Raw genomic sequence first — 72,089 nt, 5'->3', positions numbered from 1 at the left:
TTTCCTCTATTTCTTTGCACTGATCGCTGAGGAAGGCTTTTTAATCTCTCCTTGCTATTCTTTGGAACTCTGCATTCAGATGCTTATATCTGATCAGGAGCTGACTGTGGCTCAGATCATGAGCTCCTTAATGCCAAATTCAGACTTAAATTGAAGAAAGTAGGGAAAACCAATATACCATTCAGATATGCATCCCCTTAAATGACCAGAATAAAAAAAGAAAAGCGTTTACAGTTATCTTAGTGCACGCCTCCTCAATGAATCCACCCTTGGGTGATGGGGTTCCCCAGTGCCTCAGGAACAACTTACAGGTCTTTATTTTCTTGTGCTAAAACCAGGGCCTTTCTGGTTTTTTTCTGTCCTCAGTTCATTTCAGTTCAAGCTCTCAGTAGTGTCTGACTCTTTGTGACCCCATGGACTGCAGCATGCTAAGCTTCTCTGTCCCTCACCAACTCCCGGAGCTTGATCAAGCTCACTTCCATTGAGTTGGTGATGCCATCCAGGATTATGTAAATTAGGCCTTCCCTTGTCACATTTTAACACAGGAATAAAAATAAAATCAATTACACTAAATTATTTCAGTTCTACGAGGTACACGTCTCTGATCAAATTGTTTTACCCCCTGAAAATAGTAATGTAACTAACAATTTATAGCCTTTATGCATTCATTTCATTCTTTGGGCTCTCCTGTATGACTATGGTACCCGAGGGCCTGCGTGCATGCATACTAAGTCCCTTCAGTGATGTCGGGCTTTTTGTGCTCCTATGGACTGTAGACCACCAGGCTCCCTGTCCATGGGATTTTCCAGGCAAGAACCCTGGGGTGTGTTGTCATACTCTCCTCCAGGGAATCTTCCCAACCCAGGGATTGAACCCACATCTCTTATGTCTCCTCCACTGGTAGGCAGGTTCTTTACCACCAGGGTCACCTGGAAAGCCCACTCTAGAGGCTAAGCAGCCACTATTATGTTTTTGATCCTTTTTGTGCTCAGTGTGAGGGTAAAGCACTGATATCAATGACCCGTATCAATAACTCTTTTTACTCACCACAAAATTCCATGTTGTGTGCATGAAAGACTCTGGAGGAAAAATAAAAATCCAAAACAGGGAGCATAGAAGATATGTGCATGCCTGTGTCTTCTATCGCTCCTGGCAGGTAATCCAAGTGAGTGATTGCTTCTTTCTGTCTTTTTTAATGTCAAAATGAAAGTGATAACATTTTTCTTGATATGGCTACTTTTTGATTACAGATAAAAACATCTTTAATTTTTAAAACTAAAGTAACCATATATGTCTAATAAAATGTGCTAAATATATTTAATAAAAGCAACTAGGATATAGTGCATGTGTGTGTGTGTATATATATGGTTTGGGTGGTTTAGTCACTAAGTCATGTTCGACTCTTGTGACCCCATGGACTGTAGCCTGCCAGGCTCCTCTGTCCATGGAATTTTCCAGGCAAGAATACTGGAGTGAATTGCCATTTCTTTCTCCAGAGGATATTCCTGATCCAGGAATCAAAACCGGGTCTCTTTCATTGCAAACAACTTCTTTACCAACTGAGCTATGAAGGAAGCCTATCCTATATACATATATATATATATGCTATTTTTAAATCAGAAATGTTCTGGAAAATCATGATAGGCATAAATTCTAATTTATGGCAAAGAAGTGTCATTTATTTTCCTTTTTATATGAAAGCATATTCATTATACACAAGTCTGATCATTTTTTGAAGTTGGTATTCACAACACAGTCATTATTGAATTTTTAAGTATGCATGAATTTAACAGATAACTGGTACTGCTTTTTAGCTTTTGAATAAGGTTATAATTCTAGGGTTGTGATTTTGGGGTTATTTTCCTTTTATTTCTTCCAATAAAGGAGTCTTTCTTGTCTCCAAGGAGCTATCATCTTGAGTAATCTACAATGTCGATTCTCTGAGTTTTATTCCATCAAGACTCAAGTGAAACGAGGTTCAGCCCCACTGAAGCAGAATGGAAAATGGTAAATTGTGATCTTTTTTAAAAAAGTGCTCTTTGTTTTTCTCAGGTTTCTTACCCACATTTAGATTTGTTGTTTCCCATTAATCTTCCTCTATTTTGTTATCTTGCCATTTTAGACAGAGTTGAGAATTTGTAAATGGAAGCCAAGGGAAGCTGATGTGTGACCACTGGTGAGCCATTTAAACGCTCTGAGCTTCAAATTACAATGTCTAAAATAGGTACAATGTCATCTACCACAAGTAGATTATTTTCTGAGTTAACTGAATTTAAGTACAGTACCTCCTAGTGCCTGGTATATTGTCAGTGTTCAAACTGATATCTTTTCTTCTTATGACTATTATCTACACTATTAGGAAACTTGACAGTAATCTAAGCAAAATGAAAATAGAAAAGAAGAGGCAACAATAGTCTGGAGAATGAAGGTAACTGACTTGTGGAGTCAGGTGTAACTTATCCTCTGTGGTCAGCCATCTCAGTGTACCTGCCTCGGACTACAGCATCTGAGAAGTTGTGATTGAGAATTCAGGCTGGACCAGAGCACATGTTGATGTTTCTGCTCCAAACATGAATCCACTGGCTGTTCTCCATTCTAAGAGGCTCTGTTTCTCTGGAGGATGTTTATTCTTTTTACTGCTAGCAGTCCCTTCATTCCAATCTTCATGAATGCAGGGCAGTAGAGAGTAGCCAAGTTTTCTAGTTCCAGAAGCCATCCCTAATCCCACGCAGCCCATACTTAATCTATTTCTCTTTGCCCCAAGTGTGTAAACAAGATGCCTTAGCCAAAGCACTTGGCATGGTTCCCTTTAAAGAAATTGCATCAGACTATGAGGAGTGAGTCTTACAACCTATGTGGGAGTTCTAACAGCAGGAGACGAGCGCCATTCTCTCTGGTGTTTATTTGGGCTTTTAGGGTAAGATTTAGCTGAATGTATGAAATAGTAGTCAGACACATAAGAAAGGGGGTTTATGCAATATGCCAGTTCTCAAACTTCCTGTGCTGTTTGACACCAGAAGAGGCAGAAAAGAGCTCTTGGGACCTTGTTCAAGTTGTGCAATGTTCCCGAATCAAAACTAATAGAATTCTGGTGGGAAGAGAGAAGGGATATTAACATTCCCAGATCAGTGGATAACTTCATGTTCCCACAAACCAGATAAAGGAAAGAATTAAGAGCATTGATGTACATTTATAATATTTACTAGTATTTACTACTATGCCAGATGTGGCAATAAATTTTCTTAACTGAAAACTTTTTTTTTTAGGAATGTTCTTATAAAAAGAGTTTCCTAGAACTCCAATTTCTAGATCAAACAAAATTTACATTTTTGATGGTACTGATAATCAGCACGTAATAAATATTTTATGAACTTACATTCCCATTAAAGGGCTTCCCTGGTGACTCAGACGGTAAAGAATCTGCCTGCAATGCAGGAGACAAGGGTTCAATCCCTGGGTTGGGAACATCCCTGGAGGAGGGCATGGCAACTCACTACAGTATTCTTGCCTGGAGAATCCCCATGGACAGAGGAACCTGGCAGGCTATAGTTCTTGGGGTTGCAAAGAGTTGGACATGACTGAGAGACTAAGCACAGCACTCCCATTAAAACTGTATGATACTGCCAGTTTCTCACATTTTTCAACCACTTAAATTTGTTTTTCAAATCTATTGTGTGAAAAATAATATTTAGTTATTGTTATAATTAGTATTTGCTTGACCACTAATGATACTAAGTTTATTTTTCTGTATTAACTGGCAGTAAAAATTCTTCATGTATTGCCTGTTCATTTACGTTGCTCAGTTTCTAATAGTGTGTGAATATTTTCTTTTACTGATTTGTAGATACTCTTATAATGACAACCCACTCCAGTACTTTTGCCTGGAAAATCCCATGGACGGAGGAGCCTGGTAAGCTGCAGTCCATGGGGTCGCTAGGAGTCGGACACGACTGAGCGACTTCACTTTCACTTTCATGCATTGGAGAAGGAAGTGGCGACCCACTCCAGTGTTCTTGCCTGGAGAATCCCAGGGACAGGGAAGCCTGGTGGGCTGCCGTCTATGGGATCGCACAGAGTCGGACACGACTGAAGTGACTTAGCAGCAGCATCAGCAGATACTCTTATATTCCTGAGTAATTTTTCTCCTTTCCTTTACTTACGTATGCTGCACCCAATTTTTAAAAATAATCCAAACAACCTGCAATAATGATATAGCCAATAACAGATCACTGAGTTTTCCAGGCAAAATTTGCTGTATGTCAACAAGAATATCCTGAATTAATTCTCGCTAGTGTTAAGGTCCTATGCTCCCTGTGGTTCGTTCTCACTTGAGGACCATGTGATTGGTGGCAATGACACAAATGTCACTCACCTGTCTGCTTGTCCAGGGCCCTACTTGTGGAAGCACAGTATCTGAACATGATGGTAACAGGATTGAGCCAGTTACACTGAACCACAAGGGGGAGGTGTCTGACCTCAACTATGAGAGATGAAATTGAATCTCCTGACCCTTAAGTGAAAGGCACAGCAAAGACAAAGCATGTCCACCTGGCTGCTAGCTTTAGCTAACATCTTACATTTTTTCTTTCCCTTGCCTAAGTCACAGGCACTAATTCAGTGAAGAATGTTAACAGACCCAGGTGACTGCAGGACGCTTTTTAAAAGGTGAGCAGTATCATCAGTTGCCTGTACTGATGTGACATCTGCTGGTCTGAAGGACCTCTAAGGTAGATGTGATCGCTCATGTTTGTGCATACATTTACTTAATACCTTTTAAACTGTCATTTAGCTCTTATCTTCTTCAAATACCTGGACAAATGCAAAGAAAACATTCAGCGGAGTCAAAAGAGCAGAATTATTCATCAGTTCTTGCAAACAAATGGGCTGTTTGGCCCCTTTGGTGGGCTGAATTCTCAGAACTGCAGAAATGAAGAATCGTGGTGTTACGGAGAGGATTTGATTCTTGTCTGCCTGAGTTTATCTCCACTCCTTGTTTACTCTTCATTACCTCTGAGCAAAAGAGAAAACTGCCTTGGAAGGTATAGCGATTCCATCATGCGAGGGTCTCCTAATTGCTAATACCATCCATTAATCAAAGCCTGGAAGCCAAGCTGGGGGCTCAGAGGGGACTCAGTGGGTCTGGGCCACCCAGGTTACTGTGCTAATGACGCTGACTCTCCTAACATGACCCTCAAGAGTGACTTTCTCTGATCTGTCTTAAGCCGCTGCGTTCCTCCGAGCATGCAGGCCAGTTGTGGAGTCTGGTGCTGCAGCCCATTCTGAGGGGCTCGGAGACTCTGTTTCGTGAGTCAGGAGGGCAGGAGGCTGAGAAAGTAGGAGGAGGCTGGCTCTCACGCTCAGGTCAGAAATGACAAGGTATGCCGGTGTGTTCCCTTCAGAGACCTTCATGAATCGGAAACCACAGCCTCCAACCCCCCTTTTGCTTCTGCATCAAATCCTGCTGGGAGTCCCAGCCCAGAGTTTACAGCAAGATCCACATTAAATCACTGAAAACTTGAACTAGCTTTGTATTTCAGGGAACACGTTAAAAAAATTATGTGATTCTTTTACAAGGGAGTGACATTTGGTCCAGTGATGAGTTCCAGAATGTTTCCTAACATGGACTGCGGTGGGGTTTACTTACTCTGAATGTCTAAGGCTCGAGGGCATGGCACCTTCGTAGACAATTTAGCTGGGAGTGTAAACGGTTTGGAGGAGAGCTTTTATCTGATTAAGGAATGAGAGCCGATGGTGACCTGGCTGTGGGCCTTTCAGACGCACACCGGTTCTGTTTGTTCCCACAACCCAACTTTGAGGAAAATCTTTCCTCCCACCTTTTAATAAACAATTGTTTGGGGAGTGGGACGAGGAATTGGAGATGATGTCTCCCTTTGCATGAGGCCTGTTTAATAGAATGGACACTGTGCAGGTCCTGACAGCCTGGTGATGATTTGTTTGTGTTGGAGTAACCAGTAAGTCTGCCCTGAGTCCTTGAGTAATCGCTCCTGTCAGCTTGTTAAACAATAAAAACAAATGCACTGGAGAAAAGCCATGCCTCTTTCTGAGATGGGGCATCATTTTTAGGCCAGTTTTCAGTACACGTGGTAACTGGTGGTCCTGGGGGCTGTGGGTATCTTCACATTCACTGCATCTGAGGCTGAGCGGGATGGAGACCTTGAACTTCTGACCTGGCAGCCAAGTCCAGCCTGAAGCTTGGTCTCTAGGTGACCATAGATCTGGTCACCAACGCTTCAGCACAGAAAGCAGTTTCCTTCCCAAGGGCTACTCTGGTAATTCATCAAAGGCTTTAAAGGTTGGAGGAAGAGAGGGCCGTTGGAGAGCTATGAACAGGGTTTAGTCAGACAAGTAAACTCTCAAAGGGCTGGAAAGGAGAGGGGCTTTTCGGACACACAGTCTAATCAGAACTTGCTTTATTCTTCATTTTTTATTCTCCTGATCTTCCCTTCTTTCCTTCTCCATCAGCCCTTCTCCTTCAGTTCTCCCTCTGTCAATTCTATCTCACCTTTCCTTGTTCCTGTATCTGTGTCAGGGATCATGTGTACATTTTGATTTTAATGTGTGTCTGGGCATATTTCCCAGGTTTTATTTACATCTTAGCAATAGTCTATGTCAAAGAGGCATTTTATAAAAAATGTTCATTCTTCAGTAAGCGGTTATTAATTACAAGTGAGATAATCAGAGCATGTTTTGAAACTAAAGGTCTATATTTTAGAAGGCACTCTGGGGAATCTTTCAAAGTCCGTTCTGCAGAAGCAAAGCTGTGTTAAGGCATTTGTTCTGCAGATATAAGGTGAGAAGTGCTTTTCTTCTGTGTGCAACTGCTTCTTTCCAGGCTTAGATTTACTGACATCACTCAGTTGGTGATCCATCACTGGTGTGTTTATTTTCCTGGCACTCGGTGGAAAGCATCTTTTCCCATCTCAATAGAAAGATTATGGGTCAGGAGGGAATTTTCCTAGGAATAGACGATATTCCAAATTGAAGCCAGGTATTCGATCATGTGATCTGCTTTCCTTTGATCCTTGGGAAAGAAGTTCATGAGGATAGTAGCCTCTCTACTTCTGTAAGAAGAAATTTAGGTCTCAGCCAGGCTGGAGAATTTCAAAACCAGCACTGGTATGAGATTCACTGACTGCCATCTAGGGCCTGCCTATCTCTAGAATATTACTGACGATGTATACACTTTCTACAAGCTGTTTTTCTTTGTTGAAATGACTTTTAACCAAAATGTCTTTTAAAAAGCCACTTTCAACGGTCAATCCTTCATCAAGTTCAGACTGCAGATCCCGGAGTGCCTTTTCAGACAAACTAAGATAAATATATTCACCCAGAGCTCAGGAGACAGCTGGCAGAAAAGTCAAACCAAAGGGATAAAAAGTCTCAACACTGCATCTGTGACATAAATTTCCAGGGAAAATTCATGAATTCCACCAGCAACTATCGTAGGTTCTCATATTTCAGGGGATATTTAGGGATTTTAAATAATCTAGGGGTATCGGATCCATGTAGCACTGGAAGACCTATAAAAATTGATGAGAGAAGATAAGAAAGCGCTATCCACGGCATATTGTAAATGCAATACATCTAATTTTTTAAAATGAAAGTAGAGTGTCTAAGATGTCAGTAAATCATCAGAGAAAGGGGCTAATACGTACAGGATTTTTAAATTCAGACCTGTGAATTATTTACTGTCATCTCCTTAAGACAATCCAAATAGGAGATAGAAAACATAAGGTTGATTTTAGACCAAATGTATACATAGAGATTCTAGCACCTGAAAATAAACAATATATGGAGATATTTATCTTGACAAGTTGAAGACAGGTCTTTAAAAGATTAATAGCACAAACCCCTGTAAGTTTCTAGAGTTTAGACACTCAATTTTGAATCCCTGTACCTGCTAAGTACAGACATTTGTGGTAGAAAATAACCATTTCTCATATTTTAATCACCGACCCACTTAACCCATTACAAAAGGAAACCTTTGTGCTGATGAATGGCAGGAGTATGCAGCTGTCTTCATTAAGAGTCTGCAGTCTTCTGCCATAACATCAAACCACTCCTTCAAAAGAAATCGCTGTACTATTTGCTATCTTGTGTTCAACTAGTGTTTCCAAAATATATTTCCAAGAGCATGGCTTTTACTAGGAATTTGGTGATAAGAGCGTTCACCTACTTTTTCTGTTTCTTGTATCCCACACAATTTGATAACCAGAAATGAGCTATTGTAGGGAATAAGCCTAAAACAGGGACAGATACCATGTGAAGGAGGCAGGGGTAAGGTGGCTAGAAATCTCTTTTTTTTTTTTTTCTGGACTGAGTTGTTGGCAGTTCTTCGCATGCCAAAGCAATACAGTGAGCCAAACTCTAATCTATGATAACCACTGATGGTTGAGTTTTAAGGAACTGCGATGGAAAAAAAAAAAAATCTGGGTTTGGGGCTACATCTGATAACTGCCTCTTGCAGTTATCAGTAAGAACTTAATGTAAAGAAATCTTCTGTTGTTGTTTAGTCATTAAATATTGTCTGATTCTTTGTGACCACATGGACTACAGTCCACTAGGCTCCTCTGTCCTTGATATTTTCCAGGCAAGAATACTGGGGTGGGTAGCCATTTCCTTCCCCAGGGGATCTTCCCAACCCAGAAATGGAACCCATGTCTCCTACAGTAGTTGAGTCATGTCTGACTCTTTGCAGCCCCATGGACTATAGGACACCAGCCTTCCCTGTCCTTCACTATCTCCCAGAGTTGGCTCAAATTCATGTCCATTGAGTCAGTGATGCTATCTAACCATCTCATACTCTGCCACCGCCTTCTCTTGTCTTCAACCTTTCCCAGCATCAGGGTCTTTTCCAATGACTTTTCACATCAAGTGGCCAGAGTATTCATGTTTTAGCCAGCATCATTCCTTCCAGTAAATATTCAGGGTTGATTTCCTTTAGGGTTGACTGTTTTGATCTCCCTGCAGTCCGAGGGAATCTCAAGAGTCTTCTCTAGCACTACAATTTGAGAGCATCAACAAGACTTCGTATTGTCTAATTTTTGAGAGATTAATGCACTTTTTATGGCTATAAGCAGTTTTGAGAGTGAATGCATGTAGCACATGTGTGAGCATTGGATAAATAATGGGAGAGACTTCTGTAGATATTGTTACTGTGGATTGGGCAACCACGTCCCCTTTCTTCCAAATGGAATCATAACTTGTTTTCGCAATTCACTCATTTTCAAAGACCCCATATGTCCCAATCCAAGGAATGACCTAGAATGATTTAAGGGTAATTCTGCTTTGCCATTTGGTAAGAGGAAGAGATGTGAGACCCAACTGGGCCAGTGATGACAAGGGGACTTTTATGGGTGCTTCTGGAGCGTCTCCCTTTATCTTGTTAACAACTCTGGCAGTGACCTTTTCTCAATTTCTCATGGTGTTGCACTATGTTAAAGTTGCAAGGTTAAAGATGACTTTAGCTCTCTTGCTACCAGCTAGCTTGCTGGCCTACAGAGCAGGACAGAGAAGGAGGAATCTTGAGCCAGAGTTACTGTATTGAAACCCGCCTTACCTTTAGATTTCATGTTATGCTGTTTCTTATGGGAGAAACTCATTTGAATTGGTTCTACTATTCTTTGGAGACAGAAGCATTGCAAGTGATATGGCTTAAATGAAACAATTGTCCTCATAGGAGCCACAAATGACTAAGAGAAAGAGGGAGGGGAAGAAAATAAGAGCATTACAAAGGGTGGAAAGAGTACAGGGAGGACAGAAGGATGGACTGTGGGAGGGAGAATGTGCATGTAGCCTTCTTAGTATTAGTCCACGGGCAAAGTGTTAGAATATTAGAATCAAGAATCTCAGCATGGAGAGCATTGTTTAGTCTATAAACCAGCATTAGCTTAAATATGGTCTTCCCAGGTGGCTCAGTGGTAAAGAATTCACCTGCCAATGAAGGAGACTTGGGTTTGATCCCTGAGTCAGGAAAATCCTCTGGAGGTGGAAATGACAACCCACTCTGGTATTCTTCCCATGAACACAAGAGCCAGCTGGGCTACAGTCTGTGTGGTCTCAAAAGAGTTGGGTTCAACTTAGTGACTGAATAACAAGAGCTTAAATATACTGGTTAAACATCCTGGTACTATGTTTTTAAATCCATATTTTTCAAATATATTTTATACTATTAAGTCTGTTCCCTTTCTTATTTTATTAAATTCTTTGAATGATATTAATGTTTGATGCTAAATTTCTTAATTCGGCAAAAAAAAAAAAAAAACAAACCCAGAGTTCAGAAATCATATTCAGTTCAGTTCAGTAGCTCAGTCATGTCCTACTCTTTGTGACCCCATGGACTGCAGCATGCTAGGCCTCCCTGTCCATCACAATTCCCAGAGTTTACTCAAACTCATCTCCATTGAGTTGGTGGTGCCATCCGAACATTTCATCCTGTGTCCTTCCCTTCTCCTCCTGCCTTCAATTTTTCCCAGCATCAGGGTCTTTTCAAATGAGTCAGCTCTTCATATTAGGTGGCCAAAATATTGGAATTTCAGCATTAATATCAGTCCTTCCAATGAATATTCAGGACTGATTTCCTTTAGGATGGACTGGTTGGATCTCATTGCAGTTCAAGGGACTTTCAAGAGTCTTCTCCAACATCACAGTTCAAAAGCATCAATTCTTTGGTGCTCAGCTTTCTTTATAGTCCAACTCTCACATCCATACATGACTACTGGAAAAAAACATAGCCATGACTAGACGGACCTTTGTTGGCAAAGTAATGTCTCTGCTTTTTAATATGCTGTCTAGGTTGATCATAACTTTCCTTCCAAGGAGCAAGCGTTTTTTAATTTAATGGCTGCACTCACCATCTGCAGTGATTTTGGAGCTCCCCAAAATAAAGTCTGCCACTGTTTCCACTGTTTCCCTATCTATCTGCCATGATGAGATGGGACTGGATGCCATGATCTTAGTATTTCTGAATTTTGAGCTTTAAGTCAATCATATTGGTTAGTCTTAATTTTATGACAATATGTGGTCCACTGGTGAAGGGAATGGCAAATCATGTCAGTATTCTTGCCTTGAGATCCCCATGAACAGTATGAAAAGGCAAAAAGATAGGACATGGAAAGATGAACTCCCCACATCAGTAGGTGCCAAATATGCTACTGGAGATCAGTGGAGCAATAACTCCAGAAAGAATGAAGAGATGGATCCAAAGCAAAATCAACACCCAGTTGTTGATGTGACTGGTGATGGAAGTAAAGTCCAATGCTGTAAAGAGCAATATTGCATATGAACCTGGAATGTTAGGTCCATGAATCAAGGCAAATTGGAAGTGGTCAAACAGGAGATGACAAGAGTGAACATCAACATTTTAGGAATCACCAAACTAAAATGGACTGGAATGGGTGAATTTAACTCAGATGACCATTATATCTACTACTGTGGGCAAGAAATCCTTAGAAGGAATGGAGTAGCCTTCATAGCCAACAAAAGAGTCCAAAATGCAGTACTTGGATGCAATGTCAAAAACAAAAGAATGATCTCTGTTCCTTTCCAAGGCACGCCATTCAATATCATGGTAATCCAAGTCTATGCCCTGACCAGTAATGCTTAGGAAGCTGAAGCTGAACAGTTCTTGAAGACCAACAAGACCTTTTAGAACTAACACCCAAAAAAGATGTCTTTTTCATTATAGGGAGCTTGAATGCAAATGGAGTAACTGGCAAATTTGGCCTTGGAGTACAGAATGAAGCAAGGCAAAGGCTAATAGAGTTTTGCCAAGAGAACACAATAGTTGTAGCAAACACCCTCTTCCACAAACACAAGAGAAGACTCTACACATGGGCATCACCAGATGGTCAACACCAAAATCAGATTGATTATATTTTTTGCAGCCAAAGATGGAGAAACTCTACACAGTCAGCAAAAACAAGACTGAGGGCTGACTGTGGCTCAGATCATGAACTCCTTATTGCCAAATTCAGACTTAAATTGAAGAAAGTAGGAAAAATCACTAGACCATTCAGGTATGACCTAAATCAAGTCCCTTACAATTATACAGTGGAAGTGAGAAATAGATTTAAGGGACTAGATCTGATAGACGGAGTGCCTGATGAACTATGGATGGAGGTTCATGACATTGTACATGAGACAGGATCAAGAATACTCCCTAGAAAAAGAAATGCAAAAAAGCAAATGGCTGTCTGAGGAGACCTTGCAAATAGCTCTGAAAAGAAGACAAGTGAAAAGCAAGGGAGAAAAGGAAAGATGAACCCATCTGAATGTTGAGTTCCAAAGAATAGCAAGGAGAGATAAGAAAACCTTCCTCCGTGACCAATGCAAAGAAATAGAGGAAAACAATAGAATGGGAAAGACTAGAGATCTCTTCAAGAAAATTAGAGGTACCAAGGGAACATTTCATGCAAAGATGGGCTCAGTAAAGGACAGAAATTAAATGGACCTAGCAAAAGCAGAAGATATTAAGAAGAGGTGGCAAGAATACACAGAAGAACTGTATAAAAGATCTTAATGACCCAGATAATCACAATGATGTGATCACTCACCTGGAGCCAGCCACTTCACCTGGAATGTGAAGTCAAGTGGGCCTTAGGAAGCATCACTACGAACAAAGCTAGTGGAGGTGATGGAATTCCAGTTGAGCTATTTCAAATCCTAAAAGATGATGCTGTGAAAGTGCTGCACCCAATATGTCAGCAAATTTGGAAAACTCAGCAGTGGCCACAGGACTGGAAAAGGTCATTTTTCATTTCAATCCCAAAGAATGGCATTGTCAAAGAATGCTTAAACTATTGCACAATTGCACTCTTCTCACATGCTAGCAAAGCAATGCTCAAAATTCTCCAAGCCAGACTTAAACAATATGTGAACTGTGAACTTTCAGATGTTCAAGCTGGTTTTAGAAAAGGCAGATGAACCAGAGATCAAATCACCAACATCCGTTGGATCATCAAAAAAGCAAGAAAGTTTCAGAAAAATATCTATTTCTGCTTTATTGACTATGCCAAAGCTTTTGACTGTGAAGATCAAAATAAACTGTGGAAAATTCTGAAGTGATGGGAATACCAGACCACCTGATCTGCCTCTTGAGAAATCTGTGTGTAGGTCAGAAAGCAATAGTTAGAACTGGACATGGAACAACACACTGGTTCCAAATAGGAAAAGGAGTACGTCAAGGCTGTATATTGTCATCCTGCTTATTTAACTTATATGCAGAGTACATCATGAGAAACACTGAGCCAGAAGAAGCACAAGCTAGAATCAAGATTACTGGGAGAAATATCAATAACCTCAGATATGCAGATGACACCACCTTTATGGCAGAAAGTGAAGAAGAACCAAAGAGCAATTTGATAAAAGTGAAAGAGGAGAGTGAAAAAGTTGTCTTAAAGCTCAACATTCAGAAAACTAAGATCATGGCATCCAGTCCCATCACATCATGGCAAATTCATGGAGAAACAGTGGAAACAGTGTCAGACTTTATTTTTTTAGGGCTCCAAAGTCACTGCAGATGGGTGACTGTAGCCATGAAATTAAAAGACCCTTACCCCTTGGAAGGAAAGTTATGACCAACCTAGACAGCATATTAAAGAGCAGAGACATTACTTTGCCAACAAAGTCTGTCTTGTCAAGGTTATGAGTTTTCCAGTAGTCATGTATGGATATGAGAGTTGGACTATAAAGAAAGCTGAGCACTGAAGAATTGATGCTTTTGAACTGTGGTGCTGGAGAAGACTCTTGAGAGTGCCTTGGACTGCAAGGAGATCCAACCAGTCCATCCTAAAGGAGATCAGTCCTGGGTGTTCATTGGAAGGACTGATTGTGAAACTGAAATTCCAATACTTTGGCCACCTGATGTGAAGAGCTGACTCATTTGAAAAGACCCTGATGCTGGGAATGATTGAAGGAGGGAAGCGAAGGGAATGACAGAGGATGAGACATTTATATGGCATCACCGACTCAATGGAGATGAGTTTGAGTAAACCCAGGGTGTGGTCCATGAGGTCACGTAGAGTTGGACACAATTTATTTTATTTTATTTGTTTAAAATTAATTTATTTATTTTAATTGGAGGCTAATTACTTTACAATATTGTAGTGGTTTTTGCCGTACATTGACATTTAAATAGGATGCCCACCTTCCACACCAGAGCCTCTAAAATTCTTGTTCTGGAGTGAGGCCCTGCATTGTTATTTTAAAAACTCCCAAGATGGTTTCATTATGCACCTAGGCTTACACAAACAAGCAAACACCGAGCTGATAAAAAATATAGGAGAATAAGGAAAAAAGAATGAGTAATCAATGAAAGAGATCAATGGGATTTTAAAGGAGCACTGTTGCAAATGGTAGATTTTTGTTTATTTGTTTACCTTTTCTACTTAGTCTCCATTCATTTGTAGAGCATCAGGGATCACCCTCCAGGAGAGGGTGATTATATCAGTATTTTCTGTAGTGGGGGCAGGATATAAATTTTGTAAAGCCCTTCAGTGTTTTGCCTAAACCTGGAGGGGGGTACCTCTTCAGACAAAGCTAAGATGGTGAAAAAAGTAGGTAAACTATTCCTTCTCAGCAATGGTCTCAGTGGGTGTCAACTCCTCACTTGCTCATTAGGGTGATGCTAGGGCATCAGTGGCCCCTTGTTTTTCAGTTGTTCAGTCATGTCCGACTCTTTGTGACCCCATGGACTGCAGCAGGCCAGGCCTCCTTGTCCATCACCAACTCCCGGAGTTCAATCAAACTCACGTCCATCGAGTCGGTGATGCCATCCAGCCATCTCACCCTCTGTCGTCCCCTTCTCCTCCTGCCTTCAATCTTTCCCAGCACCAGGGTCTTTTCCAATGAGTCAGTTCTTCGCATCAGGTGGCCAAATTATTGGAGCTTCAGCTTCTGCATCAGTCCTTCCAATGAATATTCAGGACTGATTTCCCTTAGGATGGACTGGTTGGATCTCCTTGCAGTGGCCCCTTAAAGTGCATTTTCTAACAAATATATAGATACAGACAGCAGAGCTGTGGTTACCAGAGGAGAAACGAAGCTGCAAAATGGGTAAAGGGAATCAGCTTCATGGTGTCTGATAGAAATTACTTGCTTGGTGGTGGACGTGGGGCAGGGTTTACCAAAGTAGACGCATGCATACAGAAGTAAAAACAATGCTGCATACATAAGCTTATATAAAGTTATAAATCAAAATTGCCTCAATAAAAAATACAGTTCACACCAAAAAAAATTTTTTTTTTCTAATGCCCTTAGGGAATATTTGAATTTCACGTGTAAAATGTTTAAATTGTATTTACTGTGATGTTGGTCAATACTTGAGGTTTTCTTAAAATTGAACCATATTATTTATTCACTTAAAGAATACAAAAAAAGCAGAAATTAGATTTTACCTGGAAGTCTACTGATAAATTTTGGTGATATATACCAACATATACAGCATATATAAACCATATACTACACATATAGTGCATATATATACACATTCTGGTGGCTCAGACAGTAAAGAATCTGCTGCAATGCAGGAGACTGAGGTTCAGTCCTTGGGTTGGGAAGATCCGCTGGAGGAGAGCATGGCAACTCACTCTAGTATTCTTGCCTGGAGAATTCCATGGAAGGAGGATCTTGGAGGGCTACAGTCCATGAGTCGCAAAGAGAAGGACACGATTGAGGTACTAGCACTTTCATAGCTAAATATATACATATACACATCCAATAGTAGCCTCAGGAAACTTCAACAAATTGCTGTTCATTTGTATTCTCTGTGTAGTCAGTTTCAGCTGCTATAACAATATACCACAGACTGGATGGTTTATAAACAATATAAATTTATTTCTCATAGTTTTGGAGGCTGGAAGTCTGAGAACAGAGTGGAAGCCTGGTTAGGTAAGGGTTCTCAGTGGCAGAGAGCAGACTTGTGTCCTCACCTGGTGGGATGGCATGGGAGCCTGGTCAGTTCAGTTCAGTTCAGTTGCTCAGTAGTGTCTTTGAGACCCCATGGACTGCAGCCTGCCAGGCCTCCCTGTCCATCACCAACTCCTGGAGCCTGCTCAAACTCATGTCTATTGAGTCAGTGATGCCATCCAACCATCTCATCCTCTGTCATCCCCTTCTCTTCCTGCCTTCAACCTTTCCCAGCATCAGGGTCTTTTCCAATGAGTCAGTTCTTCTCATTAGGTGGCCAAAGTATTGGAGCTTTAGCTTCAAGATCAGTCCTTCCAATGAATATTCAGTACTGATCTCCTTTAGGATGGACTGGTTGGATCTATTGCAGTCCAAGGGACTCTCAAGAGTCTTCTCCAACACCACAGTTCAAAAGCATCAGTTCTTCGGCACCCAGCTTTCTTTATAGTCCAACTCTCACATCCATACATGACTACTGGAAAAACCATAGCTTTGACTAGAGGGATATTTGTCGGCGAAATAATGTCTCTGCTTTTTAGCATGCTGTCTAGGTTGGTCATAGTTTTTCTTCCTAGGAGCAAACATCTTTTAATTTCATGGCTGCAGTCACCATCTGCAGTGATTTTGGAGCCCCCCCAAATAAAGTCTGTCACTGTTTCCATTGTTACCCCATCTATCTGCCATGAAGTGATGGGACTGGATGCCATGATCTTAGTTTTTTGAATGTTGAGTTTTAAGCCGACTTTTTCACTCTCCTCTTTCACTTTCATCAAGAGGCTCTTTAGTTCTTCTTGGAAACTAGCTCCACTCATGACCTAATCATCTCCCAATGGCTCCATCTCCTAACACATCACCTGGAGCCTTGGGATACAAACATGGATTTGGAAGGACACATACATTCAGATGGTGACTGCAGCCATGAAATTAAAAGACCCTTGCTCCTTGGAAGAAAAGTTATGACCAAGCTAGACAGCATTTTAAAAAGCAGAGACATTATTTTGCTGACAAAGGTCCCCTTAGTCAAAGCTGTTTCTTTCCAGTGGTCATGAATGGATGTGAAAGTTGGACCATAAAGAAAGCTGAGTGCTGAAAAATTAATAGCTTTGAACTGTGGTGTTGGAGAAGACTCTTGAGAGTCCCTTGGACTGCAAGGAGATTAAACTAGTCAATCCTAAAGGAAGTCAGTCATGAATATTTTTTGGAAGGATGTTGTTGAAGTTGAAGCGCCAATATTTTGGTCACCTCATGCGAAGAACTGATTCATTTGAAAAGACCCCGATGCTGGGAAAGATTGAGGGCAGGAGGAGAAGGGGATGACAGAGGATGAGATGGTTGGATGTCATCATTGACCCAAGGGACATGAGTTTGAGCAGGCTCCAGGAGTTGGTGATGTACAGGGAAGCCAGGTGTGCTACAGTCCACAGGGTCGTAAAGAGTCGGACACGACTGAGTGACTGAACTGAACTGAACTGAAACATTCAGACCATAGCATTATCTGTTTCAGTCGGATGCCTCCAATGCTAACAGAAACGGGAACTCTTACCAGAAATCCAGTTAAGAGCCTCAGCAGTAAGCAAATTGTCCACAGTAACTGGAAGTCCACAGAAAAGTTTTAGTGATTGGCTTGGCCTGGAGATCATCTGTTCTGTCTCATCGTTGTCTTGACTCACCTTCAGACTCTCTAGGGGTTCGTCTCGGTACGTGGCTGTAGCAGTGCTAGGTATCAGGGCACCAACAGAGCATCCGTCTGAAGAGACATTGGTGACTCCTTTTTATGGCACATTTCCTCTCATTGGATTTGCTGTGATCCATGTATGGGCTCATTACAGAACCCACTCTGTTGGCCTGAAGACTGGCATCCACTCTGGGCTGTAGCCTGGTTCATCCATGCTGGGCTGTAGCCTGGTTCCCTGGCAAGGAGGGCTGTGATTACCAGGGTCATCTTTAATCAGATATGGCTCTCCTCTGGATCAGGAGCCATTCTACAGGCCCCACAGTAGCAGCACACTATAGGCACAGAAACCTGCAAAGTTTAACCTCAAGGGCCCCTGAGGGGACCAGACACTCCAGCAACCACGTCTGAAGTTTAGAAGGAACTCACACTTGGAGCTCCATGATTGGGATCCGCAGTGCGTGTTTGTTGCACAGTGGTAAGGCAGGTCTGCAGACATGGAACCCCACACAAAGCCCAAAATTCACATGTGCAGGGCGAGGTGGGAGGAAAGGATGATTGGAACATTTAGTGGACATTATTCCCAGAGCAGGATGTGGATGGTGAAAAATTGTTTTTCAGATCGTGGTCTAAAGCTTTGCACTGGAACCACCAGGTATCCTTGTGAAAATGCAGATTCCCGGGTCCCAAGTCAGGACTTTGCTGAGTCAGACTCTCAGGAGTGGAGCTCAGACAGTTGTTTTTGTAACCAGACCCCCAAGTGGACCTGAGGCAGGCTGAGGAAGAAGGTCACACCCGGCAGAAGACCCCATTGTCCCTAACACCCTGTGGGTCCAGAAATGGGAGGCTGTGTGCTTCTAAGTCCATTTTTCTCATTGGTTTATGAATGCAGCACTGGTTCAAGTCTCTTTAAACCCCAACTTGGTTTAAAATGGGCAAATTGATTTCTTATTCCAGGAAAACTACACATAAAAAGGGTCATGTGGGTTCTTTGACATCAAATAAGTTTTTAACATAACAAACTGTTTTGATAAATTGAGTGCACCCAAATCAAAGCCACCTGGGCGTTGCTCGGGTGGTGAGGGCAAAAGGCTTACGGGTAATTGGCCGAGAGTTCAAACACTGGGGTAATTCTAGGAGGGAGACAGCCAGATCTGAGGGGCCCGGCTTACCCATCTGCAGATGCCATCACAGACTCCATTACTGTTAAACACGCGGGTTGCTCATCCATCAGAGGACTAAAGCGTAATGAGACTAAGATGAAAATTCCAATGGTGCTTGGAGAAGAGAATTATGTTCCTTTATTGGGAAATATCTAATAGGTCATGCATTAACGAATGTATGCATTTAATGTTTTACAGGAAGAGAGGAGTGTCCCTCTGCTTCCGGGCACGTGTGTGTGTGTGTGAGAGGGGTAGGGCAGACACAGTGATGAACGGTGGGCTAGTATCACAGAAGAAGTTTCAAGCAATCACAGAAATTCAGTCTTTAAACATCTGCAGAGTGGCTGCCTTTCTGTAACTCCTAATGTCATCCTGCCTGCAAAAACTGCATTTTTACAAGAAGGTGTATGAATGTGACTTGCTGTTGTTTGCTATATTCTGTGGATTAACACTCTAGCTGTGTGGCAGATTCTGGAGTCCACTGCCTCAGTGCGTCTACTACTAACTACAGGGAAAACATAGAGAAATTGCTTAATGTTTTTTAGTCTAAATTATTCATCTAAAAAAATGAAAATAATAGTATGTTTTTCATAAGATTGATTTGAGAATCAAGTTAATACATATAAATTTCTCAGGATAGAGCCTTGAAAATTGATGCTTGATATGTTTTCTAGTGAAATCATGTATGATACATATGCTGGTAAAGCATCTTTCATATTAGGAAAATTTGTGAATTTTGGGGTTATTTTTAGAAGACATATTATTTTAAAACTATATACTGGGAGTAACTTTCATCATCATATTTGCCTAGAATTTGAACAATTAGAAATTTCATATACTTTTAACCTTATACAGTTTTGACTTATTTTTTCCTCTCACTATACCACAGGGCAATTGTTCTCAAATATATTGGTCTTTGGTATCCTTTGTGTCTTGTTTCTGTGGATTATATCTCTCAATATATACCACATTAGTAGTTAAAACTGATATATTTTTAAAAATTTTACTATGTTTTAAAATAAGAATCTATTGCCACTCCGGTGTTCTTGCCTGGAGAATCCCAGGGAAGGGGGGGCCTGGTGGGCTTCCGTCTATGGGGTCACACAGAGTCAGACACGACTGAAGTGACTTAGCAGCAGCAGCAGCAGCAACATTGAATGAAAAATGACAGGTCTTTCAAGGTATAGAATTGGCAAGAAGAGTGACATTGTTTTATGTATAATATTATGTATCTGTTTAATGTCTCATCACAGAAGAGGACTTTGATACTTGCTTTACAGTGGAAACAGTGTCAGACTTTATTTTTTTGGGCTCCAAAATCACTGCAGATGCTGGCTGCAGCCATGAAATTAAAAGACGCTTACTCCTTGGAAGGAAAGTTATGACCAACCTAGATAGCATATTAAAAAGCAGAGACATTACTTTAAAGGTCCGTCTAGTCAACAAAGGTCCGTCTAGTCAAGGCTATGGTTTTTCCCGTGGTCATGTATGGATGTGAGAGTTGGACTGTGAAGAAAGCTGATCGCCGAAGAATTGATGCTTTTGAACTGTGGTGTTGGAGAAGACTCTTGAGAGTCCCTTGGACTGCAAGGAGATCCAACCAGTCTATTCTAAGGGAGATCAGTCCTGGGTGTTCATTGGAAGGACTGATGCTAAAGCTGAAACTGCAATACTTTGGCCACCTCATGCGACGAGTTGACTCACTGGAAAAGACTCTGATGCTAGGAAAGGTTGGGGGCGGGAGGAGAAGGGGACGACCGAGAATGAGGTGGCTGGATGGCATCACCGACTCTGTGGACATGAGTTTGAGTGAACTCCGGGAGTTGGTGATGGACAGGGAGGCCTGGCGTGCTGAGATTCATGGGGTTGCGGAGAGTCGGACATGACTGGGCGACTGAACTTAACTTTATATTTAATCTGTTGCAATATACAGACATGTAGTTGGGAAAAGGAAGGGTATTTTAACAACTTTTCTAGGTAAACGTGGAAAGATTTATTTTGTACAAATGTCTATACCACTGCACATTGCAACTCACTGTTCTGTCTTCACACTGTGTGTCTTTTCCCCATCCATGATTTTGTAACATCTTGCATTGATCATTTGAAAAATTACTGACTCACTTGAATTACACAGTTCTTGCAACTATTAACACATTTTATTATACATTATTAAAAAATCACATTGACTATTTTCACCACGTATTTCATCAGAAAATTCTTCACTTATTGGGAAGCTGTCAGAATCACAGTGGCAGAGCTGAGTTTTCCAAAATTATAATTTTTCTCTTGAGAGCTTGAACTTTATATTTGGCAACAAACATTGCCAATTGATTTTCTTGAAGTGACAGGCTGGTGCTGCTCATTTTTAAGAATATGTCTGACATTCAAGCTCTGCAATTAAAGTTTGCAGGTAGAAGTTCCGTTAGGTAAATGCAGTGTTGCATGAAAAAAAATGAAGGAGGCTATTAATAAGCAATCACAGAATGATTTTCTGGAGACGACCTTTGTGGCTCCATATGTAGCAGAAGCACTTATGCCTCTTCTAATTTCTTCATAGAGAATATTTGAAAGATATGAAATCAAAGATGAATTTAGCAAAATAACTCTACTGATTAATCAAGCACCTTCTAAAGTATATCTTTTTTTTTTTTTTACTGTTACTATATTTTCAATGTTTACAGATACAGTGTGTGCAAATGCCCTCATTCAGGTTAAAATGCCAGCGGTTTTTGTCACTGTGACTTCGAAGCCCCCATTGTGAATGTTAATACTGTGAAAGGGACATTTAAAGTCTTATGAAAACAGCTATGACTGCTGGCACTCCCAAAGATGTCTCAGGGATGCCCAGGCTCTGCAGACCCACCGTGTCCTGCTCTCTCTGACCCTCTGAGCTATTTCATTATGCTGCCAGCAGATAGGGAGGGAGCAGCATGAATGGTTTATGTGTCTGTGTTTCCTGTACCTGGTACAGAGACTCGTGTTATCGAAAGAATAAGTAAATGAAGAAATGAATAGGCAAGCAAATAAAGAAATGAACTCCACTCTAGTTGTGCTATAGTTTTCCTGTTCCTCAAACAGATAAAGATTACTCCTTGTTCAGGTTGTTTCGGTTAGCACGTTCTTCTGCTGGTGTTCTTTCTGATATCTGAATGGCAGGCTCTTATTATACCGTACAAGCTCAAATGCTGACATCACAGACAGCCCCTGATTCCTCAAATTAAAATAGCCACCCAGCACCTTCCTTCTCTCCTCATATTCTGCTCCTCAACACATATTGCCATTGAATGTATATGCATTTTAGCACCTAGAATATGGTGTGTCCAACTCTTTGCGACCCCATGGACTATAGCCTGCCAGGCTCCTCTCTCCATAGAATTCTCTAGGCCAGAATACTGGAGTGGGTTGCCACTCCTTTCTCCAGGGGATCTTCCCCACCTAGGGATCGAACCTGGGTCACCCACGTTACAGGCAGATTCATTACCATCTGAACCACCAAGGAAGCCTGAATGTGGTAGTCATTTAGTAAATATTTTTGAATGAATGAATGAATAGAGCAGATAATTCACTAGATACTCATAAAGCATCTATTGTTTGCAATATAAGGTCTTTGCTCACAGCCAACTTACAGTACAGTCTAGGGAGAAAGATGGAGAAGGCAATGGCACCCCACTCCAGTACTCTTGCCTGGAAAATCCCATGGATGGAGGAGCCTGGTAGGCTGCAGTCCATGGGGTCTCGAAGAGTCAGATACGACTGAGCGCCTTCACTTTCACTTTTCACTTTCATGCATTGGAGAAGGAAATGGCAACCCACTCCAGTGTTCTTGCCTGGAGAATCCCAGGGACGGGGGAGCCTGGTGGGCTTCCGTCTAAGGGGTCGCACAGAGTCGGACACAACTGAAGCGACTTAGCAGCAGCAAGGAGAAAGACAATAAGCAAAAAAGTGATCAGTGTGAAATAATTAAGTCATTTGTTTTAGAAGGAGGTCACATCGTTATGTAAGTGTACTAGGTGGAATGACAACTTTTTAAGGTCTTTCCTGGTTTCCCCAAGGAGGTGTCTACTGAGATAAGGCTACAGGAGGAGTAGGCGTTAACTACTCGGGGCGGGCGGGGGTGGGGAGAAAATGGTCCAGGTCCCTGCAAGGAGTATTATTAGGGCTCCATTATTGCTTGTTAGCTTTGCATACCTTTTTTCTTCAGAAGTGCTATCATCCTCTCTTCCAAGAAAGTGACCTGAATCTTGTTTATTTCTACCTTTGTGGTACTTAGTAGAGCCCTGGGCATAGATTAACACGGGTTAATACAGCCGTATGTGTGTAGTCTCTTGGAGTGCAGACATCATAGCATCCATTGCAATCTGTCCATATTTATGTAACAGTGATTTGCATAATTATGAATTTTCCCATCATCCTCTTGTTGCCAGACCTGTCCTGAGTATGTATCTTCAGACAAGACTTTTCTCAGAATCCATGATACCCCTCCCCATTCTTCTCCATTGCCTTCACTACTCTCCAAACATGTTCTGGAGCAAATCAATCTTTATTTCTTTACCATTATCGGCCCATCCATAACTCAATCTTGCACACTCAGTAGTTAGCTTGACAAGGTCTCCAAATGTTCATTGCCTGAAATCGGTGCTTTTTTTTCCCCTTATGCTCCTCATCACAGGTGTTCCTGGAGGACTGGAGCCCAGCATTTTTGACAAGTGTCTCATCTGTGAAACCATTTCTCTATTTCTCTCCCTTTCTTATTCTTTGCTGCTAGCAGCTGCCCGCAGAGCTATACCCCAAGCATTTATCTGGAGTGCACCCAGCTCATGTCCTCGGCTGGCTCATAGGTAATAAAAGCCGACTTTCAGTAAATCATATCAGTAAGGAGATCCATAAATCTTGTTCTTGCCTTGAACACAGCTATCCTTATCATCATGAATGCCACAGGCATGAGTCACTCGGTCTGCCCACTAATTCTGGACCTAGTCACTGGCTGGCCATAATTGAATAGGGAGGATGTCTTAAAGGAGATTGTACTCTAGCAAACTGGTGCTTTCTGGAATAAATGGTGAATTAGGCTCAGTTCAGGGAAGTGGTAGTGAACTCAATATAGTGATGGACTCACTTGCTCCTGTGATGCAAAGGTTGTGGTTTGTTCAAAGTATGCAAGGGCGTGTCAAGTTTGACGGAGAGGACTGATTACAAAATCTCCCTTCCTTGTTCTTGCCACACTTGGGACTGAATTGTCACAACATGGCATTAGCTTTGTAAATATTCTAGCAGAAAGGACACGCGTCAGGCAAAGTTGCCTTAGCATCCTAGCTCTGGCTCTTCTACGAGGCACCGTTATTGCACCTGTAATGTAGCAGTTAGGAAACCTGCTTTGTCATATTGCCTCAAGGATTAATTATGTGCATGCTTTTGAAGCTTTGAACCCAGGATCTGTAATTTGTTACATGACTTCACGTTCATAAATCTGGACGCTCCTTTGTTTGCCTAGATGAACGACTTGTGTCCCTCACGATCACAATGAGGTGCGAGGGGGAGGGACGATTTAGGCTGTACCATCATATTGTCCCGCCCTCGGTCAATCACCTTAATGAAACATGAGTCCACAGCTGATGGTAGAAATTGGAAGCAGCTGACCTTGAACCTGTGTGGTAACATTAGGATCAAATATGCAGAAACCTCTCAAACAATTATTAGCGTTCCTCTATTTTTGCCCCATGCAATAGCCTGAGGCCCCTCCACTAAGCATAGATGGAGGAATGAGATGAGAGCAGTGGGAATGACAGGTGCTTTCGAATGGGGGCCCTGGGCTGGACTTTCCCCTCATATCCAGCCCTGTCCATGCTCCAGCCACTGGGCAGCTGTTAGCTTGTAGGGCAGCGCGATAGCCAAGGTCTCTTCTGTCTTCTTTTTTTTTTTTGATAATGAATGTGCTGGTTTGATACACTGTAGCATTTTATTTCATTGGAACAATCCTTTTGCAAAGTAATTTAACAATACATATTCAGAGCCAAGAAAATGTCCTATACACTTTTCCCCATTAATCCCATTTCTTAGAAATAACTGAAAATCTGGAACCAGGACAATAGATGAAGGAGGGACACTTCTTCTGTCTTCTAATATCTTCTTCCCATATGGCAGAGGCAGCCTAAATGGGTTATCACTACATCCCATGTCTATCTAGAACACAGACACAAAAATATAAGAAAGTTTTTTTATAATATTATAGAAATTAGGAGACATGGTCTGCCACATTTTTTGTGTTCCTTTCCCTTTGTTTTATGCCCCTTTTCGCATCTCTCCTCTGCTGCTTCAGCACCACAAAGGCCAGGTGGCATGGCCACAGACAAGGGAAGTGTCCTTTGATGCATTTGGGGCCAATGTAACCAATGATACAATTTTATTATCGTCTCAAATTAAGATTTCAAGTTTATCTGATACCACAGCAGAAACTGCAATCCTGATCAAAATGCCGCTGTGAAAAGAAATCTGTTATCTGTTCTATGAAGTACTGTTGCAACTGCATCTGCTTCTTGCTTGTAAGTCGCTCAGTCATGTCCAATTCTTTGCGACCCCATGGACTGTAGCCCGCCAGGTTTCTCTGTCCATGGGATTCTTCAGGCAAGAATACTGGAATGGGTTGCCATGCCCTCCTCCAGGAGAACTTCCTGACCCATGGATAAAACCCTGGCTTCTTATGTCTCCTGCATTGGCAGGCAAGTTCTTTACCACTAGTGCCACCTGGGAAGGCCCACAACCATGTCTGGGGGGGTATATAAAATGAATTCTTCATTTAGAGTTTAAGACACATAGAAATATAGCCCATTAAATAGTCACCACCCATCTGTACACTCAATGTGGAAACCAAAGTTTTACAAGTGCCAGATAGAGTAGTACAACCAGTAAGTGTTCCTGCCCTTCTCTGAGCTTATTTCTTAAACTGCCCTTGGGTTTCTTGTGGGGCGTGTCAGATACAAGATTATCTCTCTTTCCTCACACGTTGTTTTCTTTCCTGTTACAGTCTTCACTCTCAGAGTCTGTTTCCAGAGAGAACACTGGTTTCACCACACAGTTTGAATGTCTACTACTCTGATTATTCCACATATACACGTTCCTTTCAAGCTGACTCCTTTGGAAAGGCCCTGACGCTGGGAAAGATTGAAGGCAAGAGAAGGGGACGACAGAGGATGAGATGACTGGATGGCATGACCACTCGATGGACATGATTTGGGGTAAGCTCTGGGAGTTGGTGATGGACAGGGAGGCCTGGCGTGCTGCAGTCCATGGGGTTGCAAAGAGTTGGACGTGACTGAGCGACTGAACTGACTGATACACTTGCCTTTGAGCGTGTATTCCTTGGCTAGGGCCTCCATAACATTAACTTCTTGAACAGCAGAAGTTAATTTCCCCAAAGTCCTGGAGACAGGAAGTCTGAGACTGCGCTGTCTGTGGGTTTGGTCTCTCCTTGGCTGGTAGATGGTGGCCTTCTCTGGTCCTCACATGGCCGTCCCTCTGTGCACATGTCCCCCTCTGTGTCCTCATCTCTTCTTACAGGAACGCTAGTCCGGTTGGATTTGGACCACCAAACAGCTTCACTTAAACTTAATTACCTCTTAAAGGCCCTATTTCCAAGGTTACATTCCATGGTACTGGGGTGGGGGTAAAGGTTACAGATTCAACATAATGAATTTCGAAGGAGGTAGGGGGCACATTTCTGTAACAGTGTGGAAGATTGACAAGGAGCCACATTTCCTCAAAGCCTGGCCAGTATCCATGCCCTTTCCAATCCTGCATCCAGAGGTGGTTTTTCTTTCTCGCTCCTTCATCTGGACCAGCCTTGCAATGTGCTCTGGTCAAGAAGATGCAGCAGAGGTAACAGTGTACCGACCCAGAGCCTGGCCTCAGGAGCACTTGCTTGCTTCTATTCACTGTCTTGAAAAGCTACCCTGGAATGAAACCAAGCTCAGATTGCCTGCTGTGGGAGAGAAATGATAGCTTAGCCATGGCCAGGAAACACTGGGCAGGCAGAGCAGACATACTCTGCATCCCCTGGGTCACAGTTGGCTGCAGCTTCAGGGGGAGCCCAGCTGGGAGCAGAAAGACAGTTGAGCCCACCTCAGACCTGTGAGCTAGGTAACTATTTCCTTAAGCCACTGGGTTTTATGTTTGTGCTTTATCCCAGGTTGGATGTGAGCATGCTCAGTTGCTCTACTGTGTCCAACTCTTCGCGACCCCATGGACTGTAGCCCGCCAGGCTCCCCTGTCCATGGGATTTCCCAGGCAAGAATACTGGAGTGGGTTGCCATTTCCCCCTCCAGGGGATCTTCCCAACTCAGGGGTCAAATCTGAGTCTTCTCTGTCTTCTGCATTGGCAGACAGATTCTTTATCACTGAACCTGGGAATATCTTACCTCGGGTTACTGAGACCATAGATCACAGATATAATGATTATTGGGCTTCCCAGGTGGTGCTAGTGGTAAAGAATCCACCTGTCAATGAAGGTTAGACGTAAAAGACTCTGGTTTGACCTCTAGGTTGGGAAGATCCCCTCCAATACTCTTGCCTGGAGAATCCCATGGACACAGGAGCTTGGTGGTCTACAGTCCACAGGGTTGCACAGAGTTGGACATGACTGAAGCAACTTAGAATGGCACACATAATTATTATAAAGCCCTAGTTAGCAAGAGAGTTCCAGAAAAACATCTACTTCTGCTTTATTGATTATGCCAAAGACTTTAACTGTGTGGATCACAACAAACTGTGGAAAATTCTTCAAGAGATGGGAATACCAGACCACCTGACCTGCATCCTGAGAAATCTGTATGTAGGTCAAGAAGCAACAGTTAGAACTGGACTTGGAACAACAGACTGGTTCCAAATCGGGAAAGGAGTATGTCAAGGCTATATATTGTCACCCTGCTTATTGGCAGAGTACATATGAGTACATAATTTATATGCAGAGTACATCATGAGAAATGCTGGATCTCATGAAGCACAAGCTGGAATCAAGATTGTCAGGAGAAATACTAATAACCTCGGATATGCAGATGACACCACCCTTATGGCAGAAAGTGGAGAAGAACTAAAGAGCCTCTTGATGAAAGTGAAAGAGGAGAGTGAAAAGTTGGTTTAAAGCTCAACATTCATAAAACGAAGATCATGGCATCTGACCCCATCACTTCATGACAAATAGATGGGGAAACAGTGGAAACAGTGGCTGACTTTATTTTGGGGGGCTCCAAAATCACTGCAGATGATGACTGCATCCATGAAATTAAAAGACGCTTATTGCTTGGAAGAAAACTTATGATGAACCTAGATAGCTTATTAAAAAGCAGAGACATTACTTTGCCAACAAAGGTCCATCTAGTCAAGGCTATGGTTTTTCCAGTAGTCACGTATGGATGTGAGAGTTGGACTATAAAGAAAGCTGAGCATTGAAGAACTGATTCTTTTGAACTTGGAGAAGACTCTTGAGAGTTCCTTAGACAACAAGGAAATTCAACCAGTCCATCCCAAAGGAAATCAGTCCTGAATATTCATTGGAAGGACTCATGTTGAAATTGAAACTCTAATACTTTGGCTACCTGATGTGAAGAATTGACTCATTTGAAAAGACCCTGATGCTGGGAAAGATTGAAGGTGGGAGAAGAAGTGAATGACAGAGGATGAGATGGTTGGATGGCATCACTGACTCAATGGACATGAGTCTGAGGAAATTCTGGGAGTTGGTGATGGACAGGGAGGCATGCTGCAGTCCATGGGGTCACAAAGAATCAGACATGACTGAGCCACTGAACTAAACTGAAGGGGATGTATTAAGCACCCAAATGAGGGCAAGAGTCTACCAGTTAAAAATAAACAAGCTTGTCATTTAAAAATATTGATAGCTGATCAATATGTGATATATTTCATGTCACAGTTGGGGAAAATGAACTTTTGAACACTGGGTATTTAATTATTTTGGACCTGTCTTTTCTTATAATTTGGTAAAATGTTTTAAAAACTCAGTTGTTTTGATTTTTAATTTTGTTTTTTCTTGTTTCCATTTTAATTATATAACCAGAAATAGAAGAAATTATACTTGGAAACATCTTTGACAAAGAGCTGAAAACGCTTTTGAGTTGGGGATTAAGTAAACTGAAAGTATATTACTACTTGGATAGGTATGAAAGTCTGAAAGGGGCTTCATGGAGCAAAATATTTGAAATCAGGAGTGTCCATGTCAGGGAAGTTGAGACCTACTATTGGGCAAAATAAATTCAAGTATCTTTCAATCTCTGCCTGTCACACTCTTACCTAACTGAGATTTGAAACAAGCTCTTTCCTTGCCTTTGTCTATGTGCTGAGTATGACATTTTAGAATTAGTGGTAATTGGAACCACAGCCTTCCTGTGCACAAGATAGAAGCATTCAGAAACATGCTAATTTCTTTTGGAAAACACTCTGATGCTGGGAAAGATTAAAGGCAGAAGGATAAGGGGAAGACAGAGGATGAGATGGTTGGACGCCATCACTGACTGGATGGACATGACTTTGAGTAAACTCCAGGAATTGGTGATGGACAGGGAGGCCTGGAGTGCTGTGATCCATGGGGTCACAAAGAGTCAGACATGACTGAGCGACTGAACTGAACTGAGTTAGCCAAAGGGACTACCCATCTAGAGCATCTTTTTTAGGCCACACCACACTGCTTGTACGACCTTGTTCCCAAACCAGGGACTAAATCTGTGCCCTCTGCAGTGTAATTAAGGGCCCAAACCACTGGACCCCAGATAATTCCCAAGAGTATCTTTACTTTTGTAAAGATTTGTTTTGATTGATTTTCTTAGCTGTCCATTGAATAGGTATTTATTCATGTAACCATTTTCCTTGAAAGGACTATCTGGGTTGACTAGTGTAAGTAATTCTGGGGAAGGCAGACATGAGTAAGGAATGGAGCCTGTTCCCAGGCCTCTACCATCTGATTGGGGTGGGAAGGTGCTTTATTTGAAGCTCTGCCCTGGCCTCTCCCAGTCTCCCCTATGTTGTGGCTCTACCTGTGTGTTCTTCAGCAGGTAGAAGTGCTGAGAAGAAAGACTGAGAAATTGCCCCTGAAGGGTTAAGAAAACTTTGCTTCCCTAATTTGCCTATTTTTTTCTTTTCCTTTTTTTGCAATTAATAAATATAGGAGATCTGGATAGTAACCTACATATGTGGTGTTTGGACTTGTCCACAGCTCTTTCCTTCTTAGGAAAATAAGTCAGAAAAACAAAGAACGAAGTTTTCTTAGAGGGGGGCATATTTTTCCTAGTATGAAACAGGAATTTTTAAAACCTATCCGAGGACTAGCCTATGAGTCCCAGAGAGGCAGGCAGGAGGTGACAGCAGTGAGCATGTCTGGAGATGTGGACCCGGACCCCACGCTCCATCAGGGTCACCTTCCCAGGCTGCAGCTCCAGTGATGCAAGGACTGAGACCGCACTTGTGAGAAAGACCCAGAAAACACGAGGGGTCCATTCTGTGCATGAGCAGGTCTCACCTCCTGCGACATCCTCCAATCCAGTTGTGTGGTCTGATTGAGAAAACAAAAACAAACTCATTCCAGATATTACCACTCCTGGTCAAAAATGTAAATGCTGATGTTTTTGACACCACTTTTTATCTATTATTTTTCCCCAAGTTTACTGAGATACAATGGACATAGAACATGGTGTATGCTTAAGGTGTGGCTTTTTAAAAATTGGAGTATAATTGCTTTACAAAGTTGCGTTAGTTTCTTGCTGTACAATGAAGTGAATCAGCTACATGTACACATATATCCCCTCCCCTTGAACCTCCCTCCCACCCTCCCATCCTACCACGCTAGGTCATTACAGAGCATGGAGCTGAGATCCCTGCGCTGGGCTGTAGGTACCCACTAGTTATCTGTTTTACACGTGGTTCAGTTCAGTTCAGTTCAGTTCAGTTCAGTTGCTCAGTCGTGTCCGACTCTTTGCGACCCCATGAATCACAGCATGCCAGATCTCCCTGTCCATCACCAACTCCCAGAGTTCACTCAAAGTCACGTCCATCAAGTCGGTGATGCCATTCAGCCATCTCATTCTCTGTCATCCCTTTCTCCTCCTGCCCCCAATCCTTCCCAGCATCAGAGTGTTTTCCAGTGAGTCAACACTTCGCGTGAGGTGGCCAAAGTATTGGAGTTTCAGCTTTAGCATCAGTCCTTCCAATGAACACCCAGGACTGATCTCCTTTAGAATGGACTGGTTGGATCATGTATATATAAATATCAACCCCGATCTCCCAATTAAATTAACACATAGTATCTGCCTTTAGATTCAGTGAAACAAATGCATGATTTTTCTTGAAACAGATTTTTGATCCTGGTTGAGACATGCCTGCTGGAGACATGAGCCACTATTTAAATATAAAAATGCTAAGTGAGAGACTAAGAGCACCAGGGGATCGCACTGTCAGGAGAGCAGGGATGAACCACAGTTGGAAAACTGAGCAGAAAACTTTAACTCCTTTCCATATTGCTTCCACACACCCCTTGCAGGGTTAGCTTGATTAGTTTCCTATTCTCTTGTTCGACCATTTAAATGGCCACCCATTTTTATACTAATTCAACAAGGACACTTTAAGGGCACCTGGAGTGAGTGCAACACCAGTGAATTTATAGCGGCTGGTAGTGTTGCTAAGTACACGAATAGAGGCCATCATATATAATCATACCGTATTTCACAGTGGAAGTGAGAGAAAGTTCCTTTCACTGAGATAAAAATCCTATAATTCTTCCAAAAGCCAAGTAGCCAAACCTCAGAAAAGACTGAATGGCTAGCACGCCACTAAAAGCTCTTATTACTAACGCTTTTGCCCTTTCAAAGAAATCTACTACAGTTCGTAGTCTTACACAGAGTGGAGTGAAAGTGTGGCTAATGACAGCCAGCTGACACTTGACAAAATCAGAGTCCCTATTCCTAAAACTGTTGCTGGGTATCAGCAAGCCATTCATTTTCAGGTCCAGAAAAAGTGACAGCTGAGCTACTGTCCATAACTGAAGTTAGCAATTGTCATGTGTGGGGGAAAATGGGAAGGCCATTGTGTGTCTAATTATGACTCATCACAGTTATGTTAATAGAAATTTTCAGCAAACATGTGAGGAGGACTCTGGGCACTTTGACTTTCGCTGTCTGACCTGGAGGAGAAAATGAACTTCAGAGGACAGAGTCACGGATATGGTTAAAGATGCAGCTGTACTACCCTTGATGAAGACAGAATAGAAGCTTGCAGCAAACTCTGAAGATAATTCACACTAATAGCTCCCCAAGCATAGAGGGATGCTAGAGTATATCAGAAGGAACTTAGAGGGAATTTCTGAGGAAATTGATGGAGATGGAGTAAGAGTGGCATGCCTGGGGGGACCACGTGTGATTAAATACAAGTGGAGGTAATTTGGAAGTCAAGCAAAGACTTCTACACTTGCTTCATGCGTTTGCAAGATATTTATCGAATCCTCAGGCACGCTGTGAAGCTTTTCGAATAAAAGGAGCAAGACTATGGAAGTCATTGTCTAGTGGGGAAGATAGACATAAAATAAATTGTTACAGCCACAATTAGGTTGTCACAGGTGAGATGAACACTGTGAAGGTAGTCTTCATGCGGAACGAAGACCAGCCTTGTCTGGAGCATCAGGGGCTGCACCTAGGAGGACGTGGCATCTGATGGAGGTGGACAATGGGTCTTTTTTCATTACAGTTATTTGCGGCTCTGGGTCTTTGCTGCTGCAAACAGGGCTTCTCTGGTTGTGGTCTGCAGGCTTCTGATGCTGGTGGCCTCTCTTGTTGGAGAGTCTGGGCTCTAGGGCATATGGGCTTCAGGAGCTGCGGCTTGCAGGCTTAGTTGCCCTATGGCATGTGGACTCTTTCCAGAACAGGGATTGAACCCCTGTCCCCTGAACTGGCAGGCGGATTCTTTACTACTGGATGAGCAAGGAGATCCAGGACAATGGCTCTGAAGGTACTTCTCAGTATGAGCTGTCCAGAGTAGATATGTTCTACTGCTAAACAGAGCAGCTTGATTCTTTTTTCAAACTGGCAGAACACATTTAATGAATGGAGAGAATTTTCTCACTTCCAACTTTTCCTTCCATGATATATTTTTAATCATGGCACCTGCTACTACTTCTCTGTGCTAGCAGCTGACAAATGAATGAACACATTGCAAATGAATATTAATGGAAAACTTTAAATAATGCATCATACTGATTTACTTATTTATTTTATGTCATCATTATTGTTTTGTTTTGTGGGACCATATGCTTACTTTTTTTTTTTTTTTAATTCATACTAACATTGTCCGGGTTGAGAGACTGGAGTTAAAGATACAAATGTCACCACGTTCTGAAAATACGTGGACAGCCAAATTCGAGGAACCCTGTGCATGGCAATAGGAGACATGTATATTTTCTTTACAGGAAAGAAAAGGGCTACTAAATCCTAACACTTACTGACCACTTTCTATGTGCCAGGACTTGAGTATATATAACCTTACTTGTCCTTTACAACAGTTCAAAGAGGTGGGTGTTGGCATGATTCCTTTCTGAGAGGAGAAAAGGGAGACTTAAAGAGATTCACTGATTTGTCCAAGGTCACATCATTAGCATTTGGCAGACAGTTTGAAATTAAGTATTCTAATTCAAGATGCCTGTATGAAATAGCATCAGTAGACTACCTATTTATCCGTCTGTCTATAACACACACACACACACATATATATTGGCTAACAGGACTTAGTGTTGACAACTCTGAAATCTTCAGGGCAGACCAGCAGACTAGAAATGCAAGCAGGGTTTCTATGTTGCATCCTAATTTTTTTTTTCTGATTTATTTATCTATTTTTGGAGTGTAATTGTTTTACAATGATGTGTTAGTTTCTGCTGTACAATGAAGTGAATCAGCTACATGTATACTTATATCCCCTCCCTGGTTAGCCTCCCTCCCACCACCCCCATCCCACCAGAGTACACGTGGAATCTAGAAAAAAAAGTATAGATGAATCTATTTGCAGGGCAGAAGTAGACACATATATAGAGAATGGACATGTGAACACAGTAGGGGAAGGGAAGCACAGGGCAAAATGGGGCACATATATACACTATCACAGGTGAAATAGATGGCTAGTGGGAAGCTGCTATATAGCACAGGGAGCTCAGCTCAGTCTGTATTACATTCTTGAAGGTAATTTCTTCTTCTCTGGGAAACCCCTTTCTTGGTTCTTTAGTCCATCAGCTGATTGGACAAGGCCCACCCACATTGTAGAGGGTGATTTAATTTAGTCACAGTCTGTAGATTTAAATGCCAATTGCATTATCTAAAAAAAGACTGACAGCAATATCCAGTCTAGAGTTTGATCAAACTTCTGGGCACCATATATTTGTCTAAGTAGAGACAATAAAATTAACCAAAACCACACCTTCTCTTAAATTATTAGGTTGTGGCTCCTGAAACTTTAGGGTAGAATTGCTTGGACTGAGGCTGAGCTGAGGATATGGTTTCAGACCTTGTGTGGACTGTGCCGTAGGAAGGGTTGACCCCTTTCTAAGCAGCTTCCTCACTCTGCACCATACCCTTCCTACCCTCTCTCGTGAACTCTTTTCATGTGATTTTCGAGGGCAGACTTTGTTTTCCTGGCTTCTGCGTTTGCCTCTCGCCTGACCCTGGTTCAATGACACTGAACCTGCCCTTTCTCAAGCTGACCTTTGGCCCTGGAGTGCTGTCTCGAGTGACCTCCGGTGGACCCTCTGCAGACCCCCAAACCCTGCCCAACATGGTCCTCAGAATCCCCAGCCTGGCCCATGTCCCCAAGGAGTTTGATTGGATATTCCTCCCATCAGGTTCCCCACTGTGACCTCCTGCAAACAGACATTTGAATGGGAGCATTTGCAAGGAATATGCCTGAGTGGTTTAAGGGAATCACTTTCCAGATATTCAACATTCATACTCTTCTTAGTTGATCTACCCAAGGATGGACCTGAAAGGGAGATTTTACTCTTGAACTTCCCCTGTTCATAATCCCCTTTTCATATTTTATAAGAAAAAATCATAAATCTTGGGTGAGTTTAACCTGGTGAGGTACTGGAGCAGGCACAATTCAGTAGTTCCTTTAATTAAAGCATCTAATTGTCCCCCAACCCAACCCATCTCATTCAGAGATGCTTTTGTAATAGAAGTTTACTTTTTATGTTAATAATTACTCATAAAATTTTTATACCTTTATGTTTTACTGTTCACTTGCATATTACTAATATTTCTAATAATAATTCAACTGGAATAAATTTTTAAGTATCTATGCCCATGGTTATAAGGATGTGCAGATATTAATTTTAATTCTCATATGTATTTTTTTTGTAGTTAATTTATTTTTTATTGGAGGCAAATTATTTTACAATATTATATTGGTTGGTTTCATATGTATTTTTTTACTGAACTATAAGAGGGAGTGTCAATAAAAGCCTGTTGAGCACAAAAGCATATTGTAACTAAGATAAGATTTTTGTGAAAAGTAGATATAAAGTACCAGCCTTAAGGGAAATAGAACAGGTAAAATATTGGCCCGATAAGGAAGAGTTTGTTAGGTGATAAATGTCTATGGTATTTAGGTTCCATTGGATCCATTTTAGAGTGAGACAATCATCTTAAAGTACCCCAGTATATTATAGTTTAACTACTGGATACTGCTTCTTTTGCAATTATATAGTTTATAATAAAAATTTTAAATATAAGAAAATACAGGACACATTCTGAGGAATTTTAAAATACTTTTAGTTGTATAGAAGCAGAAATTTGGAGGAATGCTTACTGCCCCTTTGGGACTCTTCTGACCCCCTCCCCACCCTCCAGTACATGACTCCACAACATACCATGTGGCTATTCCATGTCATGAACACCACGTCACCCATGGCAGGCTCCAATCACTAACTTCTAAAATGGAAGAAAGGTGAGAATTGGAGAATGAATTCTTAGAAGGAGTTTCAAAGATTTCAGAATCGAAGGATCAATTTTAGGATAATTTTGTGTTTTCATGTTTGGTAAAATGAGAATCCAGTTGGAAATCAAAGCACATGTCTGTCGTCTGTGGACTCTCATCAACGGGGTGAATAAATAGATCTTTGTCTTCGGGCAGATGCTGACTGCTCTGAAGAGCTCTCCACTGTGTGTGTCCCCTCCTCTGAGCACCCTGTGTGCTGGCAAGGGTAGGGCTTAGAATCTCCTGTTGACAAGATGCGAAAATGACTCGGATGGAGACAAGGCATGCCTTAAGCTAAGCAGATCTCACTTTTTAAACTGCTCTAATAGATATAATTTGGCAAACAAATACACACCAACTTTTCAAGTGTGTTTTCTTCTCATGTTCCTCTTAGCATAGGCTCTGGAAAGATAAAAACTAGGTGTTTTGCTTAGGTCATATTTTAACCTGGGAAACAACACATTATAATGATCGGACATGAAGAAATGGAAAAAAAGTTGTGAGCTTTTAAAAATTTGCTAATTGCTCATTTTTTTTTTACTTTTCCTACTTTCAACCCTATGAAAAGACTTTTGTACAAGTATGTGTGCAGAAAGAAGGGAGTGAAATTTTTGTGGATCATAAAGTTTCTGACAAATGAGTTAACCTCATTTTTTTTTCCTTGGGCTGGGGCCAAATGACTTAAGAAAAAGAGTAAAGTGTAGGCAAAGATGGAAGGACTATTTCATGAAAGATCATCATTGAAAATGACTGATCATTTAAAAGATGTCTACAAATCCTTTGAAGTTTCTCCTTGGAAAGGTGGGGTTGGTATACCCTTCCCTGGGTCAAACTGCCTCTGTGAAAGATCCATAAGGATAGCCTGTGAAATTCTTGTCAAAAAAAAAATAAAAAAGGCAGAACAAAAATCCACGCTGTACCCAAAGAACAGAAATCTAAATCAGTAAAACAGAAAAAGGTAAAACATAAAGGAGGGGAAAGATTGAAAGTGGGAGGAGAAGGGACAACAGAGGATGAGAGGGTTGGATGGTATCACCAACTCAATGGACATGGGTTTGAGTAAACTCCAGGAGATGGTGATAGACAAGGAGGCCTGGCGTGCTGCAGTCTGTGGGGTCTCAAAGAGTCAGACACGACTGAGCAACTGAACTGAACTCAAAGGAAGAAGCTTAAGGGATGCTTATAGGGAAGGCAGAAAGCAATCACTCAGTGAAAATTAAAGCACCATGCTACTATCGTAGATTAAGAGGCTGCAAATTCTTTGCCACTCTTTGCATCAAGAGATGGACTCTGTTTCTCATCCTCTTGAATCCAGGCTGTCCTTCTGACTTGTTTGACCAAGAAAACGAATTAGAAGAAATGCTGTGCTAGTTCTGGTTCTGGCTTTTGCGAGCGCTGGCAGTTTTCATTCTCAGAAACCAGCCACATGCTCTGCAGTTCAGGATGTCCTGCTGAAGCAAGGCAACAGGCAGAAGGACTGAGGCACTCCCACTCAACATTCAGTACCAAGGAACCAAACATGAAAGCAAGACCTGGGATTTTCCAGCTCTGCCTCGTTACACTCTGCTGCTGCTGCTGCTGCTAAGTCACTTCAGTCGTGTCCGACTCTGTGTGACCCCATAGACCGAAGCCCACCAGGCTCCCCCGTCCCTGGGATTCTCCAGGCAAGAACACTGGAGTGGGTTGCCATTTCCTTCTCCAAGGTGTGAAAGTGAAAAGTGAAAGTGAAGTCGCTCAGTCGTGTCCGACCCTTAGCAACCCCACGGACTGCAGCCTACCAGGCTCCTCCATCCATGGGATTTTCTAGTCAAGAGGACTGGAGTGGCTTGCCATTGCCTTCTCAGTTACACTCTAAATCCAGCCAAATTAGTGACCCCAACTGAGATCACCAGAACCACAGAGTCAAACCACAGTATCATGAAAAATAAAAATCATTGTTTTAAGCTAAAAAAAAAAAAAAAAGAATAAAATAAAATGGCTGGTTTAAGTCACTACAGTATCATGAAAAATAAAAAATCATTGTTTTAAGCTAAAAAAAAAAGAATAAAATAAAATGGCTGGTTTAAGTCACTACATTCTGGGGGCAGCTTGTGATGAATCAACAGTAAGTCAACTAGTGACTACCTTTTCTTAGACATCACCACAGACCTAAACTTAAAACAAGAGTTTTAGCTGTGCTATCTGTGAATATGAATATAAATGTCAAAAGAATAACTATTTAAGTGGGCAATAGCAACATATAATTGCCTTAATTGCCACATTTTGATGGCTCTTCTCCTTTCTATCATTTCTGTTCCATTTTCATGGAAAACTAAGATTTTGAAATTCTTTTCACAGTATATGTAGGCAGCAAAAAGCCTCGCTGAAGAGCGACAGACATTTGTCCTCAAGTGGGACTCTGAGTCTAGGACTTGACTGTTCCTGGATGTGGAGAACTGGGGTGAGGGAGAGAGGATCTGTCTTGGTTGAGTCCCTGTTCTCATCAGGTGTCCCTTCTTCACCCAGGATGGTCAAAGTCAGCCTCGCTGCTGAGTCCTTGAGGAAAATCAGAGCGAATCCCCTGGACTGTGGCTGCAGGGAAAATGTTAGCTGAGAACATCAGCATTTCCCAGCTACCTGACTAGAAAGAATTCAGAGGACACATGCACCATGTGTTCTCTGCAGACATGAAAAGCGATAATGGGAAAACTAATATGAAGGCTACTTTTCAACCCTGAGGGAGAATTGGAATTGTGTCCTTTTCAGAACAGTTTCTCATCCTAGGGAGTCAAGTATAAGCTGAATAGTCACTCCTGGCTCTTAGCCTGGTCTCATGTAACTTTTCTATATATTCAACTAAGGTTTGGTTTCTTCTCTCTCTATCTTTTTAAAATTTCCCCTATAAATATGAATTATTTTTCAGAATGAAAGGAGGAAATTTGCTTTTTTTGCAACAAACAACATTGGCTTATTTCACTTTTGAGTTCAATTTTGTACAGTTTTGAAGATCTTTTGTAAAAATGAAGATAGAGGAAGTCATAAAGCCCCTATGATGCAGCCATCGATTGAATTTTTTATTTTTCCAGTTGTTGGAAGAAAATGTCCACTCAGAACGGTGTAAGATCATAACTTGAAGGAAGTGGCCAAGTAGAGAACTAGTTTTTGTCTGTCTTTGAAATTATTTGAAAATAAACATTCTTTTCTGAGAGCGTATGGTGATCAATTTTCTGATGCCCTTCTTTCTCAGAGATGATTCTCTACTGTTCTCCATTTAATTGATCTCCTTACTATTAAAGTGTTGCAGCTTGCATGGTTAAAGCTGACTCACCGAAACCACATCCACATTCCAGCAGAGAAAAGAAAGCCATTTTTTTTTTTTTTTAGACACAGACACAGAGTCACTTCTACTAAAATTTGATTGGTACAACTTTGGCTCAGACCTTGGACATGGAGTTTGTAGCTGAGTGATCACTGCCTTGCTGAAATATGTAGAATTGTACTAATAAAGTAATAAAGGAAGGATAGATTCTGGAGAGCAATGAAAAATCTCTGCTCTGATCATGAACAATATTTCAATAGTCCTGGAAGAACAGAGGAACGTGAACAAAATATCCTGGGTCCATGTGAAGCAGAGTTGTGTATTGCTCTTCTTACCTCTGTGTCTTAGTTGGCTCAGGCTGTCATAACAAAATACTGTAGCCCGACTGGCTTAAACATCAGAAATCTCACAGCATTGGAGGCTGGAAAATCCAAAATCAAGGGTCAGCAGGATTTGGTTCCTGGTGAGTATTCTCTTCCTGGTCTATAGATGGTTGCCTTCTCACATGTCCTCCCAATTGTGGGGGGAGAGAGAGAGCGCCCTAAACTCTCTTCCTCTTCTTATAAGGGCACTAACTCAGTAATTCTGTCATCAGACCACATCCTTATGGCCTCATCTAAGCCCAAGTACCTCCCAAAGGCCCTATCTTCAAATGTTACCATAATCAGGGGTTAGAGCTTCAATATATGAAAGGGGGGGCATAAATATTCAGCCTACAGCACTCTGTCTTGTTACCTGATGGAGAGTAAAATTTTGTGTGCTTGAGATGTACATGTCTGCTTCCACTTGTTGTACCAGCTCAGCCTATTTTTGACAGAATCTTTATTACAAGATGAGCATATTACTCCCAATATGGTTTACTCAGCAGAGGACTTGTGCTTAGTTGCTCAGTTGTGTCCGACTCTGTGACCCTATAGACAGTAGCCTGCCAGGCTTTTCTGTCCATGGGATTTCCCAGGCAAGAATACTGGAGTGTGTTGCCATTTCCTCTTCCAGGGGATCTTCTTGACCCAGGGATCGAACTCACATCTCCTGTGTCTCCTGGATTGCAGGCGGATTCTTTACCTGCTGAGACATCCCACTTCATTTCTAGAAGCTAGTCTATTAATGTTAGCATCATATTAACTTTATGGAGAGAATTATAACACACTGTTCTTCCCTATTAAGCTTGCTGTGGATTACAGTTCAGTAAGTTTGTCCATTAAAAATTAACACTGTTAAGTTAACAAGTTACTTTCCCAATGATAGCTTTGCCGTCTTAAATTTTTGGACTTCTCTAAATTGGCATTATATAATTCTCAATTAGTCATTTTTGAGGTGATTGGCTATTTGAAAGGATTTAGTTCCTTTCACTTTCCTGCTTCTCATAGAAATGAGGAAACAAGTGCACGTTATCTCATAGTTCACTGTAAAAAATATCTCTGCAACTATCTGATTCACACTCAGGAAAAAGAAAAAGGTCATTTACTAACTTGCTGTGACTGCTTCAATTGTTTCCGCCCCCCCCCCAAAGAAGTCTTCCACCTCTGTATTGTGATTGTGAGCTTACTCGGAAATAGAGTTGCTATAGATGTCATCAAGTTAAGTTAAAATTGTGTCACACTCAGTTAGGGTAGGCACTGATCCAATGGCTTCCCTCTGAGAAGAAAGGCATTAGGGTACAGAGACACAAGAGAAGGATGCCGCGTGATGGAGGAGAGAGACTGAGCGCTATGTCTCCAATCCCAGGAATCCTGAAGATCACCAGCGACAGCAGAAATTAGGAAGAAGCAAGCGAGGACGCTCCCCTGCAGGTTCAGAGGGAATGTTGCCCTTGAAGTCATATTTCTGAGCTGCAGAACTGTGCAGAGATACATATCTGTTGCCTTAAGCCACAGTTTTTGGTTGTTCATTATTGCAGTGCTAGGACCCTAAACAAATCAAGTCTGAGGTTTGGAAAAGTCAGCCTCTTCAAACCTACTTAGATCACCTCTGAAATGGGAATAAAGATTGACTGCAGTTATGAAGAGGAAATGAAATAACATATATAAAGCATCTCATACTATTCTTAACACATAGAATCTGACTCAATGAGTGTTAGTTCTCTCTCTGCAGCCTATAGATTGTGGGTGTGGAGAGGCTGGGCAGAGACCTCTATTCCCATGTGTGGGTGGAGGTTCCCTTCATGGTTTTACAGCAGCCCACTCACCGTCTGTGAGGATAATAGGAATTACAAAAACTGCCTCTGTTTTTATAAACAAGGGACTTGGTAGTCAAGATCCTCTCCACTCTTGAATTTGCATGTGCCATCTATTTCCCAGGAGTGCTTTGCAACTAAAACATTCATGACAAAAATAGGTCTTTGATTTTTTTTAACCATAAGTAAGTTACATTGTAGGAATCCTTCTGTCTCTATGTTTTCTGCCCTCAAAAAAAAAAAAGCATTTTTCTGTCCACAAAAATGTGCAGTATTATAATATCACCATGAAGATAAAAAACTAAGTAAATGTTTCATTGAGCCATTGGCATGGGATAATTCAGGCCCTAGGCAATTGTTTTTATCCTTTTCTGTAACCCATGCCTAGATAATCATATTATGCTATTGTCTAGATATTTTTTAAATAAGCACAGATTTGGCCCAATAGGAAGAGTTTAGTTGATTCAATGCATATACACGTTCTACTTTCCTGAAAGACAAACTCTTCTAGCAATTACTCTTACATTCTTTTTTCTTTCAGAAAATCAAAATGTAATCCAGAGACAAAAGGAAGCTGTCATACTCTGAGTCTCACCTCCATGACAGACACTGTACAAGGAGGCTGCCATTTTTACTCCTGGAAAGATGAGCATAAGTCTTTCATTTTACAATGGACGAAACACCATTAAAGTGTTTAATTAAATTGCCTAACAAGAACTGAATGTTAGGCAATTTAATTAAACACTTTAATGGTGTTTTGTCCATTATAAAATGAAAGACTTATGCTCATCTTTTAGAATTCTAACCTGAGTCTTCTGATTCTATTGTATTACCAGAAGGATTCCTATGAAGTGTCTTCCTGTGTCTCAGTTAAGTTCAGTTCATTTGCTCAGTCATGTCCGACTCTGCAACCCCATGGACTGCATCATACCAGGCTTCCTTGTCCATCACCAACTTGTGTCCATTGAGTTGGTGATGCCATCCAACCATCTCGTCCTCTGTCATCCCCTTCTCCTCCTGCGTTCAATCTTTCCCAGCATCAGGGTCTTTTCGAATGAGTCAGTTTTTCGTATCAGGTGACCAGAGTATTGGAGCTTCAGCTTCAGCATCAGTCCTTCCAATGAATATTCAGGACTGATTTCCTTTCGGATGGACTGGTTGGATCTCCTTGCAGTCCAAGGGACTCTCAAGAGTCTTCTCCAACACCACAGTTCAAAAGCATCAGTTCTTTGGTGCTCAGTTTTCTTTGTAGTCCAACTCTTACATCCATACGTGACTACTGGAAAAACCATAGCTTTGACTAGACGGACCTTTGTTGGCAAAGTAACGTCTCTGCTTTAAATTCCTGTGTCTGGTTCTCCTGAAAACTAAATAGCTGGAAGAAAAGGGATGCTTTGTTTCCACTCGCAGTATTGATATCTATTATAAAGCAACATTAGTTGCTTCATTAATTGATGTTAACGCTGACTAATAGATGAATGAAACAAGGCAGGCAAACACCCGGTAAACTCTTTCAAACACAAGGTGGTATTTTTCAGAGCTGGCGTTGGAAGAGAGTGATACAAGTGTAAAGTTTTGAACAAACAGTGCTGAGATAATTGGTTATTTGAATGAAAAGAAAATCAGCTTGCATCCTTAACTCACAACACATATACAAACCAGCTGTATATGATATTAAGCCATAAAGGAAATAAAAGTGTATCTCATTACATTAAAATTAAGAAATTTTCTTCATCAAAACACATGAAAGGCAAGTTATTACTTGGGAGAAAATCATGAGGACACATGTAACAAAGAAGTTTGTTATCACAATGGATTTTTAATTTTTTCTATGACTGAGGTAAAGACAAAACTCAGAGGAAAAATAGGGGGAAATACAGCTATTTCATATAAAAGTCAATACAAATCATGAATAAATGTATGAAAAGGTGTTCAACTTCATTAGTAATCATGAAAATGTGAATTCAAATCCTGAATGTGTTACTATTTAACACCTAGGGGATTGGATGGGGGCTGTAGCATGATAATATTAAGTGTTGGTGAGATACAGAGATGCAGGAACTCCCGTACCCTTCCTAGGGGACGGCAGATAAACTAGTGTCTCTCCAGGACATAGTGAAGCTGCAGAACTCTATATGCCAAATCCAGAAATTCTCCTTCTACATAGACATCCTAGAAAACCCTTAGCTCAAGAGAATTAAGACATATAAGTGCATAATCAAGGCATTGTTTTTAACAGCAAACCACTGGAAAAGAACCACCCAAATGTCTATCAAATGTGTAAGTTGTGTACTCGTTGCATGATGGAATCTAGCACAGAGTGATAGTTAATCAGTTTCAGAGATGTATCAGTAGAGATACGTGGAGAAAATGTGATGTCAGGTGAAACAAAGAAAAGAATAATAAACATATTTCTGGTTCCATCTGTATAAAGGTTGAAACCTTGGAAATCACTAACATCATTATAATTATAGAACTATTTATTTGGGTAATAAATCTTTAAGGAAAATTAAGGAAGGGATTAACACAAATAGAGGTGGTAATTATTCCAGGTTAGGAGAGAAGGAGGGGCATTATGAGAAATGCAAATAAGAGATTTTGAATCTGGTGGCAATTAGAAAAGTTGACGGTAAACTCATTGGTATCGATTTTATCATTATCATGTAAAGGTTAAATATGTATTTCTACTCGCTTTTGTATGGTATGTGTTTTTCTAGAATACCTTAAGATGTTGGAGTCCTTCCTAAGGAACACAGTGTGCTGACAGCTTGATTTCCAATTTCTGATTTCCAAGGATGAATGTGGGTTGGTTTTATGCCACTAGGGTTTGTGGTGATTTGTCACAGCAGCCATAGGAAAGTAATACACACACACAGTCAGAGCTTCCCCAAGGCCCACTGTGCTGTGGATTTAGGTGGGATGGTGGTCCATCATGGTTCTCTCCCGGAGAACCCTTCAGTCAGTTCCTAAGAGGGCAGCAAGGAAAGGAGCAGAAAGAGGGGGAAAGGAGAAAACCTGACCGTACAGCAGGGGCTCCCTGGCTCTGGAACTTTGCGAACTGTGCTGCTTATACTCCAAAAGCTCTTCTTTTCACGCTTTATGCTGCAAACTGCTACTCACTCACCAGGTCCAGGCATCAGTGTCACATCTTCAGAAGTATTTCCTGATTCTTCACCCTATGAACACCACCAGAAATGTTTCCTCTTCTCACAGCCTTGCTTTTCCCTCCAAGAACTTGAACAATGTGCACCAATGGTCCTGCTTCTCTGTGTTCACTACCCATGCATCCCCATCTAGACAGCAGCTCCGTGAATATCCCACCCTGTCTGTCCACTCATGTCCTGGTTCCCTTCACCTTGGCAGTGCCCTGCTGGACTCGAGAACCCCCCAACCACCAGGCATCTTTGCTTTTAGCTCAGCAGTCCCTAACCTTTTTGGCACAAGGGACTGGATTCACCGAAGATGAGTTTTCTATGGACCAAGGGGGAGGGGATGGTTTGGGGATGATTCAATCCTCCTACATTTACTGTGCACTTTATTTCTATTATTATGACATCGTGATACAAAATGAAATAATTGTACAGCTCACCCTAATGCAGGGTCAGTGGGAGCCCTGAGCTTGTTTCCCTGAGCTCAGGGGATAATGGGGAGAGGCTGTGAATACAGATGAAGCTTCACTCGCTTGTCTGCCTCTCACTTCCTGCTGCATGGCCTGGTTCCTAACAGGCCATGGCTTGGTACCATAGACCACAGACTGGTCCATGAACGGGAGTTAGGGACGTCTGCTTTAGCCTGCACACTTGCACAGAGGGACCCGGTTCACTCTCTCCTTTTATCAACATGTGGCTCTAGAGTTTTGACTGAAGCAGCTCTGCATTTTTTCTACAGAGCGTGCGCCTTCAGACAGCGATTTGGCAACATCATAAATTCAAGTGGTGGATATCATGCTGAACTCGGAATTGCCCTCTCCCTCAGAATATTTTATGTCTGGCTCCTTCTTTCAGGATTTCTCCCCTAGGAGTTCTTAAATCCTCAGGCAAATGAGCCTGCCTTAACCTGCTCCACCAGATTCCCCCAGCTCCGTGTGCTTGGTCATGTCCGAATCCCAATTTCTTTAAATAAAGGATTTCAGATACTCTACAGGTAAGACAGTGAAATGAGAACATTTGAATTATTTAAGGTAAGATTTCTACCAGCATTTCAGGGAGAACATTGACTTGAAACTCTCTCTCGCGGTGTCCCCTGAGGGATGTGTTTGTTAAGAGGACCGCCCATCCCTGGAGAAGGAGGAGCATCTTTCCGCTCCAGAGGCGGTGTTGGGGCTGGAGCCTCACTGAGCCCGGGTGGCTACTGCCTCCCTGTCCTCCCCTCTAAGTAGAGGACTGGGCTATCACCACCTCCCCTCCAACTGCACTGAGGGGAAGAGACATTCGTTTATTTACAGTCATCAACAGAGATAGCAGAATATGCTTCCTCCTGCAAGCCGAAATGTTACTTATTGTTTTAATAAAGGTTTACCTGTGTCTGAGATCACACGGTACAGTAGCAAGGCGCCGACACCTTCTCCCCTTCCCTGCAGTGCTCTAAGTCATTCACCTGATTTGTAGCCATTTTCTGCAGCTGTGTGATGACTGTAAACCTGGAGAAAAAAAAACATAAAACATGAAAGCAAGGTGTTGAAGTCAGCCTTAAGGTACTAAATTCCTGACAGCAGCTTGTAAAGCAGTCAGGAAATCGGTGCTGTGAGGTGCTGATGATGCTGGGGGGTGGCGGGAGGAGGTGCTGACATAGGTGGGCTTCATCCTGGTGGGCTCAGACTAACCGGGGTGCGCTTTCCAGCTGGGTGGGAGAGAGAGAGCCACCCCCAGGATGCGTGGAGAGCAGACCGCGTAATCGGCCATTCACCAGGTACGCTGTTAGTTTTCTCACCTCTTTTCTTTGGGGGACTGGATGGAAAAGCTAATGGAAAGAGATATATTTAAGATTTTTTTTTTAATATGAAACATATGCTTGGTTTTCTTAACAGAGCACTTTTCTCCACTTTCATCACCATTAGCAGTGGGGCTCTTCGGAAAAGTGTTTTGACTATAAAAATACCAATTAGCTTTTGCAAAATTAAAAGCAGGACAAGTGTATGAAAATATTTTTGTACAGAGTAAGCACTTAAGGTGGAAAGTTTTGTTCCTCTTAGTCCTTCGATAATATTTTTTGCATGATCTTTATAAGCACACGCTGTGTGCCCTGAAGCCTACTCCCACCCCTCCCCGACATACACACACACTTCCTGTCAAGTACTTCTAACACCAGCAAGACAGGTGTTTCTAGAAGTTTCTAGACATGTTCTAGAAAAGCTGGGCTTATCAGAGTCTGCAGGGTATGATTTCCTCAGGACTTCCATTTTTATTAATAATTGGAGGATAATTGCTTTACAGTGTTGTGGTGGTCTCTGTCATACATCAATGTGAATCAGTCCTAATTGTGTATATTTATAATCCCCCTCCCTTGGGGGGGTCTCCCTCCCCACCCCCCATTCAATCCCACTAGGTCCTCACAGACCACCAGGCTGGGCTACCTGTGCTACATAGCAACTGCCCACTAGTTATCAGTTTTACACACGATAGTGCATATATGTCAGTGTTGATTTCTTAATTGGCTCATGTTTAAGATCTAGAGGGTTGTCTTGGGGTGAACTGAATCCTGCAGTTGTCTGAGTCTAGGGTTAAAGACCTCCACCCTGTAACTAGTGCTCATCTCCTCCCGAGGACAAAGGTGCCTCTTTCACCCCTGTTTCCATCCCAGTGATTTGACCAGTCCTGGAAGATAGTGTGAGGACAAGATGCAGGTGCCCCTTGGAAGCTGGAGACCCTCGCGTGCACCTTTCTACCAAGGTGACCCCTGGGGCGTGGACTGATATGAGATGCAGCCTGCACCCCTGAGACTCCACCAAGAGGACAACTGCCCCCAGGGGTCACCAGAAGCTAACTCTGTACCAACGAGAAACAGAATTCACTTTGGTAAGTGAACAGAGCTTGTTGGGCTTGTGTGTTACCACACGTATCCTGGTAATATGTGCGCTCAGTGAGAAGAGATTGGGAAGGCGCAGACGCGGGAGACGCCCGGCTCTGGCGGCGCAGGCGCGGGAGACGCCCGGCTCCGGCGGCGCAGGCGCGGGAGACGCCCGGCTCCGGTGCAACCAACCACGTGCAGAATCGTGGCTGAGATGAGCTACCCCGCGCCCAGGGTTAGGGCGGTGGCCGAGAGGAGCTGTACCACGTTCAGGAGGCGGTGGCTGCTTGGGCACCGGAGGGCCGAGAGGAGCTGATCTACATTCAAAGCAGGAGGCGCGGCCTTGAGGAGATACCCCTCGTCCAAGGTAAGGTACAGCGGCTGCACTTTGCTGGAGCAGCTGGGAAGAGATACTCCACAACCAAGTGGAATATAAGAATCCAGTGTTCTGGGGAGGAAGGAACAAGATGGCGGAGGGATAAGATGGCAAGACAACTTTCTCCCCCACAAATTCATCAAAAGAACATTTGAACGCAGAGTAAAGTCCACAAAACAACTTCTGAATACTGGCAGAGGACATCAGGCTCCCAGAAAAGCAGCCCATTATCTTCTAAAGGAGAGAGAAGAAATCCAGCTCCACCCACCAGAACACTGACACATGCTTCCCTAACCAGGGAACCCGGACAAGTCACCCGTCCAACCCCACACACAGCGAAGAAACTACGTAATAAAGAGAACTCCACAAACTGCAAGAAGAGGGAAAGGCCGCCCCAAGCAAAGCAATATAAGCAAGATGAAGAGGCAGAGAAATACCCAGCAAGTAAAGGAACAAGATAATTGCCCACCAACACAAACAAAAGAAGAAGATATAGGGAATTTACCTGATAAAGAATTTCAAATTTTGATGGTGAAAATGATTCAAAATCTTGAAAGCAAAATGGAGTTACAGATAAATAACCTGGAGAAAAGGATTGAGAAGATGGAAGAAAGATTTAATAAGGACTTAGAAGAAATAAAAAAGAGTCAATATACAATGAATAATGCAATAGATGAGATCAGAAACACTCTGGAGGGAACAACCAGTAGAATAACAGAGGCAGAAGACAGGATAAGCGAACTAGAAGATAGAATTGTAGAAATAAATGAAACAGAGAGGAAAAAAGAAAAACGAATTAAAAGAAATGAGGACAATATTAGAGACCTCTGGGACAATGTTAAATGCTCCAACATTCGAATCATAGGAGTCCCAGAAGAAGAAGACAAAAAGAAAGACCATGAGAGAATACTTGAGGAGATAATAGTTTAAAACTTCCCTAAAATGGGGAAAGAAATAATCACCCAAGTCCAAGAAACCCAGAGAGTCCCCAACAGGATAAACCCAAGGCGAAATACTCCAAGACACATATTAATCAAATTAACAAAGATCAAACACAAAGAACAAATATTAAAAGCAGCAAGGGAAAAGCAGCAAATAATACATAAGGGGATTCCCATAAGGATAACAGCTGATCTTTCAACAGAAACTCTTCAGGCCAGAAGGGAGTGGCAAGACATACTTAAAGTGATGAAAGAAAATACCCTACAGCCCAGATTACTGTACCCAGCAAGGATCTCATTCAAATATGAAGGAGAAATCAAAAGCTTTACAGACAAGCAAAAGCTGAGGGAATTCAGCATCACCAAACCAGCTCTCCAACAAATGCTAAAGGATCTTCTATAGACAGGAATCACAGAAAGAGTGTATAAACTTGAACCCAAAGCAATAAAGAAAATGGCTACGGGATCGTACTTATCAATAATTACCTTAAACGTAAATGGGTTGAAATTTTCAAAAAGGCTAGGAAACAATTCTCATAGCCATCAATAGTTCAGTGTTGAGTTCATGAATAGTTTTTAAAGTTTGGGACAAACTGTAGTATTTGCTATTTGAAGTACTATTTGTAATTGGCATATTACGATGTAACATTGGCCCTCATTTCCAACTTAAAACGCCTAAAAATGCCTAACAGGTTTTTAGATTTGTGAATTTTAGTTGAAATGTATTTTACAATGTTACTAAACCTGCAGAAATATTGAAATATTTCAGAGAACTTATTCACTGTACATTTAATTTATTTTATTTATAAAAGTTATGAACTGTAGAAAGTTTTACTTGTTGGGTCAAACGCTTGTTGCTTCAAATGCTTGTTGCATTTGAAGTGCTAGTTACAAGAAAATCAAATACCTTCAATGTATAAATGCTATTAAGTTTTTAAAGGACTCTGGAGTATAAGTAAGTTTGTTTAAAGAAATTTAGTCTGTTCAACTTGAAAAAAATAAAATTGGAAAAAAAAATAATAAAAAAAATAAAATTAAATTTAAAAAAAGAGATTGGGAGATGTGTGGTTGAGTTTGGTGTGGTCCTGGGACTGGGCGGTGGAGAACCTGTGTGTGATTCTGGTGAAGACTGACTGACTCAGACTTCAGGAAAAGAACTCATTTCACTCTGATATGGGTTTCCCCGAGAGCTCAGTTGATAAAGAATCTGCCTGCAATGTGGGAAACCCCGGCTCGATTCCTGGGTCGCGAAGATCTGCTGGAGAAGCGATAGGCTACCCACTCCAGTATTCTTGGGCTTCCCTTATGGCTCAGCTGGTAAAGAATCTGCCTGCAAAGCTGGAGACCTGGGTTTGATCCCTGGGTTGGGAAGATCCCTTGGAGAAGGGAAAGGCTACCCACTCCAGTATTCTGGCCTGGAGAATTCCATGGACTGTATAGTCTGTGGGGTCACAAAGAGTCGGACATGACTGAGCAACTTTCACTTTCACTTTTCAACTCTGATATGGATCATGTGGTCACTGTGAATGTCGGGCGTTTGGATCATGAGAAAACCTACTGCAGGTAGCAGAAGTGAATGAGGACCTGTTCTCACTACCCACGACTGCTGAGCCAGGCTCCTTCTACTTGTTCCTGGCCCTTGACCGAGCACAGTGGGAGCACTAGAGCTGACAGCTTCCTGCTGACGCAGCAGCCTCCAGTAGCCAGTTACGTCTGGGGACTCGCCCTGCTGTTGTTGAGATTTCCTCAGAGCTCAGTGTGCAGAGGCCCTTCCTACTCACATTTTTCTTCTCATTCTTCTTGCACAGGTGTGACCCCTGTGCCAGGGCGGAAGGTTGTCCTGGCCAGTTCCCTCCTCTTTGATCCTTCACAGAAAAATCCCTCAATTAGTCTCCTGCTAATGTCATCCCATGTTTATGAGTGCTCCTGGAGGTCTCAAACTGGCACCCCGGTCAAACAGGGCGAGTCCATTTTCTGATCCCCTGAGATAAAGGGGAGATGGGGTGAGAATCAAGGTCCACAGATGGAAAGCCAAGATCAGAAGCATCGTGTCAGGGGATCGGTGACGACAGAGGCAGCACAGCATTGTGCGGGCCCCTGACACCCTCCTGGAGAAAAGCTTGGGAGAGGACGGTGGGCTCGCAGACAGAACCTTCGCCAGAATCGACAACCTACATCAAATTATGCCAGTAAAGCAGATGTGATTTAAAGCCGGATTGGTCTAAGCTATGTAGTTTGCTTATGTACTTTTCAGGGTAGGGGCTGGCCAAGAAGATCAGCTATGTTATAGAGAAATATACAAACGACATCCTCTTGGCACAAGAAGGTAGTTGAATAAATGTGCAATCTCTCTGCAAGCTCTTAGAGACCAAGCAGAAAGGAAGAGGATATAGGACGCTGAGTTCTCGGGAGAGAACAAGCCCCCGCCCTGCCCCCTTTTTCTCTGAGCTGTGGTTTCTGACTTTCCATCCCTGTCCATTTGCTGCCCCTCCTACAGAGGGCTTCTCATTCATTCCTGTCCCACCACAAGGCTGTTCACTGGGGTGTGCGGGAGACTGGGTTTCTGATCAGCATCCCTTCTTTTGGTTTTCTTTCCTGCTGATAGAAATTCCTCATGGGACAGAGGTTGAAAGATAGATTCTTCCTTTTGCTGGACACAGTGGAGGGTGTCCACGGGACCTGGTTCTGGCCGATAATAAACAGAAACTGACAGAAGTGCTTAGAGAAAGGCGTGTCTCCTTCACAAGGAAGTTCCTCTCCCTGTCATCGGATGAAATTGTACGAGGTCGCTGAAAGCTGCTGAAATGGCAGAAGTGATGACTTTCTTTTTTCCAAACAGGAAATGAGATACGTGCCCCGACACCTTAGTGAAAAGAAACCAAGTGGAAGCAGGCAAGTTACAGTTACTGCCCACTGGGATGGCTTGGGGAAGATAGACACGTGTCATTTTCAGTAGCCGCTGCAGCCTCAGGTGTCCTCAGGTTGTCCTGGCGTCAATCTTGTGCAGTTTGCCTCAGTAGGTTTGCCTCCACTTCCTGGCCCGAAGTCACTGGATGTTGAAGCCTCTGTCTCAAAGATTTGGCTTCATATTACATCTTTGACTTGGTGCAATTGTTATTTTAGTTTCCTACTTTATCATATTTTGTGTTCATTCTCTTGGTTACCTAGTGGTTAGCTGCTCTTGATAAATATCCTACCAAGTTCACCTGATTTTGACAATGGGACCTGTATGTTAGAAATATATAATTGGTCAGCAAGCACTTCACTAAAGGGAAGAGGGAGGGTCACCATAATGCAAGTGGTGGAAGAACCAGTAACATGGGCTCAGGAGAGGATTTGAGGGTTAAAGTTCTCTCCTCAAAGATTTAAGAGAGTCTTGAGTGCACTATCATGTATATATGTGTGTGTGTGTGTCTGTGTGTGTATGTATACATATATTTGAGATGAGAATGAAATCACATGACATACATTTTGTACATTCATATCATCTAGCTTCTTTGATTCAACAAAGGTAGCAGAAAACCCACTCTTGTCAAAAGCCAGAATAATACAATACCACTTTTGAAATGCTACATACCCTAGATAGCAAATGTTAGGAGAATGATTTAATAGAGGAAAATGTAGCCAAATGAACAATGGTAAGTTTTAGCTGATATCTATAAAATCAGGTAATAAAATTTATCACTCTTAAATTTATGATTATGGGTATGTGGTTTAATATATGAAACCATATACTTGATTTGGATAACATGATTTACATCAAATGTATTCCATTATCTGTTATCACTTAGTGCCTTCCTGATTTCTATGGTATTTCATTTTAAAAATCCACTAAATTCATATGCTATTAATAGGATATATTACAGAGGGTAATTACAGAAATACCCAGATATTTGATTTAAATAACTTTTATGAAAAGCTTGCTTTAGTAAGACTGATACAAAGAAAAGTTTTTGGCAACAAATGGAAGATTTAGAAATTGATTCAGTTCAGTTCAGTTCAGTTCAGTTCAGTCGCTCAGTCGTGTCCGACTCTCCGCAACCCCATGAATCACAGCACGCCAGGCCTCCCTGTCCATCACCAACTCCCGGAGTACACTCAAACTCATGTCCACAGAGTTGGTGATGCCATCCAGCCATCAGAAATTGATTAGAATAACAAAATATGTAAAAGATCTGAAACAAAAACTGAATGGTTTTGCATAACTTAGAAACAGTTTACAGTCACCGACTACAAATAAATTTATATACTGGATTTTCCACTAAATCTACTGATATTTTGAAACAATATGTCTGTTTCGATATTTACCAAAAGTATGGAATTTAAAGAACTACAGTTTTGCAATTTATGAAAAATGTTCATTTAGTGGTAAGTTTTCAGCAGCCTAGAATAAAAGAATCTAAATTCCACGTGCTTATCACGGGACTGTTAACTATCAGGCTTTGCACCAGGCCAGTTCCTAGGTACCTGCGAGTGTTTGAACATGTGTCTCGAACTTGGAGCGTCACATTTTTACCTATTTTTAAAAATTTTATTGATTTATTTACCTTCATTTTTGGTTGCACTGGGTCTTTATTTGTATGCTCGGGCTTTCTCTGGCTGTGGCAAGTGGGAGCTACTCTCCATTGCCGTGCACGGGTTTCTCATTGCAATGGCTTCTCCCGTGGAACACAGGCTCTAGACGCTCAGGCTGCAGTACCTGAGATACTTGGCATTAGTTGCTCTGCAGCATCTGGGATCTTCCTGGACCAGGGATTGAACCCATGTCCCCTGCATTGGCAGGCGAATTCTTATCCACTGTACAACCAGGGAAGTCCTGATTTTTTTTTAAATAAATTTAAAATAAGACGATGACCAGAAGCTTGTGAAATTGTTGGGCCTCCACATACGGGAAAGAACAAATAAATGAATGAAGCGCGTGATCTGTATTTTCAATTAAGCACATTCCTTTTGATCCTAATCAGTGTACTTATTTTCCTGAAACCATTGTTGGAGATTCCATCTCTGAATGGACGTCTGTGTACAGGGAAGGTTATTCCCAGCTTGAAGTCACATTTAGCTCTCCCTTTGACCCACATGTCCTCATTTGGCCTCTCACTGAGTACTGCCGCCCGCTCCAGGTCCTCAGCCCATTCTCGCCTCCGAGGCTCCTGGTGGTCACTCACGTGGGGCTGTCATGACTGCCCGTCTGCTGTCCTCTGTCCCTGCCCCCAGAGCCCCTGTGTGTCTATCAGGATGGTGTCCTCGTCCCCGCGCTGGCCTCTGTGGGCTAACTGGGACAGGGGCCTCCCTTCACATCACTGCATGGCCTCTCTTCCCCTTCTGTCTCTGCTCGGCGGGATGAGCCTCCTCTTCCTCCCCAGATGAAGCCAACCTCGTGGGCTGGTCTCACACAGCTCTCTGTTTAGAAGCTTTAATTCAGTTCACACAGATCTCTTTGAACTGGGGGTGTCTCACCCTTGCTGAACAAACCTGTCCCAGGTGGAAGCGGCAGAGCCTCTCTCCCTGCCCCGATGCTGTGAACATGTGGCTTTGTAGTGACTCCTCGAAATGGCTTCTGCATTGGACATTATATCATCTATATTCAGGGCTCCCCTGCCCCCAGGGAAGGTACAGGGACCACGTCCTTCTCCCTAGATGGGTGGATGCAGTCCTAGGCCTCCTGCCCGTGCTCGCCGCCACCGAACTGCTCTTTTCTGCTGCTTCTTTGCCTGTGATCCAATCTCAGTGAGCTGCAGGCGCTGTAACAAAATACCCCAGACTGGGTGGCATAAACAACAGACGTTCTGTGTCATAGATATGGAGCTGTCAGTCCACGAGAGACGTGAGTTCTGGTCGCCCTTCCTGGCTGGTCCACAGCTTTCTTCCCTCTGTGTCTTCACGCGGTATCCTCAATGTGTGCAGAGAGAGACAGATTATTCTCTCTTCCTCTTACAAGAACACTAACCCATCATGAGGCTCCCTTATTAACTAACCTAATCCTATTTACCTCCCAAAGGCCCTGACTCCTAATATCATCACACTAGGGGTTAGGACTTATGAATTTGGGGACACACACATACACACACACACACGGGGTCCACAGAAGATCCCAGGCTGGTTCCTTGCTCTCAGACACGATGCTTTAGTTCTGCCCAAGAGATTCCATGGTGATCCTCCTCACTGCTCAGTGATTCTTAGTTATTTCTGCAAGCCCTTACTTCCAGGTTTCAGGTCCCTATTCTGGGGCCACGTTTTCTGCACCCAGAAAAGGAGACCATGCAGAAGGAGCTTATGCTTTCTTAGACTCTGACATCAGCTCAGCAGAAGCCATGCACCCACAGACCCACAGGGAGACCTGTGGATACCCAGGGCATTGTAGCAACCGCCTATGGCATCCTGAACACACCTGCTGCTTGCTGTGTTCCAGCTCTCTGATTTTCTGTCAGGATGCTAACTCAATGACGCCTCTCCCATCTCTGGCCAATGAAGTTGGTATCTGGATTTAATCTCTTCAGTATTGAACCTTACGTGCCCCTGAAAAAGCAGTTGACCCAGCTGCCCCCTGGATTCCATCTCCCATTTCTCCGTTTCTGCTCCAGCTCTTAAACTCTCAGTAAGTCCAGCCCTGGAAGCTGTGAATCCAGCCTCGCAAGGCAGCAGGCTGGCTGGCCCTTCCAAGGTGGAGTTCAGGTCCTGGTGGTGACTGGCGAGCTGAGAGTTGTACCGGAGATTGCTCTGTCCCTCACACCCTGCAGGCACTGGGCTCTTTAAATTCAAACAGAGATCCTCCTCGGCAATTATTGCGGTTTCTCGGTCCATCTGGTTTAAACTGATCCTTTCAATTTTGATTCAACCAGGCAGATGAAAGCTCAGTGGTTTCAATATCTCATACTGGCAGGACTGACCTGACTCGAGGATGGATCCAGTGCCTGCCCATATGGTCTGGTTTCAGGGACATGGGAGGGGGACGAACTCTCCCCTAGCTTTACCCCTTCTCCCACATGACCATCGAGATTTTGTGTTTTCGGATTGTGCCTGAGGTTTTGCCATAAGAACTTTAGCCCTTGGGCTGAATGATAAGTGAAAATGCAAATCTGGCTGGGAAACACACAATACTGAGTTATCAGATCTCTTTACCAAAGTGAGAATTAAGACCCCGTGGGCATTTCATCTCCATCTACTTACACAGTCTCCCCTTTTCCATATGGATTTGATAAAGCTAACATATAATTTGGTAACACACTAAAATAAATACATTAAAAATATGGAAAGTGATGATAAATGTGAAAGCAACTAGTCAAAATGAAGAAGGTAGTTACTGTATGTGGACACTTTAAGAGGATAATATAATTTAGACACATCCAACTTGGAAATTGATATGACTGTTTCCATTGTATAGAAGAAGTAATTGAGGCTCTTAAGAGATTCAGTGAGTTGCCTTAAGTCATATATTTACTATATGACAGCGAATATTGACACCCAGATCTGTCTGGTTCCTAAATTCTTTTCTGAGTAGTATGTCACTTGTTTTCAAAACACGGTTCTGGAAGTCAAATCACTTCACAGTCAGGCCTGGATACAGGTGTTTAAAAAGGAGAAAAGAAGGAGCTCAATTTGGCAGGTATATGTCAAATTAAGGTCATTGGCACAAGTAACACTGAGGAATTAATCTTGTTTCATCAAAAGAAACAGCATATGACTGATGGGGGACACAGGTACATTGTGTTTCTATCAGAGAGTGGCTTATAATACTGCAGCATTAGTCACATTTACACTGTCTGACTTTTTTTTTTTTTCCTCCAAAATGCCTCATTTAAATGCTGACAGATTGGTTGGCATCATGAATGTCTTTGCTATGTAATCATGAAGTGGTGTGACTTGTGAAAATGTGGTCTATAAAACTGCTGTTACTCAGACTGATTTCATGGTAGCATTTGATGGACAATAAGGACTTGTGTAAAAAAAAAAATGATGTCTGTTGAGAAATGGGGACGGGGGTTCAATGTGGTGTGTTGTTATTTAGATGATCTTTAAAATCCTTTTTGCTCATTACACTATAAAAACCGAGAAAGCAGCCCTTGAAAAGGGAAAAACAACCTGTATCCTGGCCAAATCCTCCCTTTCAAAGTAGCTTGGGTTGATTTTTTTTCTCTTGATCTCCAAATAAATTTCCATTTTTTAGCAAAAAAATTCTACAATGCTGAATTTTGTACATCTGGGAAAGAAAATGTTACAGATAAAAAGTCCCTCCCACCCCCAAATAACACATTTCTTTTGTTTTGATATGAAAATACTGAAATGAATGTGGTGGCTTGTCACAGGATATCCATGGGGCTTGGGGGAGTTGTGGAACTTACTTGAATTTTCTTGTCTTTTATGATTTCTAAGAGCTTGAAATCGTTTAGAGAGGAATTCCCAAGACAGAGGCAAGAAGTGGTGACAGTTTCAGCAGAGATCTCCTTCATGGTGGGTGATGTCGGTGTGTTTCTGTGTTCTGGCAGCTTCTTCTTGAGGATGGGCCAGTTTGTAGTATATTTGGTGATCCTGGCTCAGAAGGACAGAGAGCTGGGTCTTGGCTCAGGTCACACGCATGCAGGGGTGGGTTGCTTACGATTGGTTCAGAACCTGTAGCTGGAGTCACCTATTAGCCGCCAGCTCTTTTGCCTGGTTTCTGCTCCATCCGGGTCTGTTGCCATAACAAACACACCCCAGCCTCTCAAACATGAGGAACACGAATGTTCATTAGAAGACGTTGAAGATAAAAGTTGTCACTTTTAAAGAAAGTCCAGAACTGGCCTTTGGTAGCTAATATATTATCAACTAGATATGACCCTTGTCCAAGAAGCCACGAAAACCCATATCATCACTGTGCATTTGTGTATGGTGTGTGTGTGTATTCCAATCAGTTTTTTATTTTTCTTTCTCAGAAAGAATCTAATCATTTGGTTAAAACAAAACAACAAGACTCAAAATGGAGTTTCTTTTGCAAAGTCTCACATCACCAAAGTGAAAGTGAAAGTTGTTCAGTCATGTCCAACTGTTTGCAACCCCATAGATATACAGTCCATGGAATTCTCTAGGCCAGAATACTGGAATGGGTAGCCTTTCCCTTCTCCAGGGGGTCTTCCCAAGCCAGGGATCTAACCCAGGTCTTCCACATTGCAGACAGATTCTTTACCAGCTGAGCCACAAGGGAAACTTAAGAATACTGGAGTGGGTAGCCTATCCCTTCTCCAGCCGATCTTCCCGACCCAGGAATCAGACCTGGGTTTCCTGCATTGCAGGCAAATTCTTTACCAACTGAGCTATCATGGAAGCCCAAACTGAGGTTTAATTGCAGAAATGGAATTTCAAACCAGCCCATCAAGTATCACCCCGGCAGTGCTAGTGAGGTCATCTGCCTGATAGACCCCTGCCAGCCCCTAAGGATGGTTGGATGGCATCACCAACTCAATGGACATGAATCTGAACAAACTCCATGAAATAGTGGAGGACGGAGGAATCTGGCACACTGAAGTTCATGGGGTAACAAAGAGTCACACACGGCTTAGTGATTGGACAACAATGTATTCCCTAAGGAAAGGGCTTTGCAGTAACCAACCTGCTTTTCTGCCCAGCATGACCTCCTTGTCCCTGCTCCCTTCTGCCTGTGAAAGTCTCATTTTATACTGCTCCTCACAACTCATTTTCTATGTCTTAGATGGGAATTGGTTCAGACTGATCTTTGCTCAAATTCTTAAATTTTTTTCATATGTCTCAGTTCATCTTTGAACAACTGTAACCATACCAGAAGAAGGAAATGGTAACCCACTCCAGTATTCTTGCCTGGAGAATCCCATGGACGGAGAAGCCTGGTAGACTACAGTCCACGGGGTCGCAAAGAGTCGGATACGACTGAGAGACTGAACGGAACAGAACCATACCAGTGAAGCTGACAATATTTTTCCCTTCCTTTTATGATATAGTAGAGTCATAAAATACTACTATCATGTCTTTGAGATTATTATAAGCACCCTCACCCATTTCAGGAGGCTTTCCAGGTGGCGCTCAGTTCAGGTAAGTTCAGTCGCTCAGTCATGTCTGACTCTTTGCAACCCCATGAATCACAGCACGCCAGGCCTTCCTGTCCATCACCAACTCCTGGAGTTCACTCAAACTCATGTCCATCGAGTCACTGATGCCATCCAGCCATCTCATTCTCTGTCATCCCCTTCTCCTCCTGCCCCCAATCCCTCCCAGCATCAGAGTCTTTTCCAGTGAATCAACTCCTCACATGAGGTGGCCAAAGTATTGGAGTTTCAGCTTTAGCATCAATCCTTCCAATGAACACCCAGGACTGACCTTCTTTAGAATGGACTGGTTGGATCTCCTTGCAGTCCAAGGGACTCTCAAGAGTCTTCTCCAACACCACAGTTCAAAAGCATCAATTCTTTGATGATCAGCTTTCCAGGTGGCTCTAGTGGTTAAAAAAAATTCTCCTGCCAATGCAGGAGATGGCAGGAAACACAGGTTTGATCCCTGGGTCAGGAATATCCCCCAGAGGACGGGATGACAACCCACTCCAGTTATCTTGCCTGGAGAATCACATGGACAGAGGAACCTGACGAGCCACAGTCCATGGGGTCAAAAAAGAGTCAGACATGATGAACGACTGAGCACGCACACATGCATCCCTTTCTAAAACATGCCTGGGAACACGAGCATGTGGAAGGTGAAATAGGGACAGCAGTCGCTGGATGGCAGCTGCCATCTGTTGAGTCCTTACAGGTGCAGTCTTGTGAGACAAACACCTGGATAACAGCGTTCTCTCCTAGGGGAGGACACAGACGATCTGCAAGGTCCACTGACTTATCTGATGTCCACAGCGTATAACTGCAGAGTCTGGATTTAAGGCTGTGTTTCTCAGTGCTTGGCATTAATTACTTCCTCGAGTGTCCCTCTGTGTCTCTGTGAACCTGTGAGCTTGCATTTTAGCAATCCGTCAGTGAGCCCACACCTGGCCACCCCACCTCAGAGAGGAGTTTTAGACGCACAAGGGGAAGCGTCTTGGTGCCTCCTTAATTTTATTGTCTTGACTCAACAAGACGCATTTCAAGATTCACCAAAGCAGTGAGCTCAATTCTGCTTTTAAATGCCCCACCTGGTAGTCTGGTGACAGGGACTCCACGCTCCCGATGCAGGGGGCCTGGGTTCGATCCCTAGTCGGGGAACTGGATCCCACATGCTGTGAGTAAAATTCCCACATACTGCAACGGAGACCTGGTGCAGCCAAATCAATAAGACAAATGAGTGAACGTAAAATGCCCCACCATCTCCGTGGGGTTTCGTGCTCTGTGTAGAGTCACAGGACACGCAGCGGTGTGCAAGTTGTGCGAGCAAGATGTTGCCCATGCCACTTAAAACACTGCTCCTCGACGCTGACATTTGTAAACACTGGTGCCTTCTCTTTGCAATAGTCTTCTTTTGTGCCCCAGTTAAAAGTACCCTGCCCTGTGCTCTAAACGACTGCTTAATTTTATTAGTCTTCTTCAGAAGGTGTTAAGGGGACAGCAGTATCCTCTTTTTCCCTCGTTCAGAGACAGCCAGACAAAGAAAGGCAAACACACTGTGAGTGAAATGATGAAAAATGAGATCTGAAATGCATTTTTTTACCTATACAGTAGAAAAATCATCTTTTGCAACATTGGATTAAGAATATGTATTGGGTGCATAGTTGGACTAAAAATAGAAAATATTTAAATGTCAAATGTGTATTAATTTCCAAGATTATTTTTAGACTTTTCCCCAGTTCCGTAAGAGGGAAAGGATATTGATATTTAGTTAAAACCCACTGAGTTTCACATACGGTTCTAGCAGAAACTAGCATTATAACTCCAGGAAAAGTACATAATCTGTTCTAGGCTCATTTTATCCAGGTGTAGAAGGCGCAAATGATAATGACGATGTTAAAGTCTTCCCGGGTCACTCTGCTCACCTCTCCTCTACCTGCTCCGATCTGCAGCAGGGAGAGAGCAGGCTTTGGCGAGAGAGTGGAGAGGGGTGTGGGGTGGCCCTCGGGGACTTCCCTTACGTTCTCCTGAAGCATGCAATATGCGGGCCATGATTCACGTGGCAATGGCAGGTTTGGTGCAGCACCGTGTGTCAGAAATGTTGGGAATCAGCTGCAAGACAAATAGAGCATGTGCAAGTGGACGGTGTGTGGTAAACAGGTAAGGAAAGATTTACGTCAGGGTTACATTTTGACAAACAGGAAAGTGCCTAGAAATTTGGGCACATAAATGTAAAACTAAAGAACACTCCAGTTTTGTGAGCATAACACTACCACGGAGTGACACAAAACGTGGTTCTAGTGGTAATTGTTTCAGATCCAGGATCTTAGTAATTTTAACTCTGTAAGTTTGCAGTATATGAACTTAACCGCAATCCATAGAAAATGATTCATTCTGTAGCCTCTGGATAATAAAAGACACAGGATTGACTTTGAAGTGCTGAGTCTTATCATAAATTAAGTTCTTCTGAACAAGTAGCTTTCAGTCATTCAAAATTCACTTTGAATGTATTCTATTGCAAGTTCCTGTAAAATGCTGAAACCTAGGTGATCACTGTAACCTCAAAAAAGTTGTGTGCTGAATAAAATCGAAGATTTAGCAATTTTCCTCATTGTTCCACAATCACAGACACATTATATAGAGAAAGGCAGCGAATATTGGATGAGTCCATTTCTCCTCTTGGCTCTTCATTCAGGTTGGCGTTTCAGAAAACATCTGTACTCTAAGGAGGGCCCTCAAGAGCTCATTCTGTTCTGAAGATGCATCCTCAGGTGATGTCCATTCAGTGTGTTCCTGAAGCCAAGTGTGATAGGGGACATGAGTAGAGGGGAAAGGGAGAAGACAAGACAGAAAGTCTTGGCTATTTAGGAAAAATCCTTTCCATCGAAAAAATCCCATTGGAATCAGATTTGTTTTCCCACTGCTCTACCAAATCCAATCATATTTGCAAAATTTTTATTTCTCTTCCAAATTAGTGTCAACTGTAACAACGCAAAGTGTACAAAATCCTGAAGAGTTGGCAGGTTATTCTGAATCTGCAGTGTGCTTTATATCAGTTAACTTTTGCTATAAAACAAACCACCGATTGGGCTTCCTAGGTGGCCCCTGTGGTAAAGAACCCCCCACCAATGCAGGAGACATAAGAGATGTGGGTTCGATCCCTGGGTTGGAAAGATGCCCTGGCGGAGGGCATGGCAACCCCCTCTGGTATTCTTATCTGGAGAATGGACAGAGAAGCCTTGCGGGCTACGATCCATAGGGTCGCAAAGAGTCAGACACAACTGAAGCTTTGCATAGTAAACACGCACAAACCACCTAATATTAACATGCAGTGGGGTCAAACCACATCATGTAATAGTCTTCTCAGTATCAGTCATGACTGGGTGGGCTGGCTGGAGGCTGGCTCTCCAGAGAGGACACAACAGGTGACTCCCATTGTTGTTTTAGGATTCATTATTTGGTTTTGCATTTGTGCATTCTTTTTTTTTTCCGTGCCCCATGGCATGTGGAATCTTGTTTCCCAACCAGGGATGGAACTGTCACCCCTGCATTAAAGGTGCAGAGTAATCACTAGACCGCCAGGAAGACCCTCTCTCCAATTATTTTTAATCATCCATCTGAGATGAGCAGAGCAGCCCAGATGTGTTTGTCTTCTCACAGGGATGGCAGAAGTGTGATAAGGCAAGCAGGAACACTCAAAGCTTCTCAAAGTCTCAGCTTTGAACAGACACACTGTCACTTCCTTCTTATTCTATTGATCAAAGCAAGGCATGAGACAAAAGCCCCAAATCAAATGGTAAGGGGAATGTATTCTGCTTTTAAGGGAAGAACTCAAAATTACACATCAAAGGGCAAAGATACTCAATCAGATATTCAAAGGGTGAGAAATTCAGTCAGTATCCATAATGAGATCTAGCATATTCTTATGTGCCAAAATGGTACATGATTGTCAAAAAAATAAAAAAAAAATCTCTTACCATAAGCAAGTCTTCCAATGAAGGCAATGTTCCCTAGCACTTTGGAAACCACATCCCCGTCAGCTCAGGGAGCCACAGAGAAGGGGCTGAGTGTGCCTACAAGGTAGCGTGGCGGTCTCCAACACAGATGCAGAGAAGTTTGGAGGAAAGGAAAACAAAAGCCAAGCAAACAAAAACGACGGTCTTACAATACCTGTGACAGTTGCAGAGAAAGATGTCATTCCTTTGTGACATGGACAAATGGAAAATGGTCAGGAGTTCAGTCCATCTGAAAGAGAGGGCAACTGGGGAAGGAAATTCACCGTTAGTGATGTCAGGGATCAAAAAGCATTGTGGTCTTTCCAGCAGGTGAGTGTAGCAGGGCAAAGAGAATAAAAGAGGCGAGCTCATGTGGAAATCTCAGGCAGGCAGACAGCTTCAGGAGAGTTTGCTATTTGTATTTATTAGGGCTTCCCTGGTGGCTAAAGAATCTGCCTGCAATGCAGGAGACGTCATTTCGATCTCTGGGTTGGGAAGATACCTTTGGAGAAGGAAATGGCAACCCACCCAATAATCTTGCCTGGAAAATCCCATGGACAGAGGAGTCTGGCGTGCTACAGTTCATGAGGTTGCAAAGAGTCAGACAAGACTTAGCAACTAAAGAACAAAGAATAGCCCCTGTAGTACTCCAGGCAGTTTGTATGTAATATCTCAGGTTCTTCAAAAACACTGGGAGCAGAGCATTTTTTATCCCATCTTAGAAGTGATGTTGCAGGAAACCAGTGTAGGGGTGAGTAACTCAGAACCATGAAGCTGTTAGGCTGCGGAGCAAATGCAAACTCATACGCATTTGATTCCAAAGTTCATGGTTAGATTCAGTGTCAGAGCTCCAGGCAGAGAACAAGAGTGGCTATTGCTCTGGTCTGAACATTTGTGTCTTTCCCAAATTCCTATGTTGCTATCCTAAACCCCAATGCGATGGTGTTAGGAGGTGGGGCCTTTGGGAATTGATTATGTCACGGGGGTGGAGCCCTCAGGAAAGGGATTAACATGCTTCTAAAGGAGACTGGAAGAACCCCCTTACCCTTTCACCTTGTGAGAACACAGGGAGAAGATTGTGACCCAGAAGAAAGCCCTTCTTTGTTCACAATCATGTCTTCTGCTGAAATACTGAAAAAGTATGCTTGCCTTTTTTCTTGCTTTATTGTCATTACTAGGTCTCCCTGTCTAGCACTGAGTAAAAGTGTTTATAGCAGGCATCCTTGCCTTGTTCCTGATTTTTGGAAGAATGTGTCCAGTCTTCAACATTAAGGATGTGACTCTTCATAGGTTCTTTGCTCTAGTCCTTTATCAATTTGAAGAATTTTCTCTCCTAGTCCTGTTTCTTGAGAAATTTACTGTAAGAGGGCATGGATTTGTCAATCATTCCTTTAATGTCAATAATTATAATCATATTTTTCTCTTTTATATTCTGTCAAGATGACAGATTGGCTACATTGACTGGTTGAATCTTGTATTACTGGAATATATTCTACTAGATCACAGTACATTATTGAGTTTTAAAAAATTACTGACCATACATTAGAATTTTTAGTTATAACAAAATGCCTCAAAGATACAGTGGCTTTAACAATAGATGAAGTTATTTTTCTGTAACCTAGTAGTAAGGTGATGCCTTAGGCTGGGAGACTGGGTTGGATTTCATGTTCCCAGGAAATCACCCGAATGTGGTCCATATCACCTTTCCACCATCCGCGGCGACAATACTCTCACTTGTCTAATTGAGCCTGGGTTGCCCCTATATCCAGGTTCCCCATATCTGGGTTGCATTCAGTTGATAAAAGTAGAAGAACATGAAAGAGATATAAGTTTACAGCGGTAAGTCACAAGGGTCATAAGATATACATCATATGCCTACATTTTATTGGAGATTTAATCACGCTCATATATATATCTACAGAGCAGATTGGAAAGTGAAATGCATCAGTGTGTTGGGAAGAAGGGGAAAACAAATTTTGGTGGACAAGTAATAGTATCTGAAGCACTCTTCCTTGCTTTCATTCTCTAATTTTATTTCATTATGCCCATTGTTATGTCATGTTGGACTCTTTGTGACATCATGGACTATAGCCCACCAATCTTCTTTGTCCATGGGATTCTCTAGGCAAGAATACTGGAGTGTGTTGCCATGCCCTTCTCCAGGGGGATCTTCCTGACCCAGAGATTGAACCCAGATCTCCTGCATTGCAGGCAAATTATTTACCTCTGATCCACTTAGGAAGCCCCGCATATTGGCGGCAGTGGGATTATGCCCGTAGTACATTTATATTGTTCCACTTTTTGTACTGCTTCTCAGCACAGAATTATGAACTTAAAATAATCCTGATCAGTGGTTTTCTTTAAAGAAATCAGTGATAGAATTGGAAGTAAAGCCAAACTGTGCAGGCTCAATTTGGTAGCTGAATACCAAGCTTGGATCTGGGTCTGAAACGTGATCTGTATTTGACTTCCAATGCCCATAATCAGTAGTGCTGTCATACGTGACGAACAGGGAAATCTCACCACACCTCCCTGGACTGAGAGGTGAAATACTCATGGAAGATGAAGGCCTTTCACAGCTAGTTCAAGTCCTTGCAAAGATTGGGGGAAATAAGCTGGTTACCGCCCTTGCAATGATATATACTCTTACCACAGCAGAGAAGCTCATTGTCTGTACAAGTCTATTCAGAACATTTTACGAACATTAAATTGGTCTCCCTCTATAAATAGTAAATCCTCCTGGCTGGAAAGAAAGCCCACAAATCACCAAAATAAACCAGGGAAATAGAAGAAAAGGAGAAAGAACCATTTTTTAGTGTCTAGAACACTTTCTTGTATTTCACCTCTGTGGTCTGTTTCTGAGTTCATCTTTGGTTATCAAACCATGAGGTATAGGTTTTATAGTTTTTGTTAAGTCCCTGTGTCAACCTTTGCCCAGACATCAGCGTGATTTAAGCAGAGAATCAAGTCTGGTAAGCAAACCATCAACTTAGACTCAAGAATAAATAAAAAGGGAGGGAGTTGCTCTATCAGAAGCAAATTGCTTTTATCTGCCGAAAGAAGTCGGTACACAAAATCTTTTTTGTACATCTGCAAAGACTCTTTTTCTGTTTATCTAAACCTTTTTTGTACATCTGCAAAGACTCTTTTTCTGTTTATCTTATTCCATTTTTTTTTTTTACATGACTTTCTCACAGCTTTTTATGTTGGGCATATGTGTATATTTAAAATGTGCTAACACATACTTAAACACCCCAATGTGTTACATTGTGATATGCATTCAAAGCTCCATCAAAATAGTGACTACCAAAGGCTAACTACTAAAAAGATTCCCAAATGCAGAATCAGCTGAGTCCTGTTTCACTAGAGTTCTCCTCTAGCAGTAAACAAGAAAAACACCTATACTGGGAAACTATTCACGCCTACAGGATCTTCCTTGCAAACTCTTCTCTTTGTTCCATTGACTCACAGGAGTTGAAAACGAAGGACACATTTCAAAACAGAGACAATTGACAATGTGCCCGTGACGAGTCTTTGTCTCAGGAAGCCTTTCTAGATTGTGTCTAGGCCACATTCTTCTTCTTGTGTGTACACACTGGGCTCCCCCAGAAAGTGGTGATGGACACATTGTCAGGATGGCCTTGGCCCGCTTTTGTCTTTGAATCCTTGCCGCCTGGCTAAGATGCCATGCCCAGTCACTGAGATGAGTGCTCAGCCTCTTCTGTGAAGAGCACAGTAAGCCTGAGAGGGAGCCCCTTTGTCTGTTTGTGTCAGGAAGAGGCAGGAAAGAAATTAACTTCCTCACTTGTATCATGCAAATCATAATGGTGACTTACATCAGGGTGTTGTTATGAGGAATAACTAGGAAAGGATTGTACATTCAATGAGAAATGTTTATTAATCAAATGATAACAAATGTTGCTTAGAAACTGGAAATTTTTTCTTGGTTGGCAAGACAATGGGTCATTTTCCTTTTTTTTTTTTTCTTCTTCTCTTAGTTCTGCAAGATTCATTGCCAGCAAGGAAATATGTGACTCTTCCCTTTGTCAGTTTATTTTTTTTAACCCCATGAAATGTGGTTCTCAATGGTAGGGGCCAACTACATAGTCAAACTTAAATTGTATGAAAAGAGACCCTTCAATGCCAAGGACAAGCATGCAGAGCTCCATGGAGACCCAGAGGTTTCAGAGGGTGGAGGAGTTATTCCTCTGATGCCTGGCGATAGCATTTGAGGCAGGGGCCATTGCTCAGAGGAGTTCACAGCCAAAGCACCGACAATCTCTTAATTGGGGGAGAGGATGAGAAGTTGCAAGATGACTGGAAACAAGATTTCACTGTGATAGTGCAGACCTGGCCCCAGTTGTCAGATGCTGAGGTGCTGGTATTATTGATGATACTGAAATAGCACAAGAATTTCATTTACAAAGGCAATGCAGACCTGGCCAACACCTGAGGCTCAGAGAGCTCCTCGTAGCCTGGACCCAGGTTCCCAGGGAGCAGGAGTCAATGTCTGCCACGTGGGATGGAGACCTGGTCACCTAAAGCACTTTTCTGTTCCACTACTTTGGTTTTCGCAACATCAGCTTTCTTATTTTCCTGGCTTCACTGCCTCACTGTCTGAACCACTCTTGATCAGCTGCTCCTTACTGAGAATCTCCTAGGAGCCAGGCACTGGAGCTCCAGCCAACATCTGCAGGGTGGTCTGGGGTCCTCTGTTTATGCCAGTCACTTGCTTCACTCATGTTACTCCTCCTGCTGCTGCTCCACTGTTTCTTCTTTTCCAGTTATTCTCATTCCTATTAGGCTCGACTTTTTTTTCCCTGACTTCGAACCATGGACTTTCAATTTCCTAAATTTGACTGTTACTTTCACATTCAATGCAACCAATGAGAATATAAACCTCTAGGCTCTGCCTCAAGAGTGGTCCCAGTCATTGCAGGCCAGAAGGGAAGGTGGCATAACCAACCATGAGACACGGACGCCAGTGGCGGTTTACCTCCTAGAGCACCCGGTCCTGAATTTTTCACAGGAGTCCACTTTGGTACCACTGGGTACCAGAGATTTTTCTCCCAGGGCTCCATCATAAGAGATGCTCAGAGTTTTCAAGAACCATATTTTGCATGGGGTTTCTTCAGTCTAGTTTCCTGAAACATTCTTCAGCCTAGTTTCCTGAAACATTGAGTGACACTGATGGGTTTAAATATTAATAGGAGACCTGGGAATTCTAGTAGACATCAGTCAGTTCAGCTCAGTTCCTCAGTCATGTCTAAATCTTTGTGACCCCATCGATTACAGCATGCCAGGCTTCCCTGTCCGTCACCAACTCCTGGAGCTTGCTCAAACTCAGGTTCATTGAGTCGGTGATGCCATCCAACCATCTCATCCTCTGTCGTCCCCTTCTCCTCCTGCCTTCAATCTTTCCCAGCATCAAGGTCTTTTCTTTTTTTTGGGAGGGGGAGCAAAACACATTCTGTCCATTTCTTTTTTTTTTTTTCTTTTTTTTTATTGGAGGCTAATTATTTTACAATATTATATTGGTTGGTTTTGCCATACATTGACATGAATCCACCCAGGTGTACATGAGTTCCCCTTCCTGAACCCCCCTCCCACCTCCCTCCTCCCTTTATCCTCCCTCTGGGTCATCGAGTTAGTTCTTCGAATCAGGTGGCCAAAGTATTGGAGTTTCAGCTTCAACATCAGTCCTTCCAATGAATATTCAGGACTGATTTCGTTTGGGAAGGACTGGTTGGTTCTCCTTACAGTCCAAGGGACTCTCCAGAGTCTTCTCCAACACCACAGTTCAAAAGCATTTATTCATAATTTCATAGGAATATAGATATGATTCATTTGAGGCAGGACAGAGAGTTTGAGAAGGTGGGACAGGGAGAAGAAATTATGGAAAAAGCTTCTATCATAACTGGGAAATAAAACCATCATTTATCACTCCCTGAAAAAGCAGCAAGACACAATAGAGAGACCACAGGCTGAATGAAGCACTACACCTGTGCTCGGCTGTGACACAGCAATTTCACGGCATTCAGTCTGAGCCTCTTTACCTTAACATTCAGATACTAAGATGTACCCACAAGATGGTAACATGAAATCAAGCCTCACATACAAGGTGTCTGGCCCATCACAGGTGCTCAATAAGGACTCAATCTCTTCTTCCTCTTTCACATTCTTATAAGATTAAAATTACATTTTTCAGAATGTTTGTATGTCAGTATCTTGGGTTTTCTCATGATCTCCTCTGTTTATTTGACCTGAACTTTGGGTTTAAACTTTTTTGTTTTCACTAGTCTTTCCTCCTGCAAACAAATACATCATTAAGAAGAAGAAGAAAAAAAAAAAACTCTCTGTGGTTTTAGTGCGACTATTAATAAACATAAAATATTCACCTGGGAATTATGAGGGACTAACATGGGCCTAACACTGATCCACACTTGATTACCCATTACATTTCCAAGCCAAAGATAAAGAGGATTGAGGGGAACCCTTCCCCTCCCTTGGAAAGTTGATTAAAGTGATGGATGAGGCTTTGGTGGCAGTTAGGCGTCTGTAAAGTACTCTCCTGTGAACAGACTCCACCCTGCTTGCTGGGGAGCTCTTTGACTAGGAGAGCTAGCCATAATGCAAGCAAATCAGGACCTGGTTGTCAAGGTTACAGAGACTCCAGAATTCCTGGACACCAAATATTCCAAAACTGCTGGATATATCATAGATATTAGATATTCTAAAACCTGCTTTTGCATGGACCATTTTCTTGGGATTTATCTCAAGAGAAAGGGTCAATATATTAATTTTCCTAATGGACCTCAGTGCTGACAAGGAGTAATGAGGAAGCTTCTTAATGGCCTCATTTTCCATCTGTCCTGACACCACTGATGATACTCATGTTGTATTCATAGGACCAGTTAAACCAGGATGCAGTACTCAGGACTCGACTGTCTTTCATCTTATCAGAAGCAGGAAGACTTTGTTCAGAGTTTAGCTAGTCTAAGCACTCTCATACGTGTGTGTGTGTGTGTATGCATGCGTTGAAAGGGCATTGAAAGGATACTTATCCTATAATGCCTGGCAATAAAATTTACCTGTATAATCTCTTATAATAGATAGCAACACTTTAAATCTGTGGGCTTCCTTGGTGGCTCAGATGGTAAAGAATCTGCATGAATTGCAGGAGAGGAGACTTGGGTTTGATCCCTGGGTGGGGAAGATCTCCTGGAGAAGGGGATGGCAACCCATTCTGCCTGGGGATTCCATGGACAGAGGAGTTTGGCTGGCTACAGTCCATGGGGTTGCAATGAATCAGACAAGACTGAGCGAATGTCACTTTCCATTAAATCTGTACCATCTAAAGACTTGACTGATCATTCAGTTCAGTTCAGTCGCTCAGTCGCGCCTGACTCTTTGCGACCCCATGAACCACAGCACGCCAGGCCTCCCTGTCCATCACCAACTCCTGGAGTTCACTCAAACTCATGTCCATTGAGTTGGTGACGCCATCCAGCCATCTCATTCTCTGTCGTCCCCGTCTCCTCCTACCCCCAATCCCTCCCAGCATCAGACTCTTTTCCAGTGAGTCAACTCGTCGCATGAGGTGGCCAAAGTATTGGAGTTTCAGCTTTAGCATAAGTCCTTCCAATCATTATAAAGACATAATGTGGAAGGAAAAAAAAAAAAGAAATTTTGAAAACAAACAAAAAATCTGTTCAAGATTAGGGAAGTCCGTCTGGAAATCCCATGACACTTGTAAACCAGGGTTCAAACTCTAGCTCCATCTGTAAAAAATCACTGTTATGTGTTTTGGCTGAATTTCCTCATACATAATAATATCTTGCTGGATGGTTACAATGGTTATGTAAGATAATGCATACAAAGCCTCTGGCCACTAGCAGACATGATGAAAAGTAGTGGCTATTATTCCATTTACTGAGGCATGGGGCTAGGAATTAGTTCTCGTCAAACGTGTGCTCTGTCCTAGGAGCTTTATAGGTTCACTCTTGTATTTGGCCTAAGGACCTCCCCGAACAGATGAGAAACCTGCATCTCGCACAGCGTGAGCCATGGATCCAAAGTAAAGCCATGCGGTGGTTTTTCTAAGATATGAACTGGGTCTGGACCTCACCCCTGCCTCACTGCTCTGCACCTTCTCTGGGAGGTTTCTATCAAGTCAAGGGCAAAGATGAGAAGGTTCCTGGAAACACTGAAACAGCCACATCCTAAATCAAGCACACTTTTGGTTTTCTTCAGTCGTAGATACTCAGGAATACTGGACATGCTATCTTATGCCCAATGTAAGCTAAGGCATCTGGGGTGCTAACAAAGCTTGGAATCTATCGGGGTTTTGAACTATGAAGAATCAGCATGGTGCCTGTAGGCAGAGTAGCATTCTTAAATCCAAAGCAAGGATCCCAAATTATGATCATTTCATTTCACAAGGCTTCCCTTGTGGCTCAGCTGGTAAAGAATCTGCTTGCAATGGTGGAGACCTGGGTTTGACCCTCGGGTTGGGAAGATCCCCTGGAGAACTACCCACTCCAGTATTCTGGCCTGGAGAATTCCTTGGACTGTACAGTCCATGGGGTCACAAAGAGTCAGACACGATTGAGTGACTTTCACTCATTGTTTATATTTAATACATTAATTCTTTAATCTACTTACAGAATATTTATATAATAGCTTATTTAAGAAGCAGAGTTTATTGTTATAGGTTAAATTTGATCCCCTCAAATTTGTCTGTTGGGGTCCTAAACTCCAGAAGCTCCGAATGTGACTATATTTAGAGACAGAGTCAGTAAAGAATCTTCTTACAATGCAGAAGACCTGGGTTCAATCCCTGGGTTGGGAAGATTTCCAGGAGAAGAGAATGGCTACCCACTCCAGTATTCTTGCTTGGAGAATTCCATGGACAGAGGAGCCTGGCCAGCTATAGTCCATGGGGTCACAAAGAGTCGGACACGACTGAGTGACTAACAACTGTCACCTTTTCACTTCCTGTAAAGAAGTAATCAGGTTAAAATCAGGTCTTGAGAGTGAGCCCTCTTTCTATTTCATTGGTGTCCTTGTGAAAAGGAGGAATTTGGAGACTGATTTATGGAGGAAGGATAACGTGAGGACTCATGGGGAAGAAAAGCACCTACAAACCAAGCAGAGAGGTCTCGAAAGAGGCCACCCTGCTGACACCTAGATTTTTGTACTTGCAGCCTCCAGAATTGTGAGAAATAAATGTTTATTGTTGGTTAGCTTCCCAGACTTTGGTGTCTTTTCCCCCAGCGGCTGGATCAGACTGAGACAGATGAGTTCCACTTCTTCACATCTTTGTTTCTTCTTCCATCTGAGGCCCCTTTGCTGCCCGCATACTCTTCCACGGAAGCTGTGAGATGAGATTGGCCTGCAATGTGAACAGACTGCACTCTTTGGAAGAATCTAAAGGTCATTTATGGACTTCAGACTTTTGGAACCCTGCTGAGCAAGTATTTTTGTGTTTCTGGATC

The sequence above is a fragment of the Moschus berezovskii genome, chromosome 11 (assembly GCF_049115385.1).
Source record: "Moschus berezovskii isolate FMDL1 chromosome 11, NW_MosBer_1.0, whole genome shotgun sequence".
In the NCBI taxonomy this organism is placed as follows: Eukaryota; Metazoa; Chordata; class Mammalia; order Artiodactyla; family Moschidae; genus Moschus; species Moschus berezovskii.
This window is presented reverse-complemented; position numbering follows the sequence as displayed.